Below are 70,766 nucleotides of genomic sequence, written 5' to 3' on the forward strand. Positions count from 1 at the left end.
AAATGTGAGTTATCCTTTTTTTTTGCTTGACCACCACTCGCACATTATTATTAAATTAATATATAAAAATAAGACTTATATTTCACAAACTTTTTTATTATTAGAGGATATATAGATATTATCACGAAAAATGTGAGTTATTCTTTTCTTTAGTTTGACCACATGCGGATCGAACCCGCATTTACGAATTAAGGCTGAAAGTGTTTTAGTTAGTAGTGGGGTTTAAATCCGTGATCTCTATCCGTGACCTCAAGATTACCAGAAGATTGCCGGTTGTCACAACTTTATGTTGCCAACTATGCTAAGAACCTGTTGCCAATGTGATGTGATTACGGTTGTGACAATTGATCAACCAATTGATAGTGATTCTGTTTGTATTTTTTTGTGGTGTGTTTTACCTTCATATGCGTTGTGTTCTTTCCACAACACCAAAATCCATAATAAGAGCATCTGAAATGGCGGCGAGCCCACCGGCTAGCCGATCCCTGGCGATCGCCGGTCCGCTCACCTAACCATTGCAGCCGGCGAGCACCAAATCGGCGAAAAAATGGCTAGCGCATGCCGATTCCCGACTGCTGGCCAATGCGCTCACCGATCGGCTGGCCGCCATTGCAGGCTCTCGATCGGCGAGCGATCGGCAAGCGGATTTTTTTTTAATTTAATTTTCGAAACACTATATATACGCGATTTGCACGTCATTTTCATTTGCACCACTTGTTTTAACAAGTATTCTCTCTATCTTAATTTATGTACAAGAGCAACAAAGCGAAATGAGTAGCGCAGGTGGTAGTAGTGGTAGGGATGCTGAGGAGTACGACCGGCGAATGAACGAAGCGTTGGAGGCGTATACGTCCCGTGAGATAGACCGGCTGTTACAGAGGGCCTCGCAGCCGGCGGTACCTCGACCTCGACCCGTTGTCCACCGCCGAGTAGTGCCTGAGCGGGATCACGTAGCTGCACATCAGCGGCTACATGAAGACTACTTCGCACCGGAGCCGCGGTTTAACGCCAACTTTTTCAGGCGGCGTTTTAGGATGAGCAGGACCATGTTTATGCGTATTGTTAACGCTTTAGAGCGTCGATATCTTTATTTCCGCTTCAGGCACGATGCGGCTGGCAAACCCGGCCACACACCTATTCAAAAGTGCACTGCGACAATCAGACAGTTGGCCTACGGAGGCGCGGCAGACATGTGGGACGAGTACCTCCACATCGGTGAGACGATTGCCCTTGAATGTATCAAGTATTTCTGTCAGGGCGTGGTTGAAATATTCAGTGATAAGTACCTTCGAAGCCCTACCCCCGAAGACTGCCAAGAGCTGATGTAGAGGCACGGGGAGAAGCATTGGTTCCCGGGTATGTTAGGCAGCATAGATTATGTGCATTGGGAGTGGAAGAACTGTCCCGCTGCCTGGAAGGGGTTCTACACGACCGGCTACAAGGGAAAGAATCCCACGATGATCCTCGAGGCCGTAGCTGATTACCGGCTGTGGATTTGGCATGCATATTTTGGGGTAGCCGGGTCGAACAACGACCTCAACTCGTCGCCCCTTTTCTACGAGCAGTGCCAGGGCGTCGGTCCGGCCATCAGATGAGAGGAAGGCCTACTTTGTGGAACGGCAAGAGTCGGCGCGCAAGGACGTGGAGCGCGCATTTGGTGTGCTCCAGTCTCGATGGGCGGCAATTAGGGGTCCAACGCGGTTGTGACATGTCGACTGCATTGCTGATATAATGTATGCCTGTATTATCATGCACAACATGATTGTCGAAGATGAAGGTGTACAACTGACTAGTTGTGCCAACGACGATAATGAAGCCGGTCCAAGCTACGGCGTGGCCGCCCCGAACGTACGAAGTGGGGTACCTCACGATGAAGCCGGCCGCCTCCAAGCACATGCCGACATGCTCCAAGTAGAAGCTCATATTCGACTTCAAAAGGATTTAATTGAAGAGTTGTAGGCGCGGAGAACTGAACGGAGTTAGTTTTTTTTTTAAATTATGTAATTTTTTTAATGTACCTTTTTTATTTAAATAAAATTATTGCATTTTCTCGTATGTGTGTCTTTAGTTGAAGTCCGTATTTTGTGTGATTATTATTTTTATTATTTTGTTTATTATGATTAGGCTATTGCTTGTGCAGTTGCTTGTCATGATGATGTGGCAGGAGGAGTTTTTAGTGCTAATGATATGACCTGAGCAGTTTGTGGCTAAGCTATGATTGAGCTATTGCTTGTCCAAAACCTTGCGGATGCTCCAAACCAGTCTCCAATTCTTCTCTTCCACACGCAGCGCGTACACTCTGCCAGCATAAACCTATACAACGTAGCCAGCGCTGTTTCCCCATATTTATTCATCGAGGGAAGAGGCAATTTATTGCTTGTTTGGTTTTTTTTTTCCTGAATTTTTTTCCTAAAAAAGGTGAAATTTAAGTGTGATCTTGGCCCCTTCGACAAATGCTCGTTGCGAGCAGGTAATAACATGGATTAAAGTCGAATTCGATGTGCTAATTTTGATTAAAACTCGAGAGATTTTCAATTGAACTGATTTCTATTGAAAATTGATTTTGTAATTTCACTTCTGATTTCTGGTTTTTTTGTTTGGATGGAATATTAGAATAATTTCTTGATCTGGTTCTTAATTTCAGAGCAAATTCCATCTTTTTTCACGAAGTGCTAAATGTTGGGGCTTTTTTTTTCTTTTTCGCGATGGAACGAAACTTCACTTTGATTAGTTGAACTGGAATTTGCTTTTTTGTTCTCTCGGCACTTGCGTGATTGGTTTAGCTTTTGTTGCTGGATATTATCTAGGGTTTTTGAATCTGATCAGCTTGGTAAGGAGGCGGATTGCAGTTGGAATTAGGCCGAATTCCACGAAACGACCTCATGGGAGGTAGTATCCGCCATTTGTACCCGCCAAAAAAAAGTTTCCAGAGAGGGGAAAGACGCGAGAGGTTCTCGCGTGTATCAAATGAAACACGCGTTTCGTTCATGCGTGTTTTAACTAAACACGCGAGAGGAATTAGCGTGTTTTAAATTATACACGCGAGAGGCATTAGCGTGTATCACTTGATACAGGCGAGAGCAATTCTCCCATATCCATTTTCATCTTCATTCTCTCATACCCTACAACATAACAATGTCCGGCCAAGGCGATGACCACCCGCCCTCTCACGGTTGGAACCCCGAATGGTTCGGTTCACAACCGTTTCCTAGTCCGGAAACGGAATATTCGGCCCCTCCTCAAACCCAAGATTCGGGCGTTCCGGGTGGCTACCGGCCATACCCAATCGACGACCAAGGTGCCTCCGAAGGGCGATACGGGTGGACACAGGAGCCTAGGCCGACCGCCCCTCCCAAACTCCGTCTCCTCCTACTCGCGGTGTCCGCACACCGTACACTCCGGCGGAGATGGATAAATTGTTCAAGGCTTACTTGGAAATCTCCGAAGATGCGGTGGTTGGCACGAACCAATCCGGCGATCACTTTTGGTGGCGCGTCTCTCGCCGGTACAATGAAAACAGGTCGCCGAGAACGATCGAGCGCAATGAGAGTATGGTGTGCAACTCCATCGGCCGAGCCAACGAAGAAATTGAGAAGTTCAATGGCTATTTCCTCCAGGAGACGCGGAATGCCGGGAGCGGCCGGAGCGAGGTCGACATCATCACTGCCGCGCTGAGCACTTACCAATCCATGAACGGCAAGCCGTTCAAGTACCTCAACGTTTGGCAGGACACGCGGACGCACCCGAAGTATATGGGAGGCGTAACATCCTCCTCTAGCGGCTCCTCCAAACGGTCAAGGTCGGTATCCCTATCCGACGTCGGCTCCGAAGAAGTGGCTAGCCAACTCGCCGGAGCTAACTTGGGTAGCCCTGACGCCGGACCAAGTGGTTCCCGACGCCGACCGCAAGGAAGGAAGAAGGCGACTCCATCCGCTCCCGAACCCGCTCCCTATGCGCCACCTCCACCCCCGAACAACTCGTTGTGGATGCTCTTAGGCCAACTCAATATGGCCGATAGGTCAACTATGACCCCCACGCAACTTCAAACGCACGAGACCATGATATTGGGTCTCCAAAAACAATTGGGGTTAGTGCCGCCGGATGAGTAGTCTTCCTCAGGTAATATTAGCCAATAATTATGTAATTTTTAATTTTTAGGAGTTTAATTATGTAATTTTTAATTTTTAGTATTTTAATTATGTAGTTTTTAATTTTTAGGATTTTAATTATGTTTTTTTTATTTTATTTGTAATTTGTAATATTTATTGTGGTTTTTTAATGAATTTTAATATTATGGAAATGTTTTTGTTTAATTGAATTTTAAATTGAATTGTGCTCGTCCTTGCGGAAGAGCACAACTGTGGGTGTTGTGCTCTTGGCAGAGAGCAGGCATGAATAGTGGCGCCGGGCCCACAACCGTGCTCGCTGGCAAGAGCACGGTTGTGGAGGCTCTAAGAAGCTTAAGAAGCCCCGTTTCTGAGTGTAAGCATTGTAACTGTGCCGAAGTTGTTTTTCCAAAGAATATGGAAGAGGACTGTTCTTACTAATAAGACATTGGGAAAATCAGAATTTATGGAAATCTTATGAATTAGTGGTTTTCGTTTATCGAACTGGGGAATGATTTTGAGATTGCATTTTGATGATAAGGCCGAGGTGGTGAAGGGATGATCATCAAGAATCATTTGCCTAGTAGACCTGCTCTAATATCCTCAATTAGGAAGCAATAATCCTTTCTCGAGAAGCCGTTCGGATTAACATAGTGTAGTTGCAGATGCTTTTACTGCAAGAACCATAGATATCGGCACTCGGTATACTGATTAGTTGCCAACTGTACTCAGTTAATTTTGTGTTTACAAAATTTGTCGTGTATGGTTATGTTGTAGAATTTATTTATCTGAAGTAGGAGTCCGTCTGTTTGGTTTGTTGGACTCGGGTATAAAGCTTGGGCTAGCAGGAGGGTGATTAGGGTATAAGCATCCGTACTGAAGCTGGAAGTCAATGTGGGGTCATGGTACATGGACAAAGATTTAATCGTTGGTCTATTCCCGCTTTGGAACTCTGCTATTCAAGATAAGTAATCAAAGAACATTGTTTTCTTGACCGTAGTTATTTCGTTTTGACGGGAAAAGTGTGCATTGTCTCGCTGCTTTCCATTTCCACCACCAGGCTATGAAAGAAAGCACAGTCCTGGAAGCTTTGAATTGTCGAAAGAGGTTTGTTCATTCCCCATCTTCCCTCACCCAATTTGTTTTACTTTCTTATACTGTTAGTTCCAGATGCTTCACTACCTGATATACTGTGGATGTAGCATTAGTGAATATGCAGTGCTCTGTTTCTACTTTGATTAGAGATAAGCAGGAACCAGTTTATATTATTTGGATGTAGCAGATTGTGCTTGCCAGCCTCTATTGCTAGTTTCTTGAGATGTGCTTTGTAAGTTGTAAGTGGCATCTGAAACTTATTGATAACCTACTTAATAAACCAGTGCGACTTATATTATATGTTGGTTAAGGTAAAAGGACCAGTTGCATGTGCCTATATTTTGAGCACTGTTATGCTTTCTGTTACTTGAGTCTAGGATCAGTGCAAAGAGTTGTGCTGTTTCTTCTCGATCATGCTAAAGAACCATTATCCTGAAGTATAACTATGACATGTTAGGCTGTTTGAGCTGTTCGCTATTGTTATGATTTGTGACTACAGATTGAGGCTTGATCAGTATATGCAGCAGTGATTGTTTGATTAATAGGAACCTAGGTGACCATGAGGTACGGTAGAATGAAGAGTGAATAAGGAAGCAAGAAAAACATGTTTAAAATTCTAGATGTTAAAACCTAGGCAGATTTGGCTTGGACTTCTTGCTGCTTATTCTTTTAATAAAATTAACTTTACTACCCTGTAACTAATGCTGAAACAATTAGCACAGTTAAATTTTAAATTTGCATAGACATCATGTCAGATAATCAACAAAAAGTGAAATAACTGGATAGACTCCACTAACAAAGAAAGAAAGCTCAGACTGGCAATCAACGCCCTAACAACAAGAACAACTACTCTTGAAGGGTAAAGACTTTGCTTTTAGCTGACATGTGTGACCTCTGAGAAGATATGTACTTAATGATAATCAGATTAAAAGGAAATAAGGTTTTAATTACAAAGGTCAAATGTACTTAGATATAATGCTTCAACATAGCGCTTTCAGGAGCTCCCTGTTGACCTTGAGATATTTAAGCATGTATTCTGATTACCTTTATTCTTTTGACTTAACTTAGCAAAATTAATACTAGACTCTAAGGAGTACTTTTTATATGCATTCCCGCCTTGGAAAATTTTGTTTACATTCAATACTCACGTTCTTGTGGGATAAATGAGATAAATAGATGTTGTCACTTCTCTTATTGTGAATCCAAAATTCAACTAGAACTAAATGAGAAATGAACGTAGCTAACTATTAATGGGATAAGTGCTTATTAAAATAGAGTAATACCATACTGGCAGTGTTGTGAACATGGAGAGTAGTTTTTCGAGATCGACTACCATTAGAATTTTCATCTATCAAAACCTCCGGTGCGCAGTTAGTAACCCTAAACATTGACTTGGAAACTTTTGAATGCTTCTTTTATTGAAGGAGTTGTGTCAATGGTTTGTTTTTCCAGTTATTGTGAGTTAAATTTTCTTTTGGAACACAGGTAAAAACTTATATCATTTTATATCTTTTAACTATCCACTTAAATAATACTCCCTGCGTCCCACAATAGGAGTCACATTTGACGTGGGCACGGGTTTTAAGAAATGTAAAGAGTAGTGGGTTGGAAATGTTAGTGAATATGGGGCCCCCTTTTCTGAATTGGTTTTATAATAAAATACGAGTGAAGTGAGTTAGTGGGACACGGGACCTACTTACCATTTATGGTAAAAAGTGAAATGTCTCTGAGTAATTAAAAGTTATTTCGGAAAAGCAGAGATATTCACTAAGGAGATAGTACATCTCCATGGCATTCGCCACTCTATTTATTGTTTCGGATAGAGACCCCATCTTTGTCAGCTCCTTTGGAAAGAACTGTTTCGTGCCACCAGAACGTCATTGAAAATGAGCTCACCATACCATCATGAGACATGGCCAAATGAAAGTCTTAATACGTTCTTTCTCGTACAAACAACCCACACATTAGTCTAAATGGCTCGCTTGGGGGAATTATTAGTTGTTTTACAACACGAGCATTCATTTGGCAGATGCGATGGCCCCATTTGAACAGGTCTATGTATGCCCTCCCCTTGCTCCCACACCTACAGTTATTGCCACACAAGATTCGAGTTCAAACTGTTAGTTCGGATTGTCAATTGTAATAGACGTTTGATATTGTCCGCTTTTGGTCTAGCCCGCACGGATTTGTTTTTGGGTCACTCCCAAAAGGCCTCATACTAATGGAGTTGGGGTAGCCCTTATATATGCTTGCAACTTCAATGTGGGAATTGTTTGCCCTCACACAAACAATAGTTGGTACCCATGGAAGAGGGACGTGGCACTAGGACATTTGCGCTACCATTTGGCTCGTGCTCAACAATGGATGGTCACTTCGGCAAATAAACGTCTCTCATGTGGAGTACAACTTAGGCAATCTCTTTTACCTCAAATTTCCTCCATCAACCTTGTTCAACGCTTCAAATTGCAAGTTAGCCCCTTGATGCTCATGGACATTTTCAGTCAATGCATCGACAATCACATATAACCGTTGCCAAACAACTCCTGCATTCACTTGATCTTTTAAATCTTCAAGTCTATGTTAAAGAAGTCATTTGGCATGCCATGGAACCCATCATAGGCACCGACCCTCTATTCTTTTTAGATTGCGAGTTGCATTGGCAAATCATCATGCGCAATGGCGACGAGGTTGAATAGGTCTTGATAAGATTGCTCACCATGATGTAAAGGACACATCTTGGAGGGATGTTGTGGATGTATGGGCATGCATCATTTTTTATGCCTTGTAGTGACGTGAGCATCGGTAGGATGACAACTCACACCCAGGATTCAACTCTAAACATTAAAGGAGCTCTTTCTATTGAAACCAATAACTAACCTGCGCAAGCTGAACTGATCAGAACTCGGCACCAGATGATGGAGCTGTTCTTCACGTGAACTAGACTGATGATGGGAATTCTCTCTGGCAGAATATCTAACAGTTGGTGGGGTAGAATGCTTGCTCAGCCAATGTCAACTTCCCACACTGAAAAATCGATTAGTAAACTGGATACGATACTGTTAGTATGCCTTGAATCTGTATAGATCATGTTTGTGATTTGGGATAGGATTATGTTTCCGAATTGAGATAGGATTATGTTTTCGAATTGGCATAGGATCTCATGTGTGCCTATTTATATGGGAGTAGGACTGAAGCCACAATCCGAAACACAATCTGAATAAAATCTGTACTTCGTTCTGCCCGTGGTCATAGCCAACACAACATTGGTGAACCACGTAAATTTGGTGTCTCTTTACCTTTCTGTTTATCTCGATTACACAATTGTTCTATTCTGTCATAACAAACTGGTATCAGAGCCTAGTTTTCGGACTAGGGTTTTGAATTCTTCTTCTGTTAGGGTTTAGGGTTTCTGTGTTAATCGATCAAGATGTCTGCTCTGAACGTGAAGGTCGACAAATTCACTGGGAGAGCCTGGTTTTCGGACTAGGGCAAATCTGAGGCAAGAAAGGAGAAGTCTGTGGCAAATCTGAGGCAAGGAAGGAGAAGTCTATTTATCTGGTATTGTAATGATGCATCTGCAAGGGAGAATTCAAGTCAAGGTGGAGATTTGGTACTTTCCATAGTGGTGGAGTCAATTAGTAAAAGTCAACACATTTTTTCTCACTTACTTTACTCTCTCTTACTTTATTCTCTCTTCATCTCTCTATCTTTTTCATTTACTACTTTATTCTTCCTTTACTTAACTCATTTAACACAATTTTTCTTAAATCGTGTGCTGAAAAGAAACGCACCTACTTCTTTTCTCTACTATGTATCTTTACTTTTACACGTCTCTATATTTTGTGGTCCTACATGGTTTTCACTAGTTTAGTCACACAAAAAATTTAGTGTTTCTTTTTCCCACTCCACTGTTACCATTGCTCCCCTGCTATAGCTATTCTCTGCTACAGCTGTTTTCTTGTTCTACCCTCCTGCTATAGCTGCTTCTGCTCTCCCGCTACTGCTGATCTCTTCCATGACTCTAGCTGATCTGTTTAGGGTTTGGTCTCTATTCTTTTTTATCATGTCTGATTCTAGACCGTCTATCGGAACTACCATTAAGTTGAATGGTTCCAACTATATGCTCTGATCTCGTGTTTTCTTCTCTTTTGGAGATCATAGAAAAAACAAAGCCATGCTCAGACTGCCTATCCTACTACTGCTACGGATGCCAACTACTAGAGTCTGTTGCTCCTTCTCAAATAGCCTAGAACCATTTGTGAATCAGAATATCATGTTCTTGGATAGTGCCAAGGTTGGGGCATTCTCTTAGGGAGATGTACTTTAACTATAAAAACGTCTCTCGCGTATTTTAGTTAACTTTTCTCTCATACTCAGGATACTTAGTTGGTCAATGATTACTTCTCTACTCTGAAACAGCTTGCCGACGAGATTTTGGTTTATCATTCTCTTTCCTATGATGCTACAACAAGGTCAGGAGGAATTCCGGTGTCAAAATTCTTATCTGGTATGCTGATCTCCAGCCACTTCGAGATAGCTTGATGTCCAGTGATAACATTCCATAGTGTATCGTCAGACTTCCACAAGTGAGGTAGACAAGACAAGAGCTTAAGCTGGACTATGTCACATAACCGACATGGGATACTTATAATCTATAACAAGACCTATATCCACCCAATGGGTTTAAGGTGTACAAGTTTGGCCAAGCAGGAGGAAAGAAAAAATCGAGTTTGATCGCAGGAGGGATGTGCAGTATTGTTTTCATTCTTATCCTTTAGGATTTATTAGTATTTGATTTGTTTAGGTAATTGCTTTTTGATTAGGTTAAGGAGTTTATTTTAGTAGTGTGATAAGAGTAGGACTCTTTGTATTTTCTTATATAAGGGATGATTCTCGATAGTCAGAAGCATTTTGGTTAAAGATCAGAGATAGTGAGGTGTTGACCGTGTCCTCCTGGCTCCTGCACTAGGAGTTCTTGCTGTTTTTCCATTTCAGTACTTTCGTCAAACAGGTTCTGTTATCGTTATTTTTAAATTTCTTTTTGAAGCATTTAACCAAATACTTGGTATGCTGTGTTTATATTCTCTGTATTTGTGAGTTCCGAACTTCCGATCGTGGGTTCTCGTGTTCCCAGCCTATACTCTTAACATTCTCTTAGTATGAACCCTTAACATTCTCTTAGTATGAACCCTGGTTAGTCTGATGATATTTAAAGCAACTTCAAAGAAAACCATTCCATGTGAAATCTGCTTTTTTTTCCATTGGCTGTTGTGATGTGATTGATTTTTTAGGTTTTCTATGACAGTCTTAGTTTTGGCATTTGTCATTTGTCACGAACTTGCAAACTATGTGAAAGAAAATCTTGGTTTTATTTTTTTGTTGAAAGATTGTCTATGGTATTGTTCATGTTCTATTATTGTTTTGATCAGAAGGTTCCAGCTGGTCATTTGCTCTAATGTACGATATTTACTGGCTACAAATTAGTGGAGTTAGAAAGAGCAAATTGTCTTTATTGGATGTGTTTCTGTTTAAACAGCTAAATTTTGTTTTACTCCTTTCCAATATTTCGTGATTGTTGTTAAAAGTTTATGATTTGGGAGTTCTTGGTTTTGGACTTTGGTATAAGATAAATTAGAAAACATACAAAAGGAATAATTGATGTGGCACAACTTGTTATCATCTCTTTTGCTAATACATATAGTATTGTCTAGCAGGGGAAAGTGTATGCATTGTCTAATACAAGTTTTGCTATTTCTATTAGCGATCTAGACTGATTATGCGTTTTCATTGTCCTGATTGGAGTATGTTTATGATTCTTATGTTTTCAGGCAAAGCTCAAAGAGAAGAAACACAAAAAGGAGAAAAAGGATAAGGAAAGAAAGAAAGATAAAGAGAGATATGGAAGTGAGGAGAAACATAGGGACAAGAAAGACCGAAAAGAAAAAGGCAAGAGCACGAAGGAAAAGCACAAGGATAAAAAGAAGAATAAGGAGGAACGTGGCAAAGACAAGGACAAAAGCAGCCTATCCGAAGAGTTGACAGTTGCTGGGAAACTTGAGGATAGGAGTGGAGGGAAGCTTCAGCCAAAAGTACCCAGCAAAGATAGAGGTGGTTTCGGGAATGAAGCGGCAAGTTCTAGTCCGTTTCAGGGTCAAAACGGTGGGAAGCCTTCACAAAGCTTCTTACCTTGCCAGTTCAGCGAGGAATCAAAATTTGTTCAAGAACTGGACAGGAGGATCAAAGATGATCAGAGGGGTGGTGGGAGCCATTTTCCCGAGAGAGTCGCTGGCCTGGACAATAAAGATCAAGAGATGCAATCAAGAGGTGCCATCAGAAACTCTTCAGGACTGCTGGTAGACGAAAAGGGAGATAACAAGAATAAGAGAGCTGATAGAAAAAATGGATCTGAAGGGATGAAAAATGATTTTGGTGGAAGTAAAATGGTTCAGAACCTTATGCCAAATGCCAAAGCTAAAGTTGAGGGCATACCCAAACCAGTGGATGAACAGAATGGGAGGGGTGTTATTAAGCAGCGGGACAAGCAGAAAGATAGGGTTAAGGATAACACCTTTAAGGAAATGGACAATGATAAAGAGAAGAAAAAAGACAAGAAAGCAATGATTACAAAAGAAAATAGGAATAGCAGTCAGAACCAGTTTAAAAGTGATGGGAGTAATGAACTTGGTGGCATTACCGGTAAACATAGTGTGGACTTGTTGAAGGAACCCGACAGTAATGCTGCTAATGAAGGAATTTTCCGGAAAAGAAAAGGCGAAAATACAAATGGTTTATTCCATGGTGAGTTATCTTGTTCCATGTTAACTGAAGGACAAGTACTAATATTTGTTTGGGCCTGCCAGTTCACACTTTCTTTAAATGCTTTACACTGAATTTCTCAAAACATCAGTATTACTTTCTATGAAGTAGATATGGAGTTTGCATATATTCAAATTAAGCTTTTCTTCTGGCTGACAGATGTTGCTTGCTTACAGAGAGTGAAATTAGACCAAAGAAAATGCAAAGGCCCACTCCTCATCATTTGACAGAGAATGGAAGGAAACTTGATCCTTTCCAGACCCCCACAAAATCTTCTCATGATAAGCATGCTGTTCCTAATAGTGCTAGAGTGGATGATAGAGAAAGGTTGACGAATGGTTTCACTGAAGCCTATAAACCTTCACCTCAAATGCCAAAACCTTCTGCAGCATCTATAGTCCGCAACCACATCGCTGAAGCTTCAAATGTACCTCCTCATGATCCCCCTTCTGTAAACACATCGCTGAAGGTGCCGAATATTGAGGACCTAATAGCTGAAACATCAAGAAGGCCTCCCCATACCGATTCCCAGTACCTAGCCGATGTACTAACAATACCCAAGGTGGAGGACTGGTTTGAACTTGACCACCAAGACTGGCTGTTTACCGAGAAAGTTCATCCAGGTAAGCATAAGGCGCCAATGTTATCAAATAGCGGATATGGCGGCGCTATGGCATGGCGTTCAGTGGTGGAAACGCCATAGCACCATGTCGCTGCCATAGCACTGCCATATCAGTCGTTTGACAACATTGCGTGTGTATTGTATTTAGGAATGGGGCATTATGCAAGAAACATGGAGGTTAGAGTTGTATTTTATACTTTATTAATTGTTTAAAGTGTTTTAGCTGTTATATTTTAATTATTTTCTAATTTCTGAATTATATATAAATATATAAGTATTATTTTATTTATTTAATTATTGACCGCCATATCCGCCATACTAATACGCCATATCCCTGTGGCGGTTTTTAGGTGAACCGCCATAAGCTGCCATACGAGATTGATAACATTGTAAGGTGCAACTGGTCAAGGACAAGGATGACCAGCTTGTGTGGTCAGAATCTGTACATATAGAATCAGAAGATATTTGTGCTCTACCTTATGTGGTCCCTTATTGATTGGTGGCCAAACTGCTACCTTTAAGGTCTGACCGCACGTTGATTACCAACAAGAATCTGGCTCATGTATATGGCTGTCATACCGGCCTATTTCTTGCCTGTGTCTGTACTGATGAGCATGGGTAGGCAGGGCGTGATGTTTCTCTCAAGAATACGAGGTTGGCTTGGAGGTTGTGGCGGTTACGAACCTAATTTAATGCTCTGCCTTCCTGCAAGATGACTTTGGGATTGATTCGAGGTGCAATTCCAGCGTGCACGAGACTTGGCATACAGAGGTCTGCAGTTGAGCATACGGCGAGAAGATAATGTGTCCCTTGTTTATTGAGTGTAGCTCTAGAATCACATGCACCACAGTTTTGGGTTGTAACATAGAACTCTAAATTTACATCAAAATGTAAGATAGGGAGGGGAAGGGGGTTAGTTGCATTCATTATTATAATTGAGATGTAATTGTTGTTCATAGTTCCACTCGGCTTTTATATATTACTAGTATTACACCCGTGCTATGCACGGACTAAGATATTTCCAAAACATTGATTGTTAGTTTCTATATGATTGAAACAAAATTATAAACAATATTATTATTCGAAAACTATAAACAAAAGATCATAGCATATAATAACAATGAACAAAATGAGTAATAAAATTTTAAGTTATATGAAGGTAAAAATATTTACAAATCAATATTGGAACATAATATTCAAACCTTAAATTATAGATAGAACTTTCAACCTCATCCTTGAAAACTAAAATCCTTATCAATTCTAAAACCTTTTTTATGACTACCAAGAATGCTGCAAAACCACCACAGGCAGCATATGTTGTTTTTCGGCCCACCTAATCGTTGCATATAATAACCGTGATACTAAAAAATAAAGTAAATTTACATCACACAAAAAAAACCTAAAGAATGTATAATTACCACTTCTCCAAATGAGATTTAAGATATTGTTTACCAAAAGCTATAATTTAAGATTGCACTGGTGAGACACTTCCTAGTCGAGCTTCATTTCATTGCAATATAGTGACCCTGTACACTAAAAACTCAAACCTTGAAACCTAAATCCTAAACCCTTAACTTTAAAATATACTCATCATGACCAACAAATGAGCCAAATATCAATAAAATTCTCACTCCGCCCCAGTTCAATTTTACTTTGTTGATCATTTATTCAATTTTGAGGGTTTTAGATCTGTATTCGATATCTTACACTGGGTCGGCCTACGTGATAAATAATCCTTCTTGATAGTAGATGCTTTTTTACCTGATTCATGGCTGTAAATCTGTTTATGTGCTCATATCAAGAAAGTGCTTTACAATAGGGCTATGTGAACTTTAAATAAAAAAAATCTTGCTTGCATTCATCCAAGCATCTATTCACCAATGATATTATTTATTGACCAATAAAAACTCATATAATCAATTAAGTTTATAAACTAAAAATTGCACACAAATCACATATCATTTAAATCACTTTTCGATCTATACTACAAAAGATCAGTCACAAACACATGTCAATAAAAATAATGTATAAATATATATTAGAAAATAGCCAAATCGTTCAAAATCATCAACAAACATACAATAACATAATAAATAAATAAATAAAAATAAAGAATGCATATAGTGGTGGACAGTTATATAGGTATTGGGCGGGGCAACAAAATATATTAGGTATATTAAAAAGAAAAGAAATTCATAAAACTTTTCACTATCTCGATTTAGGACGAATATTAAAAAACATTTACATTTCCGAAATATCAAAATCTATAAAAAGATAATTAATGTTGGACACAAGAGATAATTGTGGAAATGCAAAAACAAACAGTTGTATCCTCTCAATCCTAGTCACTGCCATACAAGTAATATATTTTAACATAAAAGAAGGTTAAATAAAAGTGACTCTCATGAGATACAAATATCCGTGCCATCTAACGTTAAATATTTGATTTGATAAATCTCTGAAGGGTCTCGGTTCTCATCTTATGTACATGTAAAATTAATAATTCAAAGTAAGGGTATAGGATATATATCTCACAGGAAAACCATATCCTGCACTGTTGGATCTTCCATCATTTTCTCCAATGCATCCACTGACAAGAGGGGGTTACCTGTTCATTCACAAATAAATAATTTCGTTAATCTCTATTATCAGAATTTGTGAAAGAAATCTTTTATACAAGAAAATGAAATGAGAAACAACATGGAACTGCAAACATGATTAGCTGCTCAAACCTCATGGTTTATGGATAGAAGCAACGAATTTTCATTATAGATGTTACATACTTGCATGTAAATAACAACAATATTTTTTTCAAACAATATGCAGAAGGCATGAATGTACCACAATAAGAATATTACCACAAGATAGTCCTAAATTAGTAAAAACCAGCAGGTATAAAATAAAAAAGTAACAACAATTTCAGAGATGAATAATACTACTTGATATCTGAAACCATTTTAAGAGGAGAAGACCAAACCACCTTGCTGCAAAAAATGGAAAAGATTGTATAAGTATAAGACTTTCACGTAATAATAAGTTAGTGGGCAAGTGGCAATGAATGCTAGTTAATATGAAAAAAAATGAAGAGTCATAGTATTAATATTTCATTTAATAATATAGTAAGTATATTAGAAAATTCTTTTTATATTATCAATGGCATTCATGTAATTATTCCCAAAACTCCCCTTTTATATATTTATAGATTGTCTGGTATTTCTGCAGAAGTTTTTATTACCATTGGAATACTGGGATAGGCTGGGAGCTTCATTATTGGAGTTCAAGGTCTTGTTTGTGTCAATAAACATGAAAACACTTTTTTGAAAAGATAAATATTATGGTATGTTCTAGTATCTATAAATTATTGAGTTAGTTATCGCTAATAATCATTGGAATACTGAAATTGGCTGCGAGCTTCATTATATAGAATCTTTGCTTTGTTACAGTCTAAAACTGTTGAGTTTATTAAACTCAATTACTTCACAATTAAGGAAGAATTATCTAGAATTGCCTAGCATCATCACTAACCGACTTAAGCTATATATTAGCATTATTATATTATTAGAATATGCTAGAGTTTAGTTAACTAGAATTCTCTAGCATTGTAATGTCGGCAAACTAACCGACCTATACTACTTATAAATAGGCACTAGGCCTTTGTAGCTAAATATGTACACAATCAAGAAAGAAAAGAAGAGAATTGAGTGAGTTAGAGAGAAAGAGCCGTAGCTCGCATCTCATAGTTAGAAAGAGAGAAAAGATTTGTGTAGTGCTGAAGCACTTTTGTTTTTGCATTTTGTAATCCTTTTGTGAGAAGCCTATCAATACTATTCTCCGTATTTGTCACGACCACATCTCCCTAGTCAAAGAAAGTGTAGCTTTACCGCGACTAAAACATACTGAAACTGTCTTAACTCGTCATAAGATGCTTAAATAAAAAAAAAACATTGTCTGAAGTGTGTTGAGGGTACAAATCATGCTGAATCAGAGTAGTTATGGGAAATTGTCTTTGTTAAATGAATGTTCTGAATTTGCGCAACGGAAGAGTACCAAGACAGATGTAATATGTATGAAGACATACTACACCCGCTACCTTCCTACTTATTTGGTCTTCTGTCCCAACACCTCCTCGGCTTCGACAACAATCAACCTGCACATTAAGGAAAACAAAATGCAGGGCTGAGTACTTGATGCACTCAGTGGGCTCATGCCGAAAACTGTTTTTCTTTTAGTTGTCAGCCAAGCTGAGTGAACGCGGGGTTTTACTGAAAATCTATCCCGGTCACTAAAATCTGTTATTTCTTTCTGAAAATAGACTGCAGTCATTTAAACTTCTGATGATATGCCATATCAGCTGCGTGAATCGGGAATGTGGCCACATTCCACGACCACTGGGCCGGCCAACCTGGCGCTAGCTCACGACCCACGGACCGGCCAACCTAGCGCTAGCTCACGGTCCCTATGTGTACACTAGTCCGAGTAGGATTTACTGACCTACTGGGACCCGAATTCGATTTAACTGGGTTGGCATAGCCAACAGATAGGCAATCATAAAACAAAACATGGCATGACAACTCATTCAAATAATCATATTTTCACATAAAGCATGCTTTAAAAGAAGGAAGAGAAACCCCACCTCAATTGCTTAAACTCTTGCAAAACGGGTGTTTTCCTTGTCCTGAGATTACTCGTCGAGCGACGACGTTCCTTTACAAAATTTAATATACTTAAATTAGGCTTTAAAAAAATAATTGTGTATCTTGCATGAATGCATGCCTAAGCGTGCTCCTTTATTATTTTATTTCCTTTCTTCTAAAATCAGAAAAATCTTAATTCTTACTTAAGTCAACGATTTAATTTATTCTGAAACGGGCCGATCGGTTCGGGCGTAATAAATTCCCGGGTTATTTTCCTTAAGTATTTTTAAAATACTTTCTGTGACTATTAAAGTCAGTTTTAAAAATTATTTATTGGCTTTTATTTCACTCACTGCTTATAAGTTCTTTTCTTCCGTGGCTTAAGGAATAAATCCCATTATACATTTGAATTTATCCAAGATAAAGGCTTCAACCAATTAAATGGTCCTACTGAAAAGTTTCTCAGGCCCAGAAAGTATTCATCAGCCCAGCCCATACAAAAATAATTACTTGGGCCCCAAATGAAGAATGGTGGAAAAGGCCCAATCTGGAGTTGTACTCCCTAAACACCGTCGCCTCTCTCTCACTTCAACTTCACCGAAAAACCCCAAATCAAAACTCAACCTTAGCTCCTTCAATCTCCCTCTTCCTTTGTCGACACCCCAGCTCACCGCCACCGCCTCTAGCTTCGGCGAGGAACGATCGACATATGGAGGTCTCTCTCTCGGCGGCATTGCTGCTGTCGCGATACCAAATCGCCGCCGCCTCTACACCGGGTTCGGCGAGTCGTTGCCACTGCATGTTCACGGTGGTGGAGACGCTGCTCATGCCGTCCGTCGGCGTTGCTACTCTGGTCGGGAGTCCTCTGCTTTGGTAACAATATAATCCTCAGCCTGGGGAGGACCATTGCCTCCGTTTTCTCCCGTCAGCGGCGGGTCTCACAGCCCTAGTGGCCATCGGCTCCGTTCACACTCTCATTCTCTCTCCATCGACACCTCCTCAAACTCTCACTCGGGCCTTCAATCTCCGATGAAACAATTTGCGGCGTCTACTTCTCTCCTCCCTCGATTCACCGTCGACAGCCGTGCTCGCGACTCAGCTGTCGGAGTCCAACAGGATCTCTCGCTGCTTCGCGAGGTTTCTGCCGTTGGCGTTCCGGGCGAGGGGCTTAACGCGTCGTCATTGTTGTCCCGTTGCACCTCTGACCCCACGGCTCTTCCTCGGAGTCGGTGACGAGCCGTCCACTTCTCGAAGTTTCTCCAAGACGAAGCTAAGTCTTTCCTTCTTAACTTTATTCGGCGTTTATTTTAGAGCCGTAGGTGGCGTTTATTTAATTAGAGATTGTCGGTTGGGAGCTTGAGGAGAGCTCATTCTTAAATCCGTCGAGGCATGTAGTGTGAAACGGCTAAGCTGTGGCATTTCCTATTACGCTTATGAGGAGATTGAAGAGATACTTGATCAAGGCATCAATTTCTAGTTTCTTCTAAGTTCTGGTTCTTAGCTATCTACTGCATTTGCCTAAACATGATGCATAAAGGGTGTTGAGGATTTACCTCTTGTGACTGAAGTGTGAGGTTGCTCTTTACTCTTGCTCGGTTCCCCTTCTCTCTGTCTCGGTTCTTCCGCCTTCTCTTTAGCTTGTTATCCACTGAATGAGAAAGTTGAAGTATGGGGAGTGGAACCGAGGGAAATAGCATGTATATATGCTTGGTTTGTAACTGAAAGCTGCACACAGCTGAGAGTTGGCTGGAAAAAGGGATCCATAGGTTATGCAGCTGGCTGTTCTCTCTGCAGCTCTGCAATCTAACTGATTTTGGTATTTTGTGTTGCATTGTACCTTAGCTCATTCATGAGTTTTTGTTTCTTTGCAGGTGCACACTGGAGTGGCATTTGAGTGGCTGATTTCTGGGCTATGGCAGGTAGAAAAGGAGTACAAGCAGCAGAGATTCAGCCTTGCAGAGTGCAGCCCCTGAGGTGCAGATTCTGTTGGCTGGGCCTGTTCCTTTCGCCCAAGCAGTTCGGCCCATCGGACCATCGAAAACGAAACTGGGCCGCAAGCCCGTGCCGGAGAGGCCCAGTGCTAGTTTATTTCTCTCTCTCTTTTTTTTCCGGTTTCTCTCTATAATGTAATCGAGAACTCTATTTGAAAACTCTCTTTTCTTTAACGTGTAAAAATTTGTTCGGTGTATTACTTTTCAGTATTTGTACTTCATTAGCTTGATTTTCTTTAGTTGTACTAATATTCTTATTCAAGGAATAAAATTTCCCTTCATCACCTGTATAAATAAATTCCAGTATTTATTAAATTCGAAAACAAAAACTCGAGATATCTGAGTCTCGGCTATTACATTCTACCCCCCTTAACAAAAATTTCGTCCCGAAATTTTGTCTCGGCTAGGCAAAAAGCTGTGGGTACTTCTCTTTCATCTGGTCCTCGAGCTCCCACGTCGCCTCCTCGCGGTCGTGATGCTTCCAAAGGACTTTCACTGTTACAATATTTTTATTTCGCAGTTCTTTAACTTTTCTGTCCAGAATTGCTTCTGGCTTTTCTTCATAGCTCAAATCTGGTTCTAACACCATCTCTTCTTGGTGCACTATGTGTTTGGGGTCAAACACGTACTTCCTCAACTGTGATACATGAAACACATTATGAACATTCCCAAAGCTTGGCGGAAGCGCTAATCTGTACGCCACAGGGCCGACTGTTTCTAGGATCTCGTAAGGTCCGATAAAACGCGGTTTCAGCTTGCCCTTGACGCCAAATCTGGTTATCCCTTTTGATGGGGATACTTTCAGAAAGACTTTGTCTCCTGCTTTAAACTGTAAATCCGTTCTGCGAGCATCTGCATAGGATTTCTGTCTATCTTGAGCTTCTTTGATTCTCCCTCGGATTTGTCGGACAATTTCTATCATTTCTTCTACCGAGTCCGGTCCGAGAATCCTTCTCTCACCCACCTCATCCCAGTAAAGTGGTGATCTACACTTTTTCCCATATAATGCCTCGTATGGAGCCATGTCAATAGTTGCCTGGTAACTGTTATTGTAGGCGAACTCTATAAGTGGAAGTACTGTCTCCCAGCTTACTCCACGGTCGAGCACTACAGCTCTTAACATATCTTCCAATGTCTGGATCGTCCTTTCGGACTGTCCGTCCGTCTGTGGATGGAATGCTGTGCTGAAATTCAGCTGAGTGCCTAACTCTCGCTGTAGGCTTATCCAAAACCTAGAAGTAAATTTTGAATCTCGATCTGAGGTGATCGTTACTGGAACACCATGTAAGCGTACGATCTCTCGCACGTAAATCTGTGCTAACTTGTCTGAACCGTATGTGATACGAATTGGTATGAAGTGAGCACTTTTGGTGAGACGATCTATAATCACCCAGATGGCAGTGTTTCCCCGCTGTGATTTTGGCAGCCCTGTCACAAAATCCATTGCTATATGCTCCCATTTCCATTCTGGAATCTCGAGAGGCTGCAACTTCCCATAGGGGCGTTGATGTAAGGCCTTCACTTGCTGGCAGGCCAGACATCGTTCCACAAACGACGCTATGCTTCTCTTCATGCCATCCCACCAAAATTGCTTCTTCAAGTCCTGATACATCTTCGTACTTCCAGGATGGGCAGTATAGGGTGTCTCATGAGCTTCACTCATGATCTCATTTCTGAGTGTCTCCTCATTGGGTACGCATAATCTCCCTTTGAAAGTGAGAGCATTATCCGCCTCTTCGCGGTAGTATTCTCCTTTTCCCGTTCTTACTCTGAGACGGATCTTTTCTAGAGCGTCATCGTCTCTCTGGGCTTCAACGATTCTGGCTCTTAAATCTGGTTCTATGACCAAGGTGGATATTCTGCTGTCCACTGTCTCCGGGGCTCTTACTATTTCCAGCCGCATCTTGGCGAATTCCCGGATAAGCTCTTCCTCTAGGGTGAGAAAAGTAGCCACTTGAGGCGCAGTCTTTCTGCTCAAGGCATCTGCTACCACATTGGCTTTGCCTGGGTGGTAATTTATACCACAGTCGTAGTCTTTGACTAGTTCCAGCCATCTGCGTTGTCTCATATTCAGGTCCTTCTGCTCGAAGAAGTATTTGAGACTCTTATGATCTGTGAAGATCTCACATCGAACTCCATAGAGGTGATGTCCCCAAATCTTCAAAGCGTGTACCACTTCTGCTAGTTCCAGGTCGTGCGTCGGGTAGTTCAACTCGTGCGGCCTCAACTGGCGTGACGCATATGCTATCACCTTGCCTTTCTGCATCAGCACGCACCCGAGTCCGACCTTCGATGCATCTGTATACACCACATAGTTGACTCCCGCTTCTGGCACAGCTAGAACTGGCGCTGTGGTCAACTTTTCCTTTAGCAACTGGAAGCTTGCTTCACATTCTGGGGTCCAATTGACTTTAACTCCTTTCTTGAGCTGTTGAGTCATCAGCCTCGCTATTTTAGAAAACCCCTCAATGAACCTTCGGTAGCATCATGCCAGTCCTAGGAAACTCCGAATTTCATTAGGCGTCGCTGGTGACTGCCAACGTTGCACGGCTTCAACTTTAGCAGGGTCTACTCGGATCCCTTCTGCTGTCACTAAGTGTCCAAGAAAGTTCACTTTGTTAAGCCAGAACTCACACTTGCTAAACTTAGCATAGAACTTCTCGGCTCTTAACGTCTCTAACGTAGTTCTCAAGCGCTCCTCGTGTTTCTTCTCGTTCCTTGAGTACATGAGCACGTCGTCTTTAAAAGCTAGGACGACCTTGTCCAAATATGGGCGGAACACGCGGTTCATTAGGTTCATGAACACGGCTGGGGCGTTTGTAAGCCCAAAAAGGCATTACAGTAAACTCGTAATGGTCATATCTGGTGCGAAGTGCAGTCTTAGGTATACCGTCTTGTCGAGCTCCCAGCTAGTGATAACCCGATCTCAAGCCCATCTTCGAGAATACGCTGGCTCCTCGCAGCTGGTCGAAGAGGTCGTTGATTCTCGGTAGAGGTACTTGTTCTTGAGGGTTAACTTATTTAGCTCTCGATAGTCGATACACATTCGCAAAGTCCCATCCTTCTTCTTCATGAAGAGTACTGATGCGCCCAAAAACGATACACTGGGTCTGATGAAACCCAGGTCTACTTATTCTTGTAACTGGATCTTAAGTTCTTCTTATTTCTTGAGCGCCATTCTATATGGTGACTGAGATAATATGACTGATTCAAGTCATTCCTTTAGTAATTCATTTCGTCTGGGTGATGAAGCTATTTCAAATCTTAGATTTCATCGCCAGGTATTGAGTTCTCTAACACTTGCATCGATCGTAAAGGTAGTCATTGAGCTGCCATAATGATCTCGTAACCTCTCGCTCAGTTGAGGTAGTCTACTTTTACCGCTTTCAAGGTGCTTTTGTGCTTACTGCGACTCTTTCGTCATGATTTAGTACAGACTTGTTCTACTCGCGTCAATCCTTGAATATTGGTTTAGTGCATGTGGAGGTGTTGCCTTCTTTCTCCCAACGCTACTGTCTCCATGCCCTTTTTGGTTCGACTGAGCGATTCATGGTGAAATAATCTAGCATGACTTTCCAAAGTGATCTAGATCTCGTGTCTAGATTAACACAAAACTCTATCGGCAGCTCCTTTCTGAGCTGCTTAATTGAGACGTGGCATGTCGTAGAATAATTCGTCGCATGTTATTGCCAACGTTTGCCCTTGCTCTATATTATAGGGCTCTAAATCCTGTTCTCTTGTGACAACTTCTTTTAAAAGGAAAAATTCGATTTCTCCCTTCATAGTAGGGACGGTGAGGGTAGCGGTGCTATCACGCGTTCCTCTTCCCGAATGTCTCTCCAGCTTTAGCCTTTTTCCTGGCCACCTCTTAGACGAATCCCTTTTGCTGATGGGATTTGTTCCGTCAAACATAAACTACGAATACACTCGTACTTTCTCCATGGCTTTCATTACATGCCCATGATTGAGTCTTTGTTCTTGTGGCTTACTTATCTTACTCGGAGTAAGCATTTTGATCATTCAAACTACCATATAGGTCTTTTACGTCTTCGGACATCATTTAATCCACAAATATTCCTTGATATTTCTCTACTCAAGGCTAGTTGCTTCTCTATACAACAAAATATTCGATCTTCCACCTGCTGGTCACAAGCGGTACGTAGATTCGAAGTATTTAACGCTTTGCTGTCGGTTATGCGACGCTTCTGGTTGGTGCATCATTTCCTGCACGTGTCTCCATGGGGACGTATTTATTATGCGTATCTGAAGGAAACTGAGACCATGCCTTTTTCTGCTAGCCTCGTATCAATAACTCAATGATTAATCTAATAGTCTTAACTTGGATTATTATTCACACAAGAGAGTATGACTGAAAATTTGAAGGGCTCCTGAATACCCAACTGGACAAGAATAACATCCCTTGTTCAACTTATATGAATTTTCGTCGATAATCGACCTTGAAGGTAAGTACTGAGTTCATTCAAAGAACTACGTAGCTCAACTGGTTTCCAGGTAAACTCATAGAAGCTGAGGCTCACCCCTGGTGGGAGCTAGAAATAATCATGAGATAGGTCATGAAAACTGGATGGAAATGAATTAACTGTAAATTCCCATAGTAAGCTGTAAAATAGGACAATACAGTTGTCCAATTAAACTGAAAGGATCTGAGCATCAAGGACAGTGGTTCAAACATGTCATCGCCTAAGATGATCAACCACGAAAATTTATAAACGTAGGCGATTGCAATGAAGGAACATTGATCATGTTTCAAAGGCATCTTGATATGGAATAACAAAATCACATCAATGATTTCATAGGTTCATTAAGGCAACGCACTGAAATGAACTATTCAGAAAAAATCAGCTAGGGCAAGCTTGTTAGGGGAAAGGTGCAATATGCTTGCCTTAACTTCGAGCTGCAGAAAAATTCCGAGACTAGGAATAATACATGTACTGGAATCGAGGTCGAAAAAATTTCACCTTTGTAGGATTTCAAAATAGGGAGGTAAAAAGTTTCAGCACCACATGAAATTCCCTGAGGAAAATGTTTAACTGTCTTGATCACTCTGGGGATCACAACGTAAGCATCGTAAGAATGAAATTTCATTGCATAGGTCCAAGAAATCGAGATATAAATCTCCAATATTGTGGCTCAAAGGAGGCAACAACAAATAACGATGCTTGGAACATAAGAGTATCCCAAAATTGGGAACTGAAACTGAGTCACCGCTTTCCTGAAGAGAATGAAAGTGGCGTACTACTTGCAGAATGTGAGTCAATCAAAGGTCTTAATAGCCGACAGGACATCGTTGTCCCGGAGGTTCAAAGAATGTCTGAGGAATACGCTCATTCCGAAGATCATGGATATGAACAACTGTAGAATTTAGGGTTTACGACTGGAGCTTAAACAGTCAAAACTTTACTCTTTATGTACGATGAGTCAAAAAGGACTGCAGTCCATAAGCTGGAAATGAGTCAAACCTCGCACAGAAAAAGGAACACTGACATGGTACTTGCGAGTCAAAACTAGAGTCTGAATAGACGAGGGTATCGTCCTTGGAAGGACTCTTAGAAGGGATTTCATTGGGAATCCAAGTAAGTACTATTGATTATAATCATCGGTTCTAGTTATGTGACACTCCCTTGTTTTTCTTGTGGAGCTCGCACATGATAAACGCGTTCTGGGAAACCATACATTCCAAGATGGGGTTCCTCGTGCTGTTAAACTGATAACCGCAGCTGGAGGTCATACTTTCATATCGTTCTCGATAACTTAGAACGCTGATTCTGGTAAAACATTACATTCTCCATCGTGCTTCGTAGCACGCTATAAGTATCGCTTCTGGATCACGTAGCCAGTTGGGCTTGTTACGCCACATTAGATCACTTTACTAGATCGCGGGTACGATCTCTTTCCGTGTAGGGATGCATCTCCCGAACAGGCTGGAAAGTAAACTATTTTCGTTATAACTTGGTCTTTGTAAAGACATTGGGAACTTCTTGGTTCATCGTCTAGTATACATATATATATGTATACTATCTGTGTGCTTAAAAGAATGGACTTCCTTTAATTACTGTCTATAAGTAGTACAATAGTACTTTTTGGCTCGTCTTTTCTTTCTCATAATTCCTTGGAATTTGAAGCTTGCCCAAACTGATGGGTTTTAGTTGGTCTCGTCGCCCTGGAAGGCGGTAACAAATTCTCGTTCTGCTAGTACTTGATTCTGCATGTCTCACCTAAGGTACTTTTCTAAAGCACTCTAGGTTCACATACATAGTCCCCATGACATCTACACATTCATGTCAAGCTCTTTAAACATAAATCACAGATACATTAAGCATATCTCATGCAAAGTATCAGCTAGCACGTTGCGTCTTGCAAACCTTTCAAATAAACATTTTCGTTCCCATTTAGGGCTATGAAATTTTTTTTTTCTTTTTCTGAAAACTTAGAAAATTTCATTTTCCTTCTCAAAATGGAAAAATATTTTCTTTCTTTAAAATTCTCTTTTCTGGACGAGCGGGCGTCGACCCCTGTTTCTGGTGCAGTTGATCGTGTCGAGCTGAGGTGTTGGGATCTTGTACTGATCATTCTGTTCACTTCCTAACCTAGTGCTACTGTTCTGGACTGAGGCTTAGAAGGAAGATTCTTGGGTCAGAGCGAAAGAAAAGTGCTCTGATACCACTCTGTCACGACCACATCTCCCTAGTCAAAGAAAGTGTAGCTTTACCGCGACTAAAACATACTGAAACTGTCTTAACTCGTCATAAGATGCTTAAATCAAAAGAAACATTGTCTGAAGTGTGTTGAGGGTACAAATCATGCTGAATCAGAGTAGTTATGGGAAATTGTCTTTGTTAAATGAATGTTCTGAATTTGCGCAACGGAAGAGTACCAAGACAGATGTAATATGTATGAAGACATACTACACCCGCTACCTTCCTACTTATTTGGTCTTCTGTCCCAACACCTCCTCGGCTTCGACAACAATCAACCTGCACATTAAGGAAAACAAAATGCAGGGCTGAGTACTTGATGTACTCAGTGGGCTCATGCCGAAAACTGTTTTTCTTTTAGTTGTCAGCCAAGCTGAGTGAACGCGGGGTTTTACTGAAAATCTATCCCGGTCACTAAAATCTGTTATTTCTTTCTGAAAATAGACTGCAGTCATTTAAACTTCTGATGATATGCCATATCAGCTGCGTGAATCGGGAATGTGGCCACATTCCACGACCACTGGGCCGGCCAACCTGGCGCTAGCTCACGACCCACGGACCGGCCAACCTAGCGCTAGCTCACGGTCCCTATGTGTACACTAGTCCGAGTAGGATTTACTGACCTACTGGGACCCGAATTCGATTTAACTGGGTTGGCATAGCCAACAGATAGGCAATCATAAAACAAAACATGGCATGACAACTCATTCAAATAATCATATTTTCACATAAAGCATGCTTTAAAAGAAGGAAGAGAAACCCCACCTCAATTGCTTAAACTCTTGCAAAACGGGTGTTTTCCTTGTCCTGAGATTACTCGTCGAGCGACGACGTTCCTTTACAAAATTTAATATACTTAAATTAGGCTTTAAAAAAATAATTGTGTATCTTGCATGAATGCATGCCTAAGCGTGCTCCTTTATTATTTTATTTCCTTTCTTCTAAAATCAGAAAAATCTTAATTCTTACTTAAGTCAACGATTTAATTTATTCTGAAACGGGCCGATCGGTTCGGGCGTAATAAATTCCCGGGTTATTTTCCTTAAGTATTTTTAAAATACTTTCTGTGACTATTAAAGTCAGTTTTAAAAATTATTTATTGGCTTTTATTTCACTCACTGCTTATAAGTTCTTTTCTTCCGTGGCTTAAGGAATAAATCCCATTATACATTTGAATTTATCCAAGATAAAGGCTTCAACCAATTAAATGGTCCTACTGAAAAGTTTCTCAGGCCCAGAAAGTATTCATCAGCCCAGCCCATACAAAAATAATTACTTGGGCCCCAAATGAAGAATGGTGGAAAAGGCCCAATCTGGAGTTGTACTCCCTAAACACCGTCGCCTCTCTCTCACTTCAACTTCACCGAAAAACCCCAAATCAAAACTCAACCTTAGCTCCTTCAATCTCCCTCTTCCTTTGTCGACACCCCAGCTCACCGCCACCGCCTCTAGCTTCGGCGAGGAACGATCGACATATGGAGGTCTCTCTCTCGGCGGCATTGCTGCTGTCGCGATACCAAATCGCCGCCGCCTCTACACCGGGTTCGGCGAGTCGTTGCCACTGCATGTTCACGGTGGTGGAGACGCTGCTCATGCCGTCCGTCGGCGTTGCTACTCTGGTCGGGAGTCCTCTGCTTTGGTAACAATATAATCCTCAGCCTGGGGAGGACCATTGCCTCCGTTTTCTCCCGTCAGCGGCGGGTCTCACAGCCCTAGTGGCCATCGGCTCCGTTCACACTCTCATTCTCTCTCCATCGACACCTCCTCAAACTCTCACTCGGGCCTTCAATCTCCGATGAAACAATTTGCGGCGTCTACTTCTCTCCTCCCTCGATTCACCGTCGACAGCCGTGCTCGCGACTCAGCTGTCGGAGTCCAACAGGATCTCTCGCTGCTTCGCGAGGTTTCTGCCGTTGGCGTTCCGGGCGAGGGGCTTAACGCGTCGTCATTGTTGTCCCGTTGCACCTCTGACCCCACGGCTCTTCCTCGGAGTTGGTGACGAGCCGTCCACTTCTCGACGTTTCTCCGAGACGAAGCTAAGTCTTTCCTTCTTAACTTTATTCGGCGTTTATTTTAGAGCCGTAGGTGGCGTTTATTTAATTAGAGATTGTCGGTTGGGAGCTTGAGGAGAGCTCATTCTTAAATCCGTCGAGGCATGTAGTGTGAAACGGCTAAGCTGTGGCATTTCCTATTACGCTTATGAGGAGATTGAAGAGATACTTGATCAAGGCATCAATTTCTAGTTTCTTCTAAGTTCTGGTTCTTAGCTATCTACTGCATTTGCCTAAACATGATGCATAAAGGGTGTTGAGGATTTACCTCTTGTGACTGAAGTGTGAGGTTGCTCTTTACTCTTGCTCGGTTCCCCTTCTCTCTGTCTCGGTTCTTCCGCCTTCTCTTTAGCTTGTTATCCACTGAATGAGAAAGTTGAAGTATGGGGAGTGGAACCGAGGGAAATAGCATGTATATATGCTTGGTTTGTAACTGAAAGCTGCACACAGCTGAGAGTTGGCTGGAAAAAGGGATCCATAGGTTATGCAGCTGGCTGTTCTCTCTGCAGCTCTGCAATCTAACTGATTTTGGTATTTTGTGTTGCATTGTACCTTAGCTCATTCATGAGTTTTTGTTTCTTTGCAGGTGCACACTGGAGTGGCATTTGAGTGGCTGATTTCTGGGCTATGGCAGGTAGAAAAGGAGTACAAGCAGCAGAGATTCAGCCTTGCAGAGTGCAGCCCCTGAGGTGCAGATTCTGTTGGCTGGGCCTGTTCCTTTCGCCCAAGCAGTTCGGCCCATCGGACCATCGAAAACGAAACTGGGCCGCAAGCCCGTGCCGGAGAGGCCCAGTGCTAGTTTATTTCTCTCTCTCTTTTTTTTCCGGTTTCTCTCTATAATGTAATCGAGAACTCTATTTGAAAACTCTCTTTTCTTTAACGTGTAAAAATTTGTTCGGTGTATTACTTTTCAGTATTTGTACTTCATTAGCTTGATTTTCTTTAGTAGTACTAATATTCTTATTCAAGGAATAAAATTTCCCTTCATCACCTGTATAAATAAATTCCAGTATATATTAAATTCGAAAACAAAAACTCGAGATATCTGAGTCTCGGCTATTACAGTATTTCATCCTTGTTGAGTGCTCCTATATTTTGTGTGTCAAATATCCAACAAATTTGGTATCTAGAGCCACTCGATCCTACCTATGGCGGCAACGTTGAATATGGTTCAACCCCAGATTCCCAAATTAGAGAAACACAATTATGGGAATTGGAGTATTCAGATGCGAGTCTTGTTGCAATCACAAGAGATGTGGGATATTGTTCAAGACGGCTACACCGAACCTGCCTCCCCAGAAGCCGAAGATGCCCTGACGAACAACCAGAAGAACGCCCTTAGAGATGCAAGGAAACGAGACAAGAAGGCATTGTTCAATATCTATCAAGGTATTGATGAAACCACGTTCGAGAAAGTAAGTGCAGCCACCACGTCAAAACAAGCCTGGGAGATTCTGAAGAATTCTTTCACCGGCGTTGATAAGGCAATACGAGTTCGACTGCAGATCCTACGTGGCGAGTTTGAAAGTTTGGCCATGTCTGAAACGGAGAGCATTTCAGACTATTTCACTAGAACATTAGTTATTGTGAATCAAATGAAAAGGCAAGGAGAGATAATTGAAGATGTTCGTGTCATTGAGAAAATTCTTCGTTCATTGACGTTGAAATTTGAGCACGTCGTTGCGGCAATCGAAGAATCAAAAGATCTCAACACTATGTCAATCGACCAGTTGCAAAGCAGCTTGGAAGTCCACGAGCAACGCATGAAGAAAAAGACCACTCCGTCACTTGAGCATATGCTACAAGCGAAGGTGTCAATCAAAGAAGACAAGAAGTTTGAGTCTGAGACATCACGTGGCGGATACAACCGAGGTCGAGGCCGAGGTCGAGGCTATCATAGCCGAGGAGGACGTAGCCAAAATTACCATTACGAAGGAGGGCGTGGCCAAAATTACCAAAATCGAGGAGGACGAGGTCAAAATTATCAAAATGAGGGAGGACGCCAAAATTCCACCTATCGAGGCAGAGGTCGGAATTCTTATGGACAACGAGGACGAGGAAGAGGACAAGACAGAGGCGGTTATTCTCAAACCTATAATCAACCAGGGTTTGATAAAGCAAATGTCGAGTGCTATACTTGTCACGAATTCGGGCATTACAGCTATGAATGTCCAACAGCCGGAAATACCAGGTCCAACCAACAAGTCCATTATGCCGAAAGTAGAGACAATAATGAGCAGGTAATTTCAACCTCTCTTTTTTCTCATAAAGGACTTGAGGGTGATCAGTGCAGCACGTGGTACTTGGATACTGGAGCTAGTAACCACATGTGTGGGAACAAGGAACTCTTCGTGGAGCTAAAGGACATATCTTATGGGGAAGTTACTTTTGGAGATTCCTCCAAAGTAGCGGTGCAAGGAAAAGGTAATATCTTGATTAAGTTGAAGAATGGAAATCATGGTTTTATATATGACGTCTATTATGTGCCTGCCATGAAGAGCAATATTTTGAGTCTTGGTCAATTGCTGGAGAAAGGATTTGATGTTAATATCAAGAATTCTTATCTGTCTATCAATGATGCTCGAGGTAGTTTGGTTGCCTCTGTGAAGATGTCTAAAAATAGATTATTTGCATTGAACATGAAACATGATATGTTGAAGTGCATGAATGCAATTGTTAAAGATGAATCGTGGTTATGGCATTTGCGTCTTGGACATCTGAATTTTGGTGGTTTGAAGCTTCTGTCTTCAAAGAATATGGTGAAAGGCTTGCCTCATATTGATCATCCTGAAGAAGTTTGTGAAGGATGCATACTGGGAAAACATCACAGGCCAAGTTTCTCAAAAGAAATGAGATGGAGAGCATCACGCCCGTTGGAGATCGTTCATACAGATGTTTGTGGTCCTCTGAAGCCTATTTCTACTGGAGGTAATCAATACTTTCTAACTTTCATTGATGATTACTCCAGAAAGACTTGGGTGTATTTTTTGAAAAGGAAATCTAAGGTGTTTGATATTTTCAAAGAGTTCAAAATTCTTGTGGAAAGGCAGAGTGGACACTATATTAAAGTTCTCAGATCCGACCAAGGAGGCGAGTTCACATCCGATCTGTTCGAAAAGTTTTGCAAGGATCATGGAATCGTTCACCAACTTACACCTGCATATACTCCTCAATTGAATGGTGTTGCTGAAAGGAAGAATCGAACAATTCTTGATATGGCGAGGAGTATGATCAAAGGGAAGGACTTACCCCGAGAATTCTGGGCTGAAGCTGTCGCAACAGCAGTATATCTCCTGAACCGGTGTCCCACCAAAAGTGTTCGCAACATGACGCCCGAAGAAGCATGGAGCTCGTTCAAGCCCAGTGTTGCGCACCTGAGAGTTTTTGGCTGCATTGCCTATGCCAAAATCCCCGAAGCTCGAAGAATCAAGCTTGATGATAAAGGCGAAAAGTGTATTTTCGTGGGATATGGAGATCGAGTAATGGGTTACAAATTGTATAACCCACTCACAAAGAAGGTGATCATAAGCCGCGATGTGGTGTTTGAAGAAGCTCAAACATGGAGCTGGGAGGATAAAAAAGTTGCAAGCTCGTCAGAAATTGTACATGATCAGCAAGAAGATGCACGTGAAGTTGAAGAACCTGATTCACCAACATCATCTCAAGGTCCAGTCGGAAGGCCAAGAAGGATGCGCAATCTGAACGATATATATGAAGCTACCGAAGAAGTTGATGAAGCTGTGGGGGAAAATGTGAATCTTATTTGTTTTTATATGGATGCTGATCCTATTGCTTACACAGATGCTGCACAAGAAATGAAATGGAAGATTGCAATGGATGAAGAAATCAATGCGATTGAGAAATATGATACTTGGTCGTTGACAACACTGCCAGAAGGCCGAAAAGCAATTGGTGTGAAATGGGTGTTCAAAACAAAGAAAAATGCCAATGGTGAAGTGCAAAGGTACAAAGCGAGGTTAGTGGCGAAAGGATACAAGCAGAAGGCCGGAATTGATTATAGCGAAGTCTTCGCTCCTGTTGCTCGTCTTGAGACGATCAGATTATTTATCTCGCTGGCCGCCCAACACAATTGGAAGATCTATCAGCTCGACGTGAAGTCGGCTTTTCTAAATGGTTTTCTTGAAGAAGAAATTTACGTGGAGCAACCTGAAGGTTATGTGAAACGAGGAGCTGGAGATAAAGTTTACAGATTGAAGAAAGCTTTGTACGGGCTCAAGCAAGCACCTCGTGCATGGAATTCCAGAATCAATGAGTATTTTCTGAAGAATGACTTTGTGAAGTGCCCTTTCGAACATGCTCTATACTTGAAGAAAGATGTTGCAGGTAACATGTTATTTGTTTGCCTATATGTTGATGATCTAATCTTTACTGGAAATTGTGAAGAAATGTTTCATAAATTCAAGAAGAGCATGATCAAGGAGTTCGAGATGACGGACATTGGTTTGATGGCACATTTCCTGGGAATTGAGGTAGTGCAAAATGAAGAAGGGATATTTATCTCTCAAAGCTCATTTGCAAAACAAATCTTGGAGAAATTTAAAATGGAATCCTGCAATCCTGTTAACACTCCCGTGGAGATTAGTCAAGAATTGAGGAAGCATGATGGTGAAGCAGAGGTGGATCCAACTTACTTCAAAAGCCTCGTTGGAAGTCTACGATATCTAACATGCACTAGGCCTGATATTCTCTACGGAGTTGGATTAATCAGCAGATACATGGAAAAGCCGTCGCAGTCTCATTTGAATGCGGCCAAGAGGATTTTGCGCTATATTAAAGGTACGCTGAATGAAGGTATACTTTATCCCTCTAATCAAGAAGTTAAGCTCGTTGGTTATTCGGATAGCGATTGGGGAAGAGACTTGGATGAAAGAAAGAGCACTACTGGCTACTGTTTTTATATTGGTGATGCTGTCTTTACTTGGTCGTCAAAGAAGCAAGCTATAGTGACACTCTCAACATGTGAAGCCGAGTATGTTGCAGCAAGTTCAACAGTGTGCCATTGCATATGGTTGAGAAATTTACTAAGTTTTCTGGGATTCGTGCAACAAGGCCCGACAGAAATATGTGTTGATAATAAGTCTGCAATAGCACTTGCGAAGAACCCGGTGTTCCACGAAAGAAGTAAGCATATTGATACTCGTTATCATTTTATTCGAGAACACGTGAACCAAAATGATGTGGAGTTGGTTTATTGCAAGTCACAAGACCAAGCTGCAGATATATTTACGAAGCCACTAAAGCATGATGTCTTTAGAAGATTGAAATTTATGCTCGGCATGAAGACCTTAAAGAATTGAGTTTAAGGGAGGATGTTGAGTTTATTAAACTCAATTACTTCACAATTAAGGAAGAATTATCTAGAATTGCCTAGCATCATCACTAACCGACTTAAGCTATATATTAGCATTATTATATTATTAGAATATGCTAGAGTTTAGTTAACTAGAATTCTCTAGCATTGTAATGTCGGCAAACTAACCGACCTATACTACTTATAAATAGGCACTAGGCCTTTGTAGCTAAATATGTACACAATCAAGAAAGAAAAGAAGAGAATTGAGTGAGTTAGAGAGAAAGAGCCGTAGCTCGCATCTCATAGTTAGAAAGAGAGAAAAGATTTGTGTAGTGCTGAAGCACTTTTGTTTTTGCATTTTGTAATCCTTTTGTGAGAAGCCTATCAATACTATTCTCCGTATTTCATCCTTGTTGAGTGCTCCTATATTTTGTGTGTCAAATATCCAACAAAAACATGTTGATGTGGACCAAATGAAGCTCATGTTGAGTTGAATTAGTGAAGTTCCCCTGCTTCTTAAATTTTAACCTCGACATTCCGGCTTCACTATCGGTTAGTTGGAGGCGTCGCCTCTCTCCGTCGCCGCCGGTCTGCGCCTTTCCTTGGTGAGTTCTGTCGCCTCTCTTCCTCTTCCCATGGCAATTTCTTTCTCTGATTTGTGTTTCCCTTGGTTTCTAATTGATTTCTCTTTGTGGGCAACAAATTTAGGGTCTCTGACACGGCTGGTTTGTACGAGCGTCGCTGATGCCGCCGGGGAGCCCGCGCGTCTGTCCTCATCATGGTCAGGCCGTCGCTGGTGGTCGATTATCAGCCCCTCGGCCTTAAAGCTAAGTCTCCTTCCTTCTTATCACTTAGTGCAATTGGTTGTGTTTTTGGGCAGTGGCTATGTGGTGTTGGGGTCTTGTGTGCTAAGCTTTGATATTGTGCATATTTAGCTTACTGGAATGAGTTCTTGAAACCAAAAGTATGGCCAAGTCAGAATGCTATCTATTTGGTACTTATTCAGTATATTTGCCACTTTTGTGGCTTCATCTATCTCTAAGTGAGCATACTTGGAAGTTCTATGGTTGTGGAGTTACCTTGCTTGGGATCTCTCTTTGATTGTGGAAAGCTTCCTTGGTCTCCTGCCACTCCCTTCACTCTTGTTGCACCTTTGAAATTTTTGTGTGCTTAGTATCTTAATACTATTGTATTTTGTGAGATTCTTTTAACCCTTTTGTACTGACTATGCAGGTGCTTTTGGAACACAAAAGGTGACATCTTGCAGCTATCATGAGAGGGGAAACTACCAGCATGAGGTTGCATATGGGTTCAGATTCCTAGTGGGAGAGGGTCTATAAGAATCTGAATTTGGCATGTTGTGGTGGTAGGGGCAAGAGAAACAGGGAAAAGATATCCATGCAGATTCAAATTTGTCAATTTAGTCATTTTATCTCCCTGTCAATGAATTAACTTAAAAAGTAGGGATAGACCTCTCTTTTTTTTTTAATTAAAAACATCCATTGCGGGTAAGGGGTTTAGATAGACTATCAACTCGTGTTCCAAAACAAAGTCCGAGTCCAAAAGTGATCTTGACCCAACAACAAAATAATAAATAAAAACCAGAAGTCCCACAAGTTCGGGACAACATGATATCTGAAGCTAACCAAAAACTATAATCAACAAATGAAACTAATAAAACAAATAAATAGCAAAACCAATCAAAATAATAGTGTCAATCATCATATCTGCTAGGAATGTCAGTGTAGCCTGTAACTCGTGGGCTGACGTGAATAGCCCGCCAAATATATAGAGTTAGGGCTGAAAATTTCTAGCCTGATAATATTAAAACTCGATAAGCAAGCACCTGATTAACCCGCAACCCGTTAGGGCCAGACCTAAAAGCGCAATGGGCTGGCCCGAAAACCTGATAAAATTTTTATTATTCTATTTTGTACTCCTAATATGACACTTCATTGACTAATTTTATGATATAGATAACTAAAAAAATAACTTTCAATTTTATATTAAATATACAAATTATATATCAAATTTTTATTAATATAATAATTAATAAATAAATTAATCTCACTAAAAGAATATTTAAATTTCTAAAACATGCATTAAAATTTCACGAACTATCTCAAATACTAATATTTGATCATGTTTATGATTAATTTAAGCATATATCTCAAATTTATCATAAATAAATATTTTATATTTTATAAATATAACTAATTTTTATCATGATTTATTGGATTGATCGCATCTTAATCTTATCGGTAGCAACCCGATTAACTCGCTAGACTAGCCAGAAACCCGAGCTTTAAGGGTTAGGGTTGAACTTTTATAACCCGATCAGCCTGCACTCGATTGACCGCAACCCGAGTAGGCTTGGCTCGAAACCCGATGGGCCAACCCGATTGACATCCCTGATTTCTCTGCGTATGAAGCTAAAGTTAGGATATTCCAATTAATCTATCCTAACAAGCGCCTTCAGATAGTGAGGGGCTGAAACCGAATCATAAAAGGACAGGACACGGCAAGGTAGTCGGCAACAAGGTTTTCGTCTCTGTAGATTTGTAAAAATCGAACCTGCCGCTGGAAAATCATGTTATGATAGGCATAGAATGTCTAAAGTCCGCGGTACCTCACTGTCCAGATGATAGTGTGGAATCAAGAGATCCTGAGTCCAGCTCGATCCAAAGATGCGATGAGTACTACATGGCCAGAGCGAAGCCTTGAATGAGAGTCATAAGCTTTGCCTCGAAGTTCGACGCCGCAACAAGAGGTGCACTGAAGGCATGAAGGCCCTCAAAAGACCTCCATCAGAACCACGAAGGATGCCTCCACCACCAGCCTCTAGTGACGATGTAGACAAGGCTTCGTTTGTGTTCGCATCCCAAAGGGCATTAGAGGTGCCAGAAGACCATGAACGAATGAAAAACACTATGTCCAGAGGTGTAGTAGGCATAAAATCAACGAACGACGAGCATCCCCTCCAGTAAATCGGAGTGCGCTTACCTACCAGCACATAGGTGCGCTAATGATGTCCAACCTACCAAAAAACGTGAAAAATGATGGAGAGGAAGACCAATGTGCTTGCTGCCATTCCTCTCTGTCCAGAGAAACCAAAAAATCAAACAGGGAACTAAAAAACTAATGTGCATGGCGGGAGCCCATGGAAGGAAGGACCTCCTCCAGTGACCTAATCTAAGTGCAATACCAATGCTCTTGTGAATCGGCGTCTGCGAAGATAGATACAAGACATTGAAATGCACCCTTCAGAATCGTCGACTGACTCGAAATAAAGACATGACACAAACACTCGACAGACGATGACAGACAACAATGGCACTGTCAACACTGACTGACACCTAGATGCCAAAGAAATACCCCACACTACAATTTACTATCAAGGGGCAACATGTTATACAATAACCTCCATAAAAACACAGAAATGTTCGGTGTCACTCCTCCATTCCAAATCAACCCAAAAATCTGATGTTTCGACAATCTTGTCCTAATGCTCTCCCAAGCTGAGGTCGCCGAGAACCCGCCATGGCTGGTCAGACTCCATCGCATCACATCCTTCACTTCCACGTCAATCGACGTAGCTCTAGTTTGGCCAATCACATAGGCGGGAACACCAAACCTGAAACTCATATCATGCAGCATATCCTCATCCCATGGAGGGCAAACTTCCCTTAGTTGTACAATACATGTATCAAAACATTCCACTTATGCAATTTGGAGTTTCATACGTAAAAAGTAAGTTTCTGTTATGCTCACTTGTACCTACACCCCATATATATATGATCAAAGTATAACTAATATTAAGTGTATAACTAGAGAACAAATCTCAGCCATTACATCAAAATGATCTAGTTCACTATATGAGCGATTTAGTTCACTGTGAGAGTGATTTAGTTCACTACAGGAAGGAGTGAACCAAAACACCATTATAGTGAAGTATTTACTTCGTGAAGGATTTAGTTCACTGTAAAGACGTTTTGGTTCACTCCTTCCTATGGTGAACTAAATCACTCTTATAGTGAACTAAATCGCTCTTATAGTGAACTAAATTCGTGTTCTCTAGTTATGCATTTAAGTAGTGGTTTCCTTAGACACTACTCTATATATATATAGGGGAGCATTAAGGTCCTATTGTACCCTTAGTGTTAAGTTCCAACTTAATATCAACCATTAGATTAGGTGGATGGACGGACTAGATGAAACATTGATAAATGAATCCGTGTTACATTATTAGGCATAATCTGTACATTATATGGGTATAATTGTAAAACAACCCTGAATCACACACGTTTCAAAATGGAAGGAGCGAGAATTAAGCGGGATTTTCAATCGACCTTCCATCTACTCGCTCTCTCTCCCCAACCGTCTCACTCCTTAACCCACGATTGAATTTCGTCTCCCCTAATTCCCCCCAATTTCCAAACCCTAGCCGCCACTCCAAGCCACTGTAAATCAACCCTTGCATCGATTTTCGCTGTTAAATCAACCTCCCGCACCGTTTCACAGTCGCAACCTCACTCCCTTCGCGCGCAACCATCGAGTTCAAGTCGACAACAAGGTAGGGTTTAAATGGTTCAATTTTTGGTCATACCCACTTTTAATCACCGATTTTCACCACTGACACACCACCTAGTCGTCGATTCAATGTTTTTTCCCAAACAACATCACGGTTTTCAAACACGTTTTGGTCGATATTTTCGTAAATCATGAAATCGTGTGCATTTTTATTAGGGTTCCGTCCATTATTTAAGTTTGTAGTTAATTACTGGTTCATAATTGTGTATTGGGAGATTCTGTAGAGGAAATGTTATCGGGTTTTGATTTTTTGTTCGTCTCACAGATCCAGAATGACGAAAAGAGGCTGACCTTTCAAAAGCCAACCAACTCAGGCTGCAGGTGAGCAATCTATTGCATTTGCCTTTAGAATTCATGGAGTAGTTGTACATTATTGTAAGCAGTGGTGTGCATTATGTTTTTGGTTTAAGCAACATCAATCGGTTTAATAGTAAGCTTGTAAATAGGTGAATGTTATATTCATTTGTGCATTATTTGTCTGCTTTTGTACAATATTTATTAAGTAGTTTGCATTATATAATATAAATGTGATACATTATTGATACCTTCGATTATAATCATGTTCTGATGTCGTATTTTGGACAGCAGCGAAGCAGCCTAGATTGGACATTGACGAAGCGGTTGATGATGTTATTCCAATTGTGATAGCGCAAAAGTTCTGGGAGAGATTAGCTGAGCAAAGGGCCGAGACGAGTACCGCTCATGAAGAGGCAGAGCAGAGGAAACCGAGGGGGAAGAAAGTCGACCATATCTACTGTCGACGGACCCCAACCGAGTTCCTAAACTGTTTAAAAAGCCTAACTCCACGGCAGAAGGAAGTCGTTCAAGAACTGGGTTTCAGAGCTATCCTCCAGTTCAACATAAAGGAGATTTCGGGATACCTAGCCTATTGGGTTCTAACCACATTTAATCTAGCTCGGTGCCAGATTCCATTATCTGGGGGTGAGAGCCTAACCCTGGATGAGGAGGACGTGCATCTGACGTTAGGCTTTCCGTGAGATCTGACACCCATTTCATGCCCAATCGACAAACAAAGCAACTTCAAATTCAATGACTATGCTGCAGCACGGTGTCATAAGGGACGGTTCAAAATGACAACTAAAGACATTGCGCAGATGATGATGCAGGACATTGATGGGGGTCCAGATTTCAAGAAACTCTTCATGTTCATGCTGGAAAATGTCGTTATAGAGACTCCGGCCGACGGCAATTGCAAGCCTAAGATTATGCATTTCATCGACGATGTTGATGAGATTAGAAACATGAATTAGTGCAGTTACGTCTTATCTGGTCTTGAGGTCATATATCCCAGTTGGGCCAACGGCCAAAGTGCGTCTTTCACCGGGCCTATCCACTTTTTATTGGTGAGTGAAATAATAACTGCATTATATGCCAATTTACATACATTACTTACATGATACAATATACAATAGTGTGTCTGCCGTAACAAATGCATTATATATACAAATTGGAACATTATTGAACCTTAATTGCTTCATTATCTAGTTCTGCCAATCTTGTTGCAGCTATAATTTATACATTATATGGACTTGTTAGTACATTACTGATTTGAATCAGAAAATGTAATAGCTTTTGGTACATTATTGATATGTTTCCTTGAATCATCTGTTAAGTTTCAGTTGCAATAATCATTATTGTTGTTGATCTATTGCATTATACCGCTATTACACATGCATTATATACATATTTAGATACATTATTGAACTGTTACATTATGTGGTTATTGCTAGTGTGCGTATGTGGACCGCGTGGTTCACTGCCTGAGGCGAGTGATCCGTGCCTGGCCGACAATTAAAGGTTGGACGGCGGAGACGCTCAAGCAAAGAGAGGATGCAGAGCGTGACCAGTACGGAACACTAAAGGGTTTAATTATGGTGCAATTGTGTACAGGCGTCTGAGACAAGAGTTGAAGATGGAGGTGGTACAATTGTGGTGAGGAAAGATGGAACTGGTACCGGATCTAAGAGTAAAACCCAGACAGAGAAAGCCACCAAAAAGAGTGCAGCGGTAGAGGAAAGTGTCAAGGTATTTACATCTTAAACATTACTTGCATTATATACTAGTATTGGTACATTATTGCCACTGCATTTGCTTACATTATTGTGCGTGCATCATATGCATGTATTATGATATTATATGTCTGCCTGGCTACATTACATAGGTAGTCTCCTAAATTAATTGGTTTTTTTACTCAGATACCTGCCTCGGCCAAGGGGGAACGCGCTGAGATTCCGGTTGACAAAACAACACAGCCCATTAAGGAGGGAGCTACTAAGGGAGGGAAGGGAAAACAGTTGGCCATTCCAAAGGTGGTTGCATAACTACATTATATGCTTGTATTCTTACATAGTTTTGGTGGTTACCTGCATTAATTTGTTTTTATTTTTTCCAATCAGAAACCAGCTTCAGCTAAGGGGAAGGACATTAAGATTGGTATTGTGAAAACAACACAACCATCTAAAGATGTAGCTGGAAAGGGTGGGAGTGGAAAAGAATTGACCATTCCAAAGGTGGTTGCAAAAGGAAAAGGGAAAGGCAAGCAGATCCAACAGGATGAGGCCGGAGATGTGGTATGGAATAGCTTATTTCATTCAAACAATAAATTATTGGATATGTCAATTGAGATTGAGTTACCATGTATGGATGTTGCTCACTTGTTTTAACCATATCTTCCATTCGTGCAGGAGGCTACGAATCTTGCAACATCTCGATTGAAGAAAGCAAGCCTGGCTGCCCGTTCTCCATTGAACGAGCGGGCGGTTAGACTAACAGCCAAACCCAACAATGTTGACAAGGAGGTCTACTACTGGGTACTTAGCACAACTGACAAAAATAAGTAAGTTTTATAGTTTTGCTGTTGTTATTATGGGCACCTTGGTTATTTTTGTTGAACGGTTTAATGATGTTCAGGGATTCTGTTGTCTACCAAGACAGCTTTAGGAAAACTGTGCCGATTGAGTTCCAGTCTTTAGCGTCATTCAAGGCAGTGAGCCCCGCTATTATAGATACTTGGAGCTCGTACCTGAATAACATGGAAAAGCTCAAGGTTCAAAAAATGGTAGCTCAGGTCCGAAAAAGTAGTATATATGTCATGACAATGCATTGGAGGAACAACATCTGCACCATGGAGACGGGGGTCTATGTGATGCGCCATATGGAGACCTACTTTGGCGAGAGGGAGAAAGAATGAGAGTGCGAACTCAGCGCCAAGGGGACAAAGAGCTTGGAAATGTTGCGAATAAAGTTTGCAAGGACTCTGCTTACTTGTGCACATAACTCCAGAGATGACATCAACTAATCTGCAGCCACCAGGCATTGGAGAGAGAGGCCGCCAAAGTTTAACTTCGATGAGTGGGTCGACGACTATGGGTGATCGTATGGATGATGAATGGATACGCTATTTCTATTAATTTGAACTCCCTTTTTTTGATAACTCGTGTTGGAATGGAAAATAGCCGACTTGTGGCTTGGTCTGTTTTGAACAATATCTAGTGTGCTGAACTTCTTGCAATCAGAATCATATTTTGGTATAATGTCACTTTAATGCTTAATAATGTAATATAGGAAGAAAATAATGTAGAACAAGTTACGTGACTCTTAATAATAATTTACAACAAACTGAATAGATATTGTATATAAATTTATGCGATCATGGACTCTCAACATATAATGGATGTAATTAACCGAATAATGTACAGAATGTGCTTAATAATGAACTGTACTGGAATAATTGTGTACAGTAAGTTAAGTGCTTGTGAACAATAATGTACAACTTCATGAATAATAATGTACATCAACAGATTAATAATGCAATAGTATTATGTATAATGTACAGAATGTGTCTAATAATGAACTGTACTCAAATAATTGTGTACAGTAAGTTAAGTGCTTGTAAACAATAATGTACAACTTCATGCATAATAATGTACATTAACAGATAAATAATGTAATATTATTATGTATAAACTGTTGACAGTGGTAAGACTAATAAGACTAAGGCAATGAATTGAATAATAAGACTAATCCAAAAAAACAAAACCAATAATGTTGTGAGGTGCAAAATACATTAACATTTCCTCTTGCCATTACGCAACTCTTTCTCCATTGCCATCTCTTTAAGCATTGGACAATTTCTTGAGTCGTGATGGCCCATCTCATCGCACGCCTTACACCGTCTAAGAGGTGTAGTAGCCTTCTTTATAGCATTTTCTCTCTTGAAAATTAGACGGCTCACGGAGCTGCTAGCGTGGCCCTTGGTCTTGACAACATCCGGAGGATGGACTTCAACTACCTCAGGCCTTATCATCCCATAAAACTCTTCAATCAATTGCCTCTTCCGAGGCGGACGTTGTAGGAGTTCCAGTTTGAAGAGAATTACTAAGTTCTTCCACACCACCTATGAATGCACGAAGCACATCAATGTCCGTCTCAAATCGTCGAAGAAAACCATAGAACATCGAAATCCCTTGATTCGAAACAGTTTGCCTATCGTCAACGATGGACCTGGTAGGTAGGGCGTCATCAAACTGCCCATGTACAGCCTTAGCTAACAGAGTCTTTATCCATCTGCTTTCGCAGTATTTATCAGGAATTTTTTTCACTTCATTGTTCCTGAACAAAAAAAAGATATGGCTGCACAAATATCCCTGCCTACCGAAAAGTTTGCAGTCGCACGAGTATGAGTCACCAGTCCTATCGTGTCTCACAAAATTCGAATTGTGATTGCTGTCCCCAAGCTTGCTGTCAACCATATCGGTAAATGAAAAACCAAGCACGCGGCATCTGTCATTACCCTCTACAATTTCCTCTTGTATTTTCTTGAACATACTATCGGTGTACAACGTCGAAGCATGTTTCTCGAATGGTAAGGTAGTGGCCAATATGGGCAGGGTAGTTGCATCGTGGTAGTCCAACTTTGTTCTAGCGTTCAGCTGGAATTGAACGACATTGTTGAAATTCAAGTAGAATTCGACAATGTTGGCTCGGGGCTTTAAAATTTTTTTGTAGAAGTCGTTCTCCTATTCAGATATGGACGTAATCCTAATCATCGATCCCAGTGGAAAATCTCTTAAGTACGTCGGTATCCAGAATTGCCTATAGTCGTACAATGTGTTGAACCAGTCAACGTCTTCCAGCCCATGACGTTCCACCACTCCATTCCACTCCTCTTCGAATTCGTCAGGTTCAAGCCGGTCCGACCAAACGTAGGCATTGAATTCCTTCTTAAAATCTTCGCCCCTCAGCAACCTGTTTAGAACCTTGGTGGCCAACTTATGCATTATATGCCACATACATCATCGGTGTCGAGTGCCAACAAGAACCTCTTCAATAGATGATCTCATGCCCAAGTCTTGATCTGTTACGATCATTTTGGGTGCAACACTCATGCATTCAACGAAATGTTTGAACAACCAAGCAAATGCCCCTGTTTTCTTGTTGCACACCAATCCATCGGCGAAGGTTACAGGTCTTTCATGATTGTTCTTTCCCGTGAAAGGTGTGAAGATCATACAATACCTGCGTATCACAAGCAAGGTAATGCATCATTAGCTACGAATAATGTATAGGACAAGCGTTGTAATGCATAGACAATGCGTTGTAATGTAACTGTAAGTAGTAGGTTAATAAGAGATTAATGTATACCTGTTTGTGTTGTACGTAGAGTCAAATGCCACAATATCACCAAACATATGATAATTCCTTTTCATCAAACCATCGCACCAAAAGAGAGCAACCAACTGGTTACTAGCGTTGACTTCATAGTGATATGTGAACGCCTCGGACATTTGCACGTCGAACACATGTGCGTATGCTTTGATGTCTCGAGAAGCGTTCCTGATATCCCCGACAGTGCAACCGACAAGTTCAAACCCACCGAGAATTTCCTTCAACACCTTAAAGGTAAGTGTGGGGCCTATATTAGCCTTGGAACAGTCAAGAATGAATCTGTAATGTACATCATCCAACTTTCGATTAAGTGCCATAAAATGTTGATGCTCAACCTCAACCATATAATGATTATGCACCTTGTTGAACTCCTGAATAATATAACCTGGAAGTCGTCATTCGGAGAAGAACTTGGACGATATACTCACTTTACAACCACAATGCTTGGATAACCGTCTGCGTTTCATAGAAAAACCAGAACGTGCATTCAATTGGACATCCTCGATCGACTTCTTGCTGCCTTCCCTATTGCATACAACCAAGTAGTAACACCGTTCGTCTTCCTTATTCCTTGTTTGCACGTATCAAAACCTACAGCGCGGGCATATACATCGTAAAACGTGAAACTGAAATCTAGTGATTAGAACTTCTGATCGACGACGGGCTTCAATTCTGGATAAGATTCAGGTACAACCACCACTGTATAAAATCACAAAAAAACGGCTCAGTAAACATATACATTACAGCCCATAAACCGTCCATTACTGAGTCAAAAAAATTCATTACACACTAATATATGTACATATCCATTAGATCAAAATGATCTAGTTCACTATATGGGCATTTTAGTTCAATATATGAATTTCATAACAAGAAGTGAACTAAATTACCATTTTAGTGAAGTATTTACTCCATTAAGAGCATCTCCAATGGCGGAGTCCGGTCAGACATCAGCGACGGGCGACCGGGACGTCCGCCATTGTATCGAAGCAACTCGGATACGGACGTCCCGTAAGGACTTCGGATGTCCTCGGACGTCCGGGCGACGGGCGGGCGGGCGGATGTCCTGTATTAATTTTTTTTAAACTCTATATATACGGCTCGTTGAACTTCATTTTATATCCGGTATTAATTTTTTTTTCGAATCATGTATATTTTTTTTAATGAAGTTGTTAATTTTTCCCGTTCGTATTCGTGTTGAAATTTTATTTCCGTAAACGTAAATTACTTTATTTGTGAATTTGTGATTTTTTTTATTGTGGGAAGTCCTAGTGGGAATGGCGATGGGAAGGGCGGATTGTGCAGGGGAAGTCCTAGTGACGTTGCAGTGGGATGGGAAGTTCTAGTGACGTGGCAGGAGGTGTTTTTGGGAAGTCCTAGTAGATTTCCGAGTGGGACATCCATGCATTGGAGATGCTCTAAGGATTTAGTTCACTATAATGGCGTTTTGGTTCACTCCTTCTTGTAGAGAACTAAATCACTCGTATAGTGAACTAAATCGATCTTATAGTAAACTAAATTCGTGTTATATAGTTATGCATTTAAGTAGTGGTTTCTCTAGATCACCACTCCTTATCATTTGTGATCACGTCCAATGCAGCATTTACAAAAGAAGCTAACGAGTCACATGTTGAGAATTATTTCTAAGTACAGTCTCTCATCTAAACAATAGTTTGGTTAGAAACCAAACCGAATTGTCAGCTTATCAACTAGGAAAAACTTGTTAGGGTTTGCATACTAGAAATCACCTTTCGAGTGATTGAATACTGTAAAATTCTATATTTTATTTTCCAATGAATGCAACATATTATTTTTGTCATAATGTTGTTATGTTTTACATTTAATGGTTGTTTATTGCATAATTAAATGTATAAGCAACGTAAAAAGTCTAAGTCTTTGTTTTAGTAGACCGGTTGTAGGCGTTGTGCACTTTAAGCTAACACGGTCAGTTCTGAACAAAGACTACCTATCGTGAAAGGTTGCAATGTCAGTCCGCATATTTCTAAGCCTTACTGAAATAAGATGACATCGGTGTGGTATAGCACTGAATTGGATCTAACGGCAAGACGAGTCTTTGTGCTATCTACTGAAAGACGAGGTCTTGATAATTAATTTCTTAATCAATGTACGTTAGCATTGAGCATACGATATTGATCATGCACTACTTTGACTTACCAATAGGTACGAGTTTTTTGTAACCCAACGATCCTGGTATATTGGGTAGTGGTGATTAATATCTACCGGTGCTAGGATTGCTATTATGTTGAATCGTGCGCGAGGTGAGTATCGTTTGATAACATCCACAAGAGGAGCTCGAAACAAGGTTTTATTATTCGGAACCTAGCCATGAATAATGAATAAGTGTTTCTTGTTAAGTCCGCTCTTGGAGTTAATAATATATTAATTAATTAAGTCCATAGCAGACATTAATTAATTAATGGATGTTTCTGTCTTAAGCACGAGAAATAAATGACAAAAAAATGGAAACCCGGAATACTTGTAATTTCGGATTTGGATAGGCAGCGCAATATTACATCTGTAGTGGCTTCTCGTAATATTCCAATATAAGCTTATATTAAATTGTGGGTTCAATTTAATTAGTAAAAAGCTAATTGGGGGAGCCCATACACAAATTCTTCCATAGATCCCTGACTGGGCCCAATATGTGACTTAATATAAATAGGAGAATAAAGGAGACAGAAAGACATTATTTTCATCAAAAATTTCGTCCCCCTCACTGTCTTGAAGAGGGACGATTTTCAGCTCTCATCCGTGAGCAGTTTCCGTCTTCTTTATTTGAGTCCTAGTATTCTGGTGAGATCAGCCCACACTGATATCAGATTACAGTCCGGGAACCAGACAGAAGATCTGTGGTTGTAGTACTCAAGATCTTCACGTGGAGAAGGCCCGAGCTATCTTCGATTCTTCAGTGAATCAACGAGGTAAATTGGCTTACTCTGTAGCAAATATGTTTTAGGTATTAATTGCGCTAAAGCATGTTTAAATTCAAGTTATGAGCATGATACATGTGAGAATTACACAAATAGATTTTGTCTAAATAATCTGCTAAATAGATCAGAATTTTATGTGATCCGTTTCGACGCACGCTTCCGCTGCCAACCCCTTCAAAACTGTCCAAACAAGAATTGGAATCCAGACCAAAAAAGTGTGTCAAAATAAGAACCGGAACCGAGACTAGAAAAAGTTCGATCAGTCCACTAGCCGACCGGGTAGAACCAACCAGGTACCCATTACATGTAATTAACCGAACTAACTAAACTTAAAATTTGAACTTCAAAAATTAAAGGCGTATTGGGCCCATCTATAGCTAATTATTGCGTGTATTAGCAACATTTCTACTAGTCTCTTTTATAAATTCAAATTTTCTCTAATCTTTCTTTTGCAATCGACGTGGGATTAATTTTCTTTCCTTCTGACTATGACCTGAAACTTCAAAGCAATACAGGTGGTTGGCACACAACAATTAATATCCATTCCATAAAATAAAAATAAAAATAAAAATAAAAATAAAAATAAAATAAAAATAAAAATAAAAATAAAAATAAAAATAAAAATAAAAATAAAAATAAAAATAAAATAAAAATAAAAATAAAAATAAAAATAAAAATAAAAATAAAATAAAAATAAAATAAAAATAAAAATAAGAGAATAAACTATCAATTCCATTCCTTATTGTTTGTAACTCCACTATTATTGATTAATTTTCTTTCCTTCTATGACCTTGAAGCTTCAAAGCAATACAGGTGGTAGGCGCACAACAATTAATATCCATTCCATATAATAAAAATAAAAATAAAAATAAAAATAAAAATAAAAATAAAAATAAAAATAAAAATAAAAATAAAAATAAAAATAAAAATAAAAATAAAAATAAAAATAAAAATAAAAATAAAAATAAAAATAAAAATAAAAATAAAAATAAAAATAAAAATAAAAATAAAAATAAAAATAAAAATAAAAATAAAAATAAAAATAAAAATAAAAATAAAAATAAAAATAAAAATAAAAATAAAAATAAAAATAAAAATAAAAATAAAAATAAAAATAAAAATAAAAATAAAAATAAAAATAAAAATAAAAATAAAAAACTAATTTCCATTCCATTCAATATTGTTTGCAACTCGATTATTATTGATATCTTTTGAATCTTTTGAATTCGAATACTAATCCATGTGATAAATTAATATTATTAGCTTCAGCCACCAATGCCATTAGATATTGTTTTTTTAATTTTTTTTAATTATCGTTATTTAAAGTAATTCTATTTTTTATTCACATTTTAATTTCATTTTTATCTTAGAACCAAAAAATTTTCTAGATTTTATGAATAACAAAAATATTGTAAACATAACATTAGAAAATTGTTTTAAGCAATTTTGAGTGATATATACAAATATATGCTCCCTCGTCCCATAAGGGTATGTCCTCTCTCCTTTTTAGTCTGTCCCGCAATAGTATGCATTCTTAATTTTGGAAACTATTTTCTCTCTATTGAGGTCGACACATTGTCTACTAACAATATTTTAATTAATTTTTCTTCCTAACAGAGGTCACGGGTTATTTTCTGCAACTTTATCTACATTGACTATGATACTCTCTCCTTCTCTGAAAATATGAACATTTGGTTCGGTATGAGTTTCAATGAATAATTGGCAAAGTAAAAGAGAAGGATATCAAGGATAGTGTTAGTAGAGAGTGAGCTCCACATCATTAGCTAGTAATGTAGTGTAATGATATAGTTTATAAATAAAATGATGTGTATGGATAATGTATCATTTAACTAATCTAAAATTAGAAAGTTCATACTCCCTCCGTCCACGAATAGGAGTCCCGATTACTTCTTTACACTTATTTTATAAAAATGATATTAAATAGTTAAAGTGTAGAAATAGTAAAATAAGATAGAGACAAGATATTTGTGGATGGAGGGAATACTTTTCAAAATTGAATTATTAAGAAATTAGTTTATACTTTTCAGATTGGAAGGGAAGGGAGTAGAATAGAAATAGATTATTGCTAAACATGTTAGCAATTATGCCTGGCTTGGCATTTTTCACTTCAGGCTCATATGTGAGTTGTGAAACCATTGGCCCATATAGGTGTTAATTTTTAGTATGTATTAATTATTAATTACTTAGTTTTAAATTTAAATTTTATCTGTTAATTCGGTATAATCGGTTGGTTATCGGTTGTAATTGATAATCATAAAACGAAAGTAAGGAATCGGCATCGGAACAAACTGAAATAAAAAAATGTAAGATTTCGGTTAACCGATAACCAATCTTAATCGGTTCGGATATTGATTTACCTAATAGCCGATACTGTATACTCAACTCTAAGAATCTTGAAAACAAGTAAATTAGTGTAACTTTTTCGGATTCGAAGTCTCTAACTTTTCTTAGGTAGTTTTTTTTTCATTTTTTGAATTTTTATATATTTAAGTATTTAATATTACAATATAATTTTAATTCTTTTATACAACTATAATACTCCCTACGTCCCCTACAAATAGAAATTCTTTCCTTTTTAGTCTGTCCCATAAAAATAGAAACTTTCATTTTCAGGAAATTTCTTTCTCGCTAATGAGATGAGACTCATTTCCATTAACAAACTTTTCTTTCTATCTCTCTCTTACTTTACTAAGTTTGCATTAAAACTCATGTAGTTTCAAATGTTTTTATTTATATAGAATAGAGGGAGTATTAATATTGCTATAAATTTAAAATTTAGTTAAGAAATTTTTTTATGTATTCTTAAAATCGCAAATCATACTTAATTATAATAACAATAAAAGTAATTATAATTATAATTGGAAAAAAAAATATTTGGTTTTACCTTTTTTCTCTCATATTTTTATTTTTTATATTTTCTACTTCTTTATTCTGTTTTTTATTTTCATTTAAATCATTAAACATAATTTTTAATCTCTAGCCCAAAAGAAATGTCTCAACTTATTTATTTATTATTATTACTACTACTTATTTTATTAATTATAACTTGGTAAGATAATTATGGTAAAATTAATTAAGTTGTATAAAATACTATAGTACTAATTATTAGTATTATTATTATTATAATTTTATACAATAATAACTCATTAGAAAGTCTTAATGTAAATTTAAAATTATGAATTATATTCCATAAAAAACCACAACACTAAAATTATAGTAGTAATAATATTTGTTATTACACTATTTATTACTCTTATTATTGTATTAATTAATAAATTATGAAGAAAATTTTAATGTAATTATTAAAATTATGAATAGTAATAAAATAGTGACTATTGTTAACCTCTAAATTAATAACTTATTCATGAAATCTTATTTTAATTTTAAACTGATTATATTTAATATCTATCATATTAGATTTTGTCAATAAAAATGTAATTAAAGAAACCTTACTTTAATTATTACGTTAATCAGATAATTCATCATGTTCCTTGGAATCTTTGCCATTGATCGTATGACGTTAAATAAAACTGTGACATTTTAGATAAATAAAGAGTTATTTTGCGTGTTAATAACGAATATTTGAATATAAATAATTTATCCGATTTTTCATTTTGAACAAAATTATTTATTTATTTTGACCTGATTCATTCCAACAAGGATGGGCGTAGAAAGACGAGTCTACCCTTATAAGAATCTAAGTGGGCCATATTTGCAAATCGTAACGGCCATTCTCTCATTTTCCGCCTTCTTTCTCCTGAGGGTTGATTCAGAGAGAGAGAGGCTGAATCATCATCAACATTTCTCAGGTTTCATCCGAAAATCCGTCCAGAAACTTGATTTTGATTGCGCACGTTGTTTAAAATTTCGACAACAGCAAAACAACGAAGCTCGAAGGGTTGGTTTTTGAATCATTTACTTGCTAGCGTTTTCTCCCTGTTTTTCATTTGATTATGCTATTTTTGTTGAGTTTAGATGAGTTTAATTGACTTGGAACGAGTGTATATGGTGGTTAGAATCCAGAATTCCGTGAAATAAGGCTTTGTAAGCTCGAATTCTAATGTTTACGGCCTGTTTATGCTCCAGCTTAGTATTTTAGTTCTAGAAATTTTCGATTACATTTTCGGATTTTAGATAGTTTTAGGTTTTTTTGGATTTATTTTGAGTTTTCAATCAAATCCTCTTTTTATTTGATCATGAATTTACGGTTTAGTGTGTGCAGGAGTTGATTACAATTTAGAGTTGTGGAAGCTGTGTCGGTGCATTTTTTGGGGTGTCCTCTCCATCTCTAGGAAATGGTGGGAGTTTCAGATAATGTTCGCGGATTTATTTTGGCAATCTCTTCGAGCATTTTTATTGGTTCGAGCTTCATCATAAAGAAAAAAGGCCTAAAGAAGGCTGGGGCATCAGGAACTAGAGCAAGTTTGTTTTGAATCCTTTAATTCTGTTGTATTTCTTATTCTTATATGGATGGGTGAGATGAAGGGGATGCACGCGTATTTAGGGAGCTTATAAGATGTAATGTTACAAAATCTTACCAAATGTTTATATAACTGATCTTCATGATAAGAGATGAAAGTACAAGTCTACATGATAGAGTTAACTTTGTAAATTGCTTGTTTCATTTGAGAACTTATTTTTTCAACTTATGAACTGTTTAAGAACTTATTTAGTCAATCATTTCCGAAGTGGTTAAGCTTCTAAACAACATATAAGTTGCTTTAAGAAACTTATAAGATCTTTGTGTTCCGATCAAGCTGTTATGTTTGGATGATTTGGAAGAATTTTGTCGTTGGAAGGGTGTGGCCACGTGATGGAGGGCACCTAATAGTTAGGGAATCGTGTGCTAGGACTATAGGGACATTGTATGGCTAATGTAGTTATAGGATTGGTGTTAAAAAAATTTCATGTGTAATATCTTTCTATTTGTTAATTAAATGTAGTGTTTTTGCAGGTGATGGAGGCTATTCGTATTTGGGGGAACCTATGTGGTGGGCTGGGATGATTGCAAGTAAATAATACTATTACCTACTGAACTTGTGGCTCTTTTGTTCTCGACATTTTGTGATGGATGAGACGTATACTTTATTTGATAGCAACGTTTAAATGGTTTCTTGATATAAATAGTTGCATGGTACTGTGTTTATTGCTGCGAATAATTGAAGAATATACTTTTCCAAATGTATTTTCTTTGGGCACTAAGTCAAATTCGATGAATATATTGGCAAATGTTTTTGGGTTTAGTTTCACAGCTTGCAAACATTACTTAGGCAACATTATGGATTTTCATTAATTCAGTGAGACTCTTGACAGAAACATATGTGCTATTCCCCTTACATATGTTTATGATGAAATGTAGGATGAGAAGAAGAACAGCGACACTTAGAGGCTTTCATTTAGTGGATGAGATAGATAAGATTGACAGGATAGAGTACGATTAAATTATTTGGATTATTTAGTTTTGTGTGTTAATTGATGGTTGTGATACAGGATAAACGAGTTATGATTATTATGCAAAAAATCAGGGTCCTTTTTGTATAATCCTACAAAATGTAAAAAGGTGAGTACATACAAAACTAATAATAATTTGAGTGTATCTTTGGAATTTTACATTATGGATTGGAGGATGATTAAAAACAATCACCTCATTGGATGATTAGAGTGTGTGCTGAGCTATCGATCATGCCTTATCACTCAAACCAAACACTTCCTTTGTGTATAAATCAGATAGCATGTGAGTAGTGATCAGCAGAATAAGTTTTTCCCATTTTCACACCTCGGGAACCTCATTTCTTGTAAAACATGATTTATTTATACACTCATTGATGTCCTGTCATGGCTTATCATTTGAATTAATTACCAATGGCAAGACTATTTATGCTAATTTGGGGCAACAATTGTATGTGATTATGTATGCAGTGGTCTTAGGGGAGGCTTTAAACTTCAGTGCCTATGCATATGCTCCAGCTATCCTCGTAACCCCATTGGGAGCTTTAAGTATCATTTTCAGGTATTTATTTCTGTGCTTGAACAGGCCAGTCTTATCGAAGCCCCCATTTTTAGTGTAAAATTTCTCTTGCAGTGCGGTGTTGGCTCATTTTATATTGAAAGAAAAACTCCATGTGTTTGGCATTGTTGGTTGTATTCTCTGCTTGGTGGGTTCTATTACAATTGTTTTGCATGCACCCTTTGAGAAGGACATCGAATCAGTCAAGCAAGTATGGCATCTTGCCATGGAGCCAGGTAAATATGTCTAATTCACCTGCTCGAAGTAAATACTACATGGGTGTGTTTGGGAGATGTGGATTACATATATTATCACTCCAATTCATGATTATCTAGAAATGTTGTTCCTTTTTGTGACTTGATGATTGGTTACTTCATATGCATAATTTCTCTTACGACTATGTGTAGTTCTTTTCTATATGTATGTGAGGTATTGAGTTGCATTAATTGTTACAAAAATTCTATTTTTATTTAATTCTGACCTCTTATGTATTTGGGAATGACAGGTTTTCTCGTCTACTCTGTCATAGTTTTGGTTCTAGTTGGCACTTTAAAATTTTTCTTTGAGCCACTCTATGGACAAACGCATATGGTCGTGTACATTGGAATATGTTCGTTCATGGGTTCTTTAACGGTCAGTTCCTCTTGACATTCTTTTTGATATTGCAAAATAAATTTAAAGACAGCGCCAATAGTGGACTCAGCCATGGGATCTTTGGACTCATGTGTTAACCACTCTACCACTAGGCCAACACACCTACAGTCGGTTACAGTTCTTTTGAAGCTAATGCTTTTATGTAGGTTATGGCAGTGAAAGCGGTTGCAATTGCTTTGAAGCTTACGTTTTCAGGGTCGAACCAGTTTAAATACTTCCAGACATGGTTTTTCACTATTCTCGTAATCGTTTTCTGTGTCATTCAACTGATATATCTCAACAAGGTACTTTTATAATGATTTATTTTTCTAGTAATATGTCACACTGAAATTATAACCTGAATATTGATCCCATAGTGATGTTTTAGCTCGAACTTCAAATATTAAAATGTTGATTTTGCAACATTTAAAAAGTAGTGTAAGGTTGTTTGTAGTCATATATCATTGATATATGTAATATTTCTGAATGTTGCAGGGCTCTCTAACATCCATACACCTTTGCAGGCACTCGACATCTTTAACACAGCCGTCGTTTCCCCTGTATACTACGTCATGTTCACCATCTGCACCATCGTAGCAAGTATGATAATGTTTAAGGTGATCCCTTGTGATAAATGAATAGAAATTTAAAAAGACAGTGTCACGGTGGACTCGAATACGAAATTTTTTGCTGTGACATTATAGAAAAAGTCATCATATCATTGCCAACTTAGATGAATCTTTGAACTTTCAGGAGTGGGATTCTCAAAATGCAACACAGATTATTACAGAGCTATGCGGTTTTGTGACCATCGTAAGTGGGACATTTCTCCTCCACAAAACCTTGGATATGGAAAGTTCGTCGACCATGTCATCCCCGCCATACCATTCGAGCCCCCGGCTGCCAGAGCCCTGAGAGTAGACCAGTATACAATGTGCATGCATGAGAAGGGGTTATAAGAGGGCGTATACGTTCCCGATCACGCACTACACAGCATGCTCCCATGGATAGGTGCTTGTTTTTTGTTTGTGTGTCTAGATTTTAGATTTTCAAGGATTTCAAGTATAGAGTTCTGAATTAGGTATCCCCTCTGTCTCCAAATTTCGCAGATTGAGAGTGTTATGATCATATTTTTTAGTATAGATATGTTGATGAGAATTAACTAATTGACATTACCTTTTTAAAGTGCAAGACATTTTTGTCCTATTACAAATGACGTCGTTTGTGTGTAGTGTGAAGCATATTTTAGGAACCCTAAATTACAATTTTGACCTTCTACCTGCCACCAGCAAACAGTAAGCAAAACAACGAAATGCAGAAGCTTAAATCGCCAATTAATATGCCAAACGACCAAGTTTTGGTTATTTGGCTTAATTTTGAGTCCAATTGTAAATACAAATTTCTTTTAAAAAATAGCAATTTTTATTAGATGAAAAATTATCAATTTTGGTGAACATATAAAATGAAAAAGTGACTATTTTATGACGAGAGTATTATTATTATTGTTAGATGATTAGTCCTTTAGATGTTTTGTAGAGGTAAGTCTATCTATACTGGTATTCTAAAATTCAAAATAGAGTAAATAAGGGCATCTCCAGTGGCTTTCGCCAAGCAATAGCTCAGCCACAAACTCCTCCTGCCACATCATTAGCACTAAAAATCCTCCTGCCACATCATCAGGACAAGCAAATAACCCAGCAATAGTCTAGCCACATCACCCCTAATTATATAAAACAAATAATTGACAATCACACAAAATACGGAATTAAATGTACGACACAGATACGGGAAAAATCAATAATATTATTTAAATTAAAAAAAAGTACAATAAAAAAATACATTAATTTAAAAAAAATTACATTAAAAAATACATTAATTTAAAAAAAATTACATTATTAAAAAAAAAAGACCTCCGCCTCACTCCTCGTCTCCGTCGCCCCCCTCGCCACAGTCACCGTCGCCGCCGCCTCCGTATCCGCCGGAACCCCCCGGTGCCCCCCCGGTCTTCAAATCGTCACGCATGCTCACGAGCATTGCGTGAAGAAAACTCTTCTCCTCGGGGTCCGTCGCCGTCCGTCATTCGGCTAACGTCTTGGCCATCTGAGAGCGCGTTTGTTGACGCGCGAAGAATTTGAGATCCTCTGTCGACTGGCCAAGGGGGGATGCCGACTGTACCTCCTGGGACCCCCCGGCGCCCCCCCTCGCTTCCCGTTGCGCCCGCCTTTGACCAACCGGGCGAGTTCGGCGAGCGAACGATGGCGGGGACGGGAGCTCCTCCGCATCCTCGGGGAGGTCATGGGAACCGCCGTTGCTGCCGCTGTAATCACTGGTATAGTTCAGTCGTTGCTTCTTCGGCCAGCCAGCGTCGACACCTGCCCGGAACTTCTCGAAGTCGTTCAGCACCTCACTGGGGGAAGGCTTTCTCCGCTATCCTCCTGCAGTCATCCTCCGTTTGGCCACTGCTCTGCATGCGGAGGGCGTTGGCGTACAAGCCCGAAAATCGGGAGACCCCAGCCCTGATTCGGTCTCACCCCTTCCGGCACTCCTCCCCGGTGCGCGGCCTCCCCTCCGGGCAAAATCTCATGTAGGCTGCAGCAATTTTGGCCCACATGTTGACGATCCTCTGATTGTTCGAAATCAGAGGATCATCACAGACACTCACCCACGCCTTGGAAAGCGCAACGTTCTCCGCGTCCGTCCACTTCCTCCGCACCGAGGGGTCATCCTCAACCGGCTGTGACGACTGGCCGACCCTCTTGTCCTTCCCCTTGCCCTTCTTCTTTGCGGGGCCCCGACCCCGCCCTACTCCCCCCGTTTGAACGGGAGTTTTCGGAACACCGAGAAGATCAAACCCCAACTCCTCTAAGGAGAAAGTCTCATATTGCGTGAACTGCGCATCCATTGGGGTCGATGTGTGTGAAGAATCAGTCGAAAAATCAAAACTGGGGCGATAGACGTTTCACCCCCTCCCCGGCGTCCCCTGCCTCGCCGCTACCCCCCGCGGCGTTCCCTGCGTCGCCGGTACCCCTCCCGGCATCATCTGCATCCCGGGACCCCACCCCGGCATCATCTGCATCCCGGGTGTTCACCCCGGCATAGCCGGTAAACCCCCCGGCATACTCCCCCCGGGTGCCATCCCGGGCATCATCTGCTGCCACGGGTACATGTTGTAGTACCCAGGCATCGGACCCCATCCACCTCTCACGAGTACCAGGGGAGTTTGAGACCTGCTCGTCACTGGAGTACCTTCGCTGTTGTTCTCCATTTCGCGTTATTGATCTTGTATAGAAATTAAGATAGAGAGAGTACTCGTTAAAACAAGTGGTGTGAATGAAAATGACGTGCAAATCGCGTGTATATAGTGTTTCGAAAATTAAAAAAAAAATTAAATTCGCTCGCCGAACGCTCGCTGGTCCTGAGCCTGCAATGGCGGCGATCGCTCGCGAATCGGCCAGCGCTAGCCGATTTTTTCGCCGAAATAGCGCTCGCCGGTTCCAATGGTTCGGCGAGCGGACCGGCGAGCCGGCCCGCTCGCCGCCATTGGAGATGCTCTAACTAGTTTTAATAGTACTCTAAAATCCATCCTATTTTGGTTTTTTTTTTAAATATAACATACTTTGAGTTTATCCTAAACAAACTTAATTTACTCTCTTAAATTTTATAAGTATAAAAAGTAAGCGGATGGAGTATATTTCCTTAAGTGAAGTTTAAATAAACAATTAGAATAAAATCACTATAGCATTTATAATAAAAATGAGTATTAAATGATTTGAGATAATTAAGACACCAAACTAATGATTGTTCTATTAGGATTGAGAATTTATCACTAGAAGTTGTCAAATCTCACTGATACCTTTTAAATGGGGTTTGTCGCATCTAATTTGAGTTTCAGTAGAAAGTTGTCAAATGGCTCAAATCTCACCGATACATTTGAATGGAGTTTGTCACATCTAATTTCTCAAATTTAAATTTTAAAAATTAAGTGTGTAGGAATCGAGGCTTAGACCTCTCCAATGATACACTAAAATTCAAAATGAAATAGGTAAATAGCTCTAATGGTATTCTAAAGCTAATTCCATTTTAAGTTTTTGAGAACTAGATAATTAGCTCTGATGATATTAAAAAAATTGGTAGAATAATGTGGATGAACATTGTTACTGAACATACTAAGTTTAATTAGTCACCGACTGATAAAATAATTTACTCTTTTTTCCCTTTATAAATTACGAATGATTAATTTCTACGAATGCGTGATTTAAGAAAATAATATCCACACCGCTTCGTTAAATGATCAATTTCATTTTAGCACGATATTTTAAAAAATAAATTTATTAAGTTAAGTGGATATAAATAAAATATGAAATAAAATGAATAAAGTAATAGAATTATAAAGAATAAAATAAAAGATTGAATATAAAGTGCTAACTTCATTCCACGTTAAGTGTCACATTTTGCAATTTCGGTCCGTCCCACAATTAGAGTCATATTTTACTTTTACCATAAATGGTAAGTAGACTTTATATTCCACCAACCAAATATGTTATTATAAAATTAATATATATATAAGTGAGACTCATAGTCTACTAACTTATTCAACTCACTTTTCTTTACATTTCTTAAAATCCTTGTCCATCCAAATGTAAAACTTAATGTGGAACGGAGATAGGACAATCCAAAATAAACAATCGAAGCATGCTTGAATTCAAATAAAATTATTAAAAGTGTGTTATAGATAATGAATATAAAACGAAATCTCACATCTCTATGAAATTGAAAACCCTAGAGCTCTACTCGGTCTCGCCGTGTGCCGGCGAGCAAACGCTCCCGCTTATATATTTTGACGTGATATGGCTTCTCCGGCGACCCACCGAGACCGTCTACTTCCACGCCCTCCGCTGGTCAGAGTCTCATTTCTTGGAAACACTCCCTCTTCGACACTTCCGCCCGCTCGCATCCAACATAATCTTCCTGCTCAACTCTACGGAAGAGCCCGTCTCGTGAAGACTCGCTGCCCCTCACGATCGCTGCATCATACGCCGACTTCGCTTCCCTCACCGCCAATCATTGCGGATCAGTTCCACCGATTCGCTCCGGAGATGCCGCCGCCGGTTTACTCCGACGCCCACGTCAAATTCAAGTCCCTTGCGATTCAGGTCAATCCCAATTGCTTTTATTATTAGGTCCGTGAACTTTGAAAATATCATTTTTGGTCCGTCAACTAGTCTCTCTGTCCCTCTGTAGCTGAGTCGTATTTCATTTTAGGTTGTCTCACCGTAGCTGAGTCGTTTTTTTTTGGCAAAACGCAATAACTTTTCTTAAATCCCATGCCGAAAAGAAATGTCTTTACTACAGAGAGACGGAGGGAGTACAAGTTAATATCATTTGAGTTACTTTTTTAAATATTTTCAAGATTTTTTTTGCCGAAAATGCCCTCAAGGGCCTTGAGGGGCAATTCTGTCAATTTAGTTTTATGGGTGGTCTGACACTGCTACAATAAGATCAGCCTTTTAAGTGATTTGACATAATTATGCACTTTGTCATACCGAGGAGAGAAGAGAGGGAGGTACTTATTCTATTTACTCAAATAATTCATCCATGTCTCTTTCTTTCTTTCATTTCCCCACATTCCTTCTCATCCCCTCTTTCTCTCTAATTTGGAATATCTTCTAAAATTTCTACATGTTGACCACTTCTACAAACGGATGTCACTGGTTACGCTTTGAATATTTAATTGTTTGTGCCGTGAACGGGCAGCCATTAAAATCGTCGCAAATTCATCCATGTCTCTTTCTTTCGCACGGAATGTTATGTTTTGTTTGCGAGAAGAAAGGGAAGTGACGTCTCTAACACAGAGATGCAGCGGCAAAGGAATTGTCGAAATTTCCCTTAGAAGGCCTTAAGGGCATTTTCGCCAGAAAAAAGTCCAAAATAACTCAAACGATATTAACTTGTAGTTGACGGACCTAAAATGATATTTCAAAGTTCACGGACCTAAAATGATACTTCTGCAAAGTTCGTGGACCTAAAAAGATCCCTCTTTAAGAAATGTAAATAAAAGTTACATAAAAAAATTAGTGGTGCGTGGGTCCTACTTTTATATACTCTCTCTGTCTCATTAAAATTAAAAATGTAATGTTTTCATTTTTGGAGTTGTCTCATTAAAAATGAAATATTTTCTAAAATAGATATAACATTATCTCTACACTTTCTTCTCACTTACTTTATTGTTAGTTGCATCATCTTTAATAAATGCTTCATGTCTTGGAGAGGCTTCAATTTTAGTTTCATTTGTATTAGTCCGTGATTCAATTTTGACAAAGTGAATTTCTTTATTTTATTTTAATTAATCATAGATTAATATACTAATTTAGTCAAAATTTCACTAATTAGTTGTTGAACGTTAGTTTTTTACGGAATCGTAAAAAAGAGACCGATCCAACGATGATTTCATTTGTTTAGGACTCGATATTAAAAAAGTGAATATTTTGAACAAACTTCGTATTTTGACTATATGTTGAGAACGAGGGAATATGCATCGGCTTGACACACGATCACGCCATATGCGACGCCACTGGTCTCTTCGCCTTCCTACGCACTTGGGCGTCCATCCACAAATCCGGAGATCCCCTCCAAGATTCCATCCCTTTCTACGGCCACGATTCCGTTCAAGATTCCGACAAACCAACCAAATTCTCTGTTGCATGCATAACTATAAACCATGATCAACATACATGCATGCAACGTACGAGTACATGCATGCGACATATATTGAGATCGCGGTGACGTGGCATTAGTTAGAAGTCTTGACCAATGAGGAGAAGGCAATGACGTGTTAGCAGCCAATAGGAAGGATCCTACGTGGAAGATATTAAGAAGGAAGATGGAAGAGAAGCGTGAGCTAGCATGAGCTAAGACTCAGAGTATAAATAAGCGTAGCTACTCTTTCTTTTGTTTTATCGTTGAAATTGTGTGAGTTTGTTCATGTTAGCTTAGATCGTGGATCTACAGCTTACCAATGTTCCTATCCGATTCCTTTGAGTTGTATTCGTGGTATTCATCAATCAATAAGATTCCTCTTCGTTCGTCTTAGCTCGATCGATTAGTTGGTGCAATTGATCGTTCGGTTAATTGATTGTTGCGAAGTTGCGATCAATATAGGGAAGCTACGAGCTCGGATCGTAACAAGTGGTATCCAGAGCTAACGTTCCTCCGACTATGGCGTCGGTGATGCAATTGACGGCGCCGGAGAAGAGAGTGAAGCTGGATTGAGCTTGCGATTTCAGTTCTTCCACAACATTTAGTTTAAGTTGCATCAATCATGGAGGTGTGGATCGATTGGAGTTCGTCTTGTGGTGATTACTCTAATAATCGAAAGAGGAGTTCGTCTCCGTGTGGTGTCGTCTCTGGTAGCAATCGATCTCCGGACATCGGCACCGGGACGCGAGGTGCTGAAATGGAAGAAGATGATCTGATCTTTCAATTGCGGAGTCTAAAACAGGTATCACATATTCGAAGTTATATTGAAGCTTTTGATGAGCTAAATTCTAGGGCTGGTATAGAAGAGAATCAAGCATTGAGTATATTTTTGTCGGGGTTAGTAGATCAAATACGAGTACCGGTTTGTATGTTTGAACCAAGAACATTAGATGAAGGTTATGCTCTCTCTAAGCTTCAAGAGCTTACAATAAGTGTTTTAGGGTGTGATCGTAAAAAGCGATATGAGGATGAAGTAGATTATTCTACGAAGGATAGTATTCGAAATCCAGCTCTTAAAACTGAATTGGAATTGGATAGTGAAATGGAAGATGAAACATATGCAGATGAGGGGATTGATCTAGATGTTGCAATTGATGTTGATCGAGCAATTGCTGATGAAGATCTAATGGAGACAATGGATGCGAACTCCAGCAGCTACTGCAACACCGATTTTGAACAATGGGAGTGTAATCAGTCTCCAGTGCAGAAAACAGAGGAGCTGGAACCGGAGCCTGCAGTCTGTGAGCAGCAGTTGTCTGAATGGCAAACAGATGTGGTAGAGGGTGAATTGAACTTGGTGATGGAGGGAACTGAGTCGTTGAATGATCACCATGAGGGAAAGTTGGGCAAGGAAGAAGTGCATGTTGCAGTATTGAAGGGAGTGGAGATATTCATGCCTATGGGGAAATCAATGGAGGTGAAGAAGGGGAGGGAATTGGAGCAAGTGAATGAGCTATATTATAGCTTGTCATTACCGTGGTTGCTCAATTGGTTTCCGAGACCTACGGTGAAGCTAAAGTTCGTGGCTCGATGTGATGATGAGCTCCACGAAGGATTTGTTGATCGTAGTAAGGGTTTTGTCGAGTGTGGGAAATTTAGCATCTGCAATGATAGAGGGCAGTTGGGAACTAAGTGGGAAAATGGGTTCACAGTGGTGGGAAGGCAACTGGATCAGAGAAGTAGTGAACTGCTGTATTTACCAGGTCTATTCGATGGAGTGTTTTCCCGGTCAGATTTTGGAGGTAAGGTGTTTGGAGATAACAGTTATCCTCTGGGATACGAGGAGTGGGGCAGCCACGAATCACACGAGGAAGAAAAGACACAACCTATATCAAGTACTATTGAGGAATGCAAAGAATGGGGATTTGACATTATTGAGATTGATGCTGGCTCACTCGGAATTCCTGAAGAGATCCTTCTGAGATATGTGAGGCTTGTCAAAACTGGGAGTCTCAGAGCTAAGCCTCTGCTTGCTGTGAAGTTTAACAAGTCAGATATACCTATATGTGGTGATAGAGCACATGGATCTTACACAGTCCCTGTGCAGCGAACATATGAGCTTGTTAAGGATGTGAATCTATTGATTAGGAGGGCTGAGAGATGCATTGAAGCTGGAGTAGACGTGATAATGATTGATGCTGAGGATGTATGTAGACAAGCAGATTCTTTGGGGAATCTGAAGGAAGAAAGGGTGAATATCACTGAATTGCAATCATACAAGCTGAGTTCCTATCAGAAATCAACGAGCTATCTGGCCGTGGAAAATTCGGATGCCGAGCTTGAATTTTCAGATTCAAAACAGCTTAAGAATTCTGAATCCTTACCAACTGCTCGACCAAATGCATTAGTGGGGAAGCTGGATGTGACTTCACCAATCTCAGTCTATTATTGTGTGTCCTTGTGGATGTTCATTTGGGGTCCTAAACCTATGGTGAAGATGAAGCTCATGGCACATCCTAGTGAAGTGATTGAGGAAGATTTAAATTCCATGATTTTTCCAATATCAAAGAAATTCAAGGAAGCAGGAGTTCTCTTTTCGTGTCAAGGGATCAATGGGAAGTACGTGGAAATGGATGAAAGGGCCGCAACATTAGAGCGAACATGGTTTGACATTGTTGATGGAGATATCAATGACGTTTCTCCGGGGAAGAAGCTCTTCGAAATTGTGTCGTTTTCAGAAAGGAATGGGACTGATCTTGCAAGTTCAGAGAGGGTTGGGACTGATCTTGCAAGGTTGTCTGCTGCAACTAGGAAAGCTAATATCTTACAAGGAAAATCCATTCCCATTCTCGAGGCTGATAGTCAGGAGACCGTGGCTGTTGGGAAGAGCAGTGGCAGCAGCAGTGTGATGAAGAAGACGTCTCAGCTTAGTGACATTGATTGGCTGGTGTCGATTTGGTTTCCCCAGCCAACTGTAAAGATGAAACATGAGGGCTTGGTTCGGAGATTCCTAAGCCAAGTGTAAAATTGAAGGTTTGGGAAGGTAAAGCACGAGAAGCTTGGCTCCATGATTCCTTGTGGACAAGGAATCTTAAGGGGAAGGGATTGTTACGATCACAAATTGTAGAAGGAAGATCGCCGGCCGACGTTAAAGCCCGAATTCCATGGTTCCTTGTGGAAAAGGATAAAGCCGAATTCCATGGTTCCTTGTGGAAAAGGAACCTTAAGAGGGAAGTATTGTTGCATGCATAACTATAAACCATGATCAACATACATGCATGCAACGTACGAGTACATGCATGCGACATATATTGAGATCGCGGTGACGTGGCATTAGTTAGAAGTCTTGACCAATGAGGAGAAGGCAATGACGTGTTAGCAGCCAATAGGAAGGATCCTACGTGGAAGATATTAAGAAGGAAGATGGAAGAGAAGCGTGAGCTAGCATGAGCTAAGACTCAGAGTATAAATAAGCGTAGCTACTCTTTCTTTTGTTTTATCGTTGAAATTGTGTGAGTTTGTTCATGTTAGCTTAGATCGTGGATCTACAGCTTACCAATGTTCCTATCCGATTCCTTTGAGTTGTATTCGTGGTATTCATCAATCAATAAGATTCCTCTTCGTTCGTCTTAGCTCGATCGATTAGTTGGTGCAATTGATCGTTCGGTTAATTGATTGTTGCGAAGTTGCGATCAATATAGGGAAGCTACGAGCTCGGATCGTAACATTCTCTTGGAATTCCATCAGAACGAACACCCCCACCACTTTTCCCCCATCAGCAACGCATCCATAAAGTCCGAGAGACATTCATCCTAACCGTTGAACAAATCAACAGACTCAAGCGTCTATCAACATCTCCCATCTCTGGACCGAGGATGAGCCCGAGTACCTGAGCTCTCCGGAGAATTACTTCGGCAACTGCTTGATATTCCTGCAGGCGAAGTCGAGCCACGGGCGGCTGAGGGGGGCGGTGCGCAGGGTGTTGGAGGGTTTTGAGGAGAAATTCGATAGCTATTTGGAGTTGAAGGGGAAGCGCGTGACGACGTTGGCGGGATCGTCGAGGATTGATCTGTATGGAGGGGGTGGATTATGGATGGGGAAGGCGGTTGGATTTTGTATGGGGAGAGATGGAGGGATTGAGATGGGGTTGCCTATGGCTAGCTCTAAAATGGATGCTTTAATTTGATCGGAGTTGTTTGTTGGAAGAAAAATTAAAAAAAATATTAAAATTCATATATTTTATATTCAAAAATAAAAATTTAGAGAAAAATAAAAAAAATTATAGAAAGTTTGTATATTTACAAACAAATAATCATTTTAAAAATAACTCTAAAATCTGTTATTTCGTGATCGCGAGGTTATGAGAGTTCCAATTATGGTTTATTCATTACAAAAGTTGAATTTGTAATCCCTAAAAAAGGATTGAATTTGGTATATTTTTTTAATATAGACTTAAGTTGAATTTGTCTCCGCTAAAAAGTACAGTATTTAATATTTTTATTTTTTTTCATATAAACTTAGCATAAAATTCGAACTGTACAAAAGAAAAAATTTCGCGGGCCATATGACGCTCCTCAACCAATCGCAAGGTTCCACGTCAACATGATCAGCAGTTTTGAGTTGTCTATAAATATATACGAAAATTTGTTTGTTGACAGACAGAGTTCATTTTCTTCAAAAAGTCTGCATAATTATTATTAATAGGTAAAAAATGTTTTTATTGGATTGGATTTATGGAGTGTTAGCAGCGTTGGGATTGCATCAAAAGGAGGCCAAGATTTTATTTTTGGGTCTCGATAATTCCGGCAAAACTACCTTGCTTCACATGTTGAAAGATGAGGTCATGTTTTGTCTTAGCTACAACTAGAGATGCCCAAGGTTTACGGTTCAGGTGTTTTTCACGGTTTCGATTTGGAACTTGAGGGCCCACGTTTCCAAAAGTGGTGGTTTCAGTTCCATTTAAATCTCACGGTTCCGGTTCGAAACCACCTGAAAAATTGTGAAACTGAACCGGAACCACAAAAAACCATTGGAAAACCGCCGGTATAAAACTGAAATCGGAACCAGCGGTTTTCGAACCTGAACCGTAACCGCGAAATACGGTCAAGGTTCGGTTCTAGTTCGAAATTTTTCGATCCGTAACCGGTGGTTCTGGAACCTTGGGCATGTCAAGCTACAACAGTTGTTCTAATAAAATTTAATCTTAATTAGTGATTCGATTATGTTGAATGATTGATGCAGAGGCTGATGCAGCACCAACCAACTCAACATCGAGCTGAGCATTGGGAAGATAAGATTCAAAGCTTTCGATTTGGGTGGCCATCGGATTGCTCGAAGAGTCTGGAAGGATTACTATGCAAAGGTTGATGCTGTGGTCTACCTAGTCGATGCCAACGACAGGGAACGGTTTGCTGAGTCGAAGAGGGAGCTAGACGCCCTTTTGTCGGACGAGATGCTAGCAAAAGCCCCCTTCCTCGTCCTAGGGAACAAGATTGACCTAGCGTATGCTGCCTCGGAGGACGAGCTGCGCTATCGCATAGGCCTCTACACCACTGGTAAAGGTAGGGTTAGCTTCGATGACAGCAACATTCGACCGCTTGAGGTTTTTATGTGCAGCGTTGTGCGTAGAATGGGATACGGCGACGGTTTTAGATGGCTGTCTCAGTACATCAAGTGAGTGTTAGTACTGGTTGTTTTGTTCTGTTATTCACAATATAGTTTTGGAATAGATGTTGTTTTTACATTTTTTTTTATTTTTTTTAGAATTTAAGTTTTGGGGACTTGGCATGCGTTTATTGGCTGGTGATTAAATACTACAAACTATGATACTTATGATATGCTAGTAAGACATAAAATACGACCTTACTTGAACAGGATCTGTTCTATAGGCTCGTACATCTGTATCCTTGATTTCTAAGGAGACAGAAAATCATGTTTGGACGATGAGCCATAGCTAAGAATCGGAACCAACAACAAATAAAAACCCTGTCAACACAGTAAATACTAACATAAATCAGGTTAAACTTATGTATCCAAAAAAAGATATTAACATACAAACTGCAAAATATAGATATTATGAAAGGATTTTCAATGCCCTTAATACATGGTGTACAAATAAAATCATCACTACACACACTAGATATCCGAAACACTAGATGAGTCATTTATATCTAAATAAGTGGCCATCAACAAGCAAGATTCATGAGAATCAAGATCACAACTACATATAACTTACAATCATACATACAGAGGGCCTACTCAAGTTCAGAATTTACAAATGTACGACGAAGGAATCGAGCTGAGATGAACATTTTTACCGTGTTTTATCATCCCATTTCAGAATCAGGATGGAGCAGTTCTTCAGATTCCAGCTGCAAAAGTGCAACCAGCATTCATGACTAATATTAGGGCTTTGAGAAATTGAACGAAAACAGGGCGAAATATTTGAGGAATTTATCAGTTTACCGTTGCTCTGCTGCATTCTAGTTTCATCCTTCTGTACTCTTCCTGCGCTTGTCTCGAACGAAACATTGCTTGTACTTTGACAACGGATCTCTCGACGCGCTCCTCAGCTTGCTTCCTGCTTGCCTTGAAGAAGTCCTCTTCCGCGCCAATTTCTTCATTCTGATCTTGCGGAGTTTCATCGGGTTGGGCTTGAAGCCCGCGGAATCCTTTCCTTTTCTGGCGCCATCGCAGTACTGCTTTCTCGAAGACACCCACTGACCAACAGATTTTACGGTATTGCCTCCTGGCTTGGAAGCCGCGGAAGTTTGCCTGCATTACAAGAACTCGAATGAGAATCATGTCATAAGTATATCAGCCAACGTATCAATAGATGCCGATCAAACGTTATATATCATTCATCGACGGGGAATATTTTCTATATATGCTAAATTACTTTTCGTGAATTTCAAAAGCAAAAAATTGTAAATTTCCTTGACATGTAGCAATATTTCGTAGATGAGTTACCTGAATTCTAATGGCCTGACGACGCATGTTAAGGAAATCTTTTCGGATCTTCCAAGTACGAAATCGGTACTGGATTCTAGCGGCTGCCACAATCTTTTTGCGTGTTTCATAGTTGCGGAAAGCATGCTGAATCCTCATCGCTGCAACTATGTTCCGTGCTTCAATCTCTGGGCTCAATGCCTCAACTGCTTGCGCCTGCACTTTAAAAGCATGATCTCTGAATGCAGCTTGGATACGTGCCGCTGCACCAGCTGCTGTCCGGTAAGCTGCGAGGGTATCCTTCAGATACATTTCCTCCTCGGTGAAACTCCCAGTGTCCACCATGTCGTTCGTGGTTGTTTGCAACGAGCCACTAACGTTTCCAGCCAAGGTCATATCCTTAAATTGGGCAACCAAAGACTTCTCAGCCAGAAACGCTGCCAAACCCTCATGACCATTCAAAGAAGCAAGATCAGCAGCGGTGCATCCACCGGGGTTTTGCGAGGTTGGATCTGTGACTAAATTTGGCTTCGCCCCAACAGATAAAAGGACTGCCACCATTTTCTCCCTGCAATTTAAATATAAACTTGATTATAAGGAAATATTTGATGTAACTGGTTAAGGTCTTGAAATAGTGTGCTAGATAACAAACATGCATCCGACCGAATTAGATCCAAAACCCTAATAAGAAATGAATAAATCCCAACTCGGGATTAGCAAAAAACAAGTTGCTGAGATAATAATGTGAAGCAGGAATTAGCACAGCAAACTTATAAGGATAAGGGACCTCGATAAAATATTTTAACATTGCTAATTGGTGACAAATCAAGAGTCCGAGACCGTACCTTCCATAATACGCAGCCCAGTGCAGAGCCGTCCATCCGTATTTGTCTCGATAATCCAACGATAAGCTAGACTTAGAAAATAGGAGAACTGCCCACGTATACCCAAGGACAGCACACAAATGAATAACACCTTGACCTTGTTCGTCTCGATCAGTAATTTTACACCCCGTAGCCACTTTTTCTAGCAACCATTCATGAAGCCTATTTTCCAACGTCAATTCAAATAGCCTTTCTTTTGCCTGGGGAAAAGACATCTTCGCTTCTTCGATCATTTTGCATAATTTCCCCCATTCCTGAGAAACAGCAGAAGTTTTTTTCGCAAAAACTTTGGCTTCCTTTAAAGCATTTTGGGAGGGTTTGGACGAGTAAATACTCAAGTCCTTGGATGACGAAAACAGAAGACGAGAAAGTCTCAACTGGAGCTGAAATTCCTCCCAGTTGTCGGTATTTTCAGCTGAAATGAATCCTTTGGGTTGTATAGGAGCACGGAATTCAAAAGTTAGGACTTGACTGACAGGTTTATGCCCATCAAAAGTCAAGAATAGATTCACCAGTCCAGGAGTTTGAGGCGAAATTAAACATCGGTATACTCCTGCTTGTACAACTTCTACTGGAACAACAGAATCTCCACACGCAAGGTACAACTTGGAATCTTCATAGTGTTGGTGTTTGTCACTGAAAAACCCGACTACCAAGATCTGCATAGCAACCGTTGAGTCAACAATCTATTTTCTGCAGAAATACTAGTTGAAAAATCAGAAGTAGTAACAGGTAAATTCAAACAAGAACACTCATTATTTTTATTTTACCATACATTGATTAAGCTTATATGCTTGCATCCAATCTGCTGATTTTCGTGCAGCTAATATACTGTACTCTATTTTTTTTAATTTGAACATTTCCTCAAATTTAAAATGATTGAAGACATATAAACTATAAATACAACTACCATACCATTTTCCCTGACATATCATTCATCCATAAATTCTTGCTTCATTCCCGTAAGAGTCAGAGAGTGATATTTGCACTATTTAACTTATACCAAAAGAAGAGACCCATAGTAAGAAAAACAGTGATAGAGTGATAGTGGAAATGACCTTTGTCTCCTCGGTCGAAATAGCCCATGACGGTGAGATATCAGTTACATTGAATATCTGCCCCAACGGAGAGTAGCGATGATTATCCTTCATGTCATATGAGTAGGATTGATGTGGATTCAAAAGTGAGGGTTCAAATGAATTATTATCAACTAATTCCGGGGATCCTGCAATCACATGTGTTGTTCCGAAACCATCCTGTGATTGGTAACCGTCTGGGCCCACCAAATGCATGCCATTACCAACTCCACCTAAAGTCACCAGTCTGGAAATTCTGGTATCCGAACTAAAAGTTGTCTTGTGGTCCACTGTCTGGTAGGATGAATTGTTGGGAATGTTGTAGGCAACCTGTCCGGAGAAACTGCTGTCCGAGCTTTCTGATGATACCTTATTAGTTGATTGTGCATCGGCCTGTAATCAAAATGCTTAGTAGTAATTCTTGATCAACAAAAGCAAAGAATGAGTGGCCCAGTCTTCAAATTTATCAAGCATCATTGATCCACTTACACTAATTTTAAAGTTGTTCATGTGATATTGATTTGACAACTCAAACCCTGCAGTATTTGCAGCTGGAAAAAGAGAATTAAAAAAAAATGAATGCACAAAATATTAAATTGGCAATTTGTCAAGAAATTAAGTATATGGGGATAATACCTTCTAGTGGTGAACTGTGATTGTTGGGATCAATTGGCACCACAAGCTCATCCCAGTCAAGCGTATTTATCTCATAAAGTCGCTGTTCATGTGTTTTAATCACCGCACTGTCATTGCGCGCTGAAATATCAGAAGAGATGAATCGAATATTAGTCATAGTTCACCTCAAATCCTTCAGATTCAAAGTGTATAACAAATAATATGAAACTTATCACTATCTTTACTCAATAAAAGGAAATTCAAAGGCATTGCTACTTTGCTAGACAAAAGTTTCAATCTTCAGTTGTGACTAAAAAAGAATACATCTGTTTCCAAGGGAAATGACATGGTAAAAGGGAGTATCACAACAAATTTGAAATTACCTAAGATTGGCATGCTTCCATCATAATACATCGAGTCTATTGCAGGCTCGGATTGTTCCGGCAAAGTCAAAGTAGCTAATGGCGACATTACAGGTGTGGCTAGGGAGTTCTGCAACTACATCAAAGGACAATAAATGCTAAGTTGCATTCAGATTCCACTAATTTTTAAACTGAGGGATGACAAACCTCTTGACTGTCACGATAATGCACAAGGACAATATTTTCCAGAGACCTGCAACAGATGCAGGAGTTATGGGAAACTTACTTTTTTAACTTAATACTAATTTAACATATCCCAGTAACTGCCTAAACTCCAGCGAAGTTCAATAACTACATACTTGTCGAGCAGCCAGTAACATCTGCGAACAAAAGTAGTATTGTTTTCTCCATGTGCATAGTATACATGTATTCTTTCCTCATTGCCAACCTTCATGACAACCAAAACAATGCTGGCATGTCAGTAGAGAACCTAATAAATCAGAAATTCTAAGTATCAAGTAGTTCCTCTTCATGCAAAATAAGAAGAAATAAACTTTTAATGTATCTTGATACATATAACAAAGAGACCTGTTTCTAAAACAAGTTAATCAAGAATAAACGCACTAGAGCACCGTAAAGTACAATACCCACAATAAACGATACTCCCTTCGTCCCAGTTACTCGAGTTGTATTCCCTTTGTGTGATTTCCCTCTATGGAAAAAAACAACACATTTAAACTATCTTACTTTGCTCTATCTTCTCTCTCCTACTTTATTCCCTCTCAACTTAACCATTTGACACCATTTTCTTAATCTCGTACCCTAAAAAAATGACTCAAGTAACAAGGGAGATGGGACGAAGGTAGTATATAACTGTTTCCGATACAAAAATAAAAGAAAACCGCACTTTTAAGTGTTCATGAGCTTCTTTAACTGTTTTTCCATCCTTC

General features: G+C 39.7%; 5 protein-coding genes and 2 pseudogenes across 14 annotated transcripts in view; 6 read left to right on the forward strand and 1 right to left on the reverse strand.

Annotated features, from left to right (window-relative positions):
• The first annotated feature begins 2,250 nt into the window (after positions 1-2,250).
• Positions 2,251-13,680, forward strand: LOC121792046 (trihelix transcription factor GTL2-like). 5 transcript variants are annotated; one of them, XM_042189828.1, is made up of 4 exons: positions 2,251-2,470; positions 5,107-5,213; positions 11,030-11,999; positions 12,194-12,879. In XM_042189828.1, the coding sequence occupies exons 3-4, from the start codon at positions 11,513-11,515 to the stop codon at positions 12,718-12,720; spliced, it is 1,014 nt and encodes a 337-aa protein (XP_042045762.1). In that variant the 5' UTR covers positions 2,251-2,470; positions 5,107-5,213; positions 11,030-11,512; the 3' UTR covers positions 12,721-12,879. The 5 variants fall into 5 exon arrangements, with proteins under 5 accessions (XP_042045762.1, XP_042045764.1, XP_042045763.1 ...); XM_042189829.1 differs by lacking the exon at positions 2,251-2,470 and adding an exon at positions 4,101-4,119; XM_042189831.1 differs by lacking the exon at positions 2,251-2,470 and adding an exon at positions 12,990-13,680 and having other exon boundaries at positions 4,322-5,213; positions 12,194-12,640.
• On the forward strand, positions 7,236-11,448 carry LOC121776922 (transcription initiation factor TFIID subunit 3-like). The gene is made up of 4 exons (XM_042174070.1): positions 7,236-7,320; positions 9,152-9,240; positions 11,030-11,329; positions 11,434-11,448. Exons 1-4 carry the CDS (start codon positions 7,236-7,238, stop codon positions 11,446-11,448), a joined length of 489 nt encoding a protein of 162 aa, XP_042030004.1.
• A 25,346-nt stretch (positions 13,681-39,026) lies between the features above and the next one.
• Positions 39,027-41,254, forward strand: LOC121776937. The gene is made up of 6 exons (XM_042174082.1): positions 39,027-39,179; positions 39,847-39,981; positions 40,152-40,265; positions 40,353-40,526; positions 40,641-40,792; positions 40,867-41,254. The coding sequence occupies exons 1-6, from the start codon at positions 39,027-39,029 to the stop codon at positions 41,144-41,146; spliced, it is 1,008 nt and encodes a 335-aa protein (XP_042030016.1). The 3' UTR covers positions 41,147-41,254.
• Positions 41,255-50,336: 9,082 nt separating this feature from the next.
• Positions 50,337-54,442, forward strand: LOC121763238 (probable magnesium transporter NIPA2). 5 transcript variants are annotated; one of them, XM_042159211.1, is made up of 9 exons: positions 50,337-50,493; positions 50,809-51,017; positions 51,550-51,606; positions 52,515-52,605; positions 52,678-52,838; positions 53,108-53,235; positions 53,403-53,540; positions 53,760-53,852; positions 53,989-54,442. In XM_042159211.1, the coding sequence occupies exons 2-9, from the start codon at positions 50,891-50,893 to the stop codon at positions 54,148-54,150; spliced, it is 957 nt and encodes a 318-aa protein (XP_042015145.1). In that variant the 5' UTR covers positions 50,337-50,493; positions 50,809-50,890; the 3' UTR covers positions 54,151-54,442. The 5 variants fall into 5 exon arrangements, with proteins under 5 accessions (XP_042015145.1, XP_042015130.1, XP_042015139.1 ...); XM_042159196.1 differs by having other exon boundaries at positions 53,760-53,835; XM_042159205.1 differs by having other exon boundaries at positions 50,818-51,017; positions 53,760-53,835.
• Positions 54,443-64,642: 10,200 nt separating this feature from the next.
• LOC121792047 lies at positions 64,643-65,711 on the forward strand (annotated as a pseudogene).
• Positions 65,712-65,787: 76 nt separating this feature from the next.
• Positions 65,788-65,910, forward strand: LOC121793231 (annotated as a pseudogene).
• A 66-nt stretch (positions 65,911-65,976) lies between these two features.
• The window catches only part of LOC121792048 (calmodulin-binding transcription activator 6-like), a 6,282-nt gene continuing 1,492 nt past the window's right edge, over positions 65,977-70,766 (reverse strand). Inside the window, exons 3-13 of one of the 2 annotated variants that reach the window (XM_042189833.1) lie at positions 70,724-70,766; positions 70,176-70,264; positions 70,024-70,069; positions 69,838-69,946; positions 69,476-69,595; positions 69,329-69,390; positions 68,822-69,232; positions 67,725-68,422; positions 66,901-67,447; positions 66,397-66,705; positions 65,977-66,302 (exon numbers count right to left, since the gene is read on the reverse strand). The exon at positions 70,724-70,766 is cut by the window's right edge and continues 73 nt beyond it. In XM_042189833.1, coding sequence (XP_042045767.1) covers positions 66,258-66,302; positions 66,397-66,705; positions 66,901-67,447; positions 67,725-68,422; positions 68,822-69,232; positions 69,329-69,390; positions 69,476-69,595; positions 69,838-69,946; positions 70,024-70,069; positions 70,176-70,264; positions 70,724-70,766 — 2,479 coding nt within the window. In that variant the 3' untranslated portion in view covers positions 65,977-66,257. Of the gene's footprint in view, positions 66,303-66,396; positions 66,706-66,900; positions 67,448-67,724; positions 68,423-68,821; positions 69,233-69,328; positions 69,391-69,475; positions 69,596-69,837; positions 69,953-70,023; positions 70,070-70,175; positions 70,265-70,723 lie in introns of both variants that reach the window. The other variant, XM_042189832.1, reaches the window with a different exon arrangement.

Source organism: Salvia splendens, chromosome 2 (assembly GCF_004379255.2).
Source record: "Salvia splendens isolate huo1 chromosome 2, SspV2, whole genome shotgun sequence".
In the NCBI taxonomy this organism is placed as follows: domain Eukaryota; kingdom Viridiplantae; phylum Streptophyta; class Magnoliopsida; order Lamiales; family Lamiaceae; genus Salvia; species Salvia splendens.

Bases quoted from the DNA above. Each gene is read 5' to 3' on its own strand.
- LOC121776922 (XM_042174070.1), top strand. From the start codon at position 7,236: ATGGCCCCATTTGAACAGGTCTATGTATGCCCTCCCCTTGCTCCCACA. The intron at 7,321-9,151 runs GTTAGTTCGGAT...TCTCTGCTACAG, and splicing joins ACAAGATTCGAGTTCAAACT to CTGTTTTCTTGTTCTACCCT. The intron at 9,241-11,029 runs GTTTGGTCTCTA...TTATGTTTTCAG, and splicing joins CTCTAGCTGATCTGTTTAGG to GCAAAGCTCAAAGAGAAGAA.
- LOC121792046 (XM_042189828.1), top strand. From the start codon at position 11,513: ATGCAATCAAGAGGTGCCATCAGAAACTCTTCAGGACTGCTGGTAGAC. The intron at 12,000-12,193 runs GTGAGTTATCTT...GCTTGCTTACAG, and splicing joins TACAAATGGTTTATTCCATG to AGAGTGAAATTAGACCAAAG.
- LOC121776937 (XM_042174082.1), top strand. From the start codon at position 39,027: ATGACAACTAAAGACATTGCGCAGATGATGATGCAGGACATTGATGGG. The intron at 39,982-40,151 runs GTATTTACATCT...TTTTTTACTCAG, and splicing joins CGGTAGAGGAAAGTGTCAAG to ATACCTGCCTCGGCCAAGGG. The intron at 40,527-40,640 runs GTATGGAATAGC...CCATTCGTGCAG, and splicing joins AGGATGAGGCCGGAGATGTG to GAGGCTACGAATCTTGCAAC.
- LOC121763238 (XM_042159196.1), top strand. From the start codon at position 50,891: ATGGTGGGAGTTTCAGATAATGTTCGCGGATTTATTTTGGCAATCTCT. The intron at 51,607-52,514 runs GTAAATAATACT...TTATGTATGCAG, and splicing joins GTGGGCTGGGATGATTGCAA to TGGTCTTAGGGGAGGCTTTA. The intron at 52,606-52,677 runs GTATTTATTTCT...TTTCTCTTGCAG, and splicing joins GCTTTAAGTATCATTTTCAG to TGCGGTGTTGGCTCATTTTA.